The 65,154-nt window shown below is 49.3% G+C and overlaps 4 protein-coding genes across 5 annotated transcripts; 1 reads left to right on the top strand and 3 right to left on the bottom strand.

Annotated features, from left to right (window-relative positions):
* Positions 1-14,751: 14,751 nt before the first annotated feature.
* Positions 14,752-21,382, bottom strand: PROX2 (prospero homeobox 2). The gene is made up of 4 exons (XM_033061518.1): positions 21,195-21,382; positions 17,098-17,209; positions 16,439-16,633; positions 14,752-16,345 (listed from the first exon to the last, which is right to left on the bottom strand). The coding sequence occupies exons 1-4, from the start codon at positions 21,281-21,283 to the stop codon at positions 16,160-16,162; spliced, it is 582 nt and encodes a 193-aa protein (XP_032917409.1). The 5' UTR covers positions 21,284-21,382; the 3' UTR covers positions 14,752-16,159.
* Positions 21,383-23,247: 1,865 nt separating this feature from the next.
* On the top strand, positions 23,248-39,582 carry DLST (dihydrolipoamide S-succinyltransferase). Its single transcript, XM_033062082.1, has 15 exons — positions 23,248-23,368; positions 27,742-27,775; positions 29,073-29,121; positions 30,155-30,210; positions 30,548-30,622; positions 31,015-31,070; positions 31,765-31,876; positions 32,372-32,527; positions 32,803-32,888; positions 33,558-33,655; positions 35,507-35,637; positions 36,202-36,275; positions 37,138-37,221; positions 37,747-37,914; positions 38,375-39,582. Exons 1-15 carry the CDS (start codon positions 23,300-23,302, stop codon positions 38,507-38,509), a joined length of 1,383 nt encoding a protein of 460 aa, XP_032917973.1. The 5' UTR covers positions 23,248-23,299; the 3' UTR covers positions 38,510-39,582.
* Positions 39,583-41,700: 2,118 nt separating this feature from the next.
* Positions 41,701-49,532, bottom strand: RPS6KL1 (ribosomal protein S6 kinase like 1). The gene is made up of 10 exons (XM_033062083.1): positions 49,295-49,532; positions 48,903-49,027; positions 47,970-48,062; positions 47,135-47,182; positions 46,255-46,387; positions 43,966-44,871; positions 43,086-43,175; positions 42,863-42,945; positions 42,482-42,577; positions 41,701-42,355 (listed from the first exon to the last, which is right to left on the bottom strand). The coding sequence occupies exons 1-10, from the start codon at positions 49,530-49,532 to the stop codon at positions 42,245-42,247; spliced, it is 1,923 nt and encodes a 640-aa protein (XP_032917974.1). The 3' UTR covers positions 41,701-42,244.
* A 293-nt stretch (positions 49,533-49,825) lies between these two features.
* PGF (placental growth factor) lies at positions 49,826-60,568 on the bottom strand. Of its 2 annotated transcripts, none has more exons than XM_033063595.1 (7): positions 60,489-60,568; positions 60,280-60,319; positions 59,519-59,715; positions 57,989-58,065; positions 56,401-56,430; positions 56,248-56,310; positions 49,826-55,565 (listed from the first exon to the last, which is right to left on the bottom strand). In XM_033063595.1, the coding sequence occupies exons 1-7, from the start codon at positions 60,552-60,554 to the stop codon at positions 55,544-55,546; spliced, it is 495 nt and encodes a 164-aa protein (XP_032919486.1). In that variant the 5' UTR covers positions 60,555-60,568; the 3' UTR covers positions 49,826-55,543. The 2 variants fall into 2 exon arrangements, with proteins under 2 accessions (XP_032919486.1, XP_032919487.1); XM_033063596.1 differs by having other exon boundaries at positions 56,291-56,310.
* Between the last annotated feature and the right edge of the window lie 4,586 nt (positions 60,569-65,154).

Genomic DNA, 65,154 nt, shown 5'->3' with positions numbered 1-65,154 from the left:
CCGTAACGAAACTGTTCTTGTGGCACACCATGAGTTGATACTGTGTCTTGACTCTTTAAGAACTGATGGTGATTTTGTCTGTATTTTTGCTAATACAACGGTACCAGATCCTTTTCTAACATTTTTCTTTCCAGACTAAAAAGCACTGCTGGAGCATTCAAATGGATAATGTCTGAGAGAAGTTACAATGTTGTTTGCTGGTTTTATGAATTTCGACATTATTTTAGCTGATAATACTGAGAGATTATGTCATGCTGTTTATTCAGTGGTGCATGTAGAACTAAAGAAAAACAAGCAGAGAATATACATTAAATTATACATTATTCTGATGAGAGCAGACAGAAAATATATCAATCTTGAAGTTTAAAGCAAAACTCAATTATGAAAACATACCATTGTAGACTGTTTGACCAGAAAAGGCTGAAGGGCCTGAGTTTTGTTATTTTCCTAAAGTTCAGAAGCTTTCTCCTTCTTCAATACAGAAATATCAATACATCCATAATCTTTACCATTTGTTTCAGTTGGTTTGAATGTTTAGCAGATCAGTCTTCAATTTTTTGATGGGAAGTGGCTCTGAAAACAATAACTTATGGCAGATCTACAACATATGGCATTCTACATACTCTTGACATTTGGTGACTGAAGAAATCAAGCAAAAAGGAAATATTCATCATTGCTGCTGGCAGAACTGAGAACAGCTAGCTATTCTCTTGCTTGGCTCCTAACCAGAGGTTGGTGATAAGTGATTTTGCTTTTGTCTGGCAAGTCCTTCAGTACAGAATACATTGTCTTGATCCTGATTCAGTTCTTACTCATTTGCTTGCTGATACTGTCAGCAGAACCTTTCACAGCACTAAGCAGAATGAATACCAGCTTTCATTGACAACCAAATAGGAAGCACTCTCATGAATGATCCATCTTTGACCACGCATGCAATTGTGCTAACTCTGTTGAGCTGTTTCTGTGCATCATATTGAAAAATTCAGCTCTGAAAAACAACATCAGCTGCTGCAGAATGGAGTTGCTACCTTCTCAGCAAAGTTGACTGTTAAATAGTATTTTCTGTGAGTTATGCTTCAGTTTGTTTCGCGTCGGTTTTTTAGTATTGAAGCTCCCTGTCTCCTGGGAGAAGTACATGTGGTTTTTGCAAGAGAATGTGTAACATGCTGTGCTATGTGAATAGAGCACAGTTGTCATCTTCAGTCACCTTGTGTTTTACTGTAGGATTGCTCATTAAGCGTGATGGTCTGACTATGGTAAGAAGGAGTGAAATAATAGGTGAGAGTATTAGATCAGTTCTAGAAATTTGTTTTTCTGTTTCCTCAAATGTTTACATCAAAAAAGATAAATAATTTACCTTGCATTATTAGTTCCCAGTCTTTAGAAGGGAAGAATTGTTACTGGTAGAAATTAATTTTACTTTTCACACATCAGGTTGGGTTTAGCATTTTTTGGACTTTGCTTGTGTCATCTTTATTAACCCTGTCCATTAGTTTTTCCTTGCCCATCTGTTGATACATAGAATACATCACTGCTCTTGTAGCTTCGTAAGGCATTGTTTTAACTATTTTCAGAAGCCTTTTAATCTCTGAGCAACCATTTAGGTAACCATGGAGATACTGAGTAGGATTTCAGTAGAGGCTTTTCTGAAAGGATTGAATTGTAAAAGTATAGTTGTGACATTACACTGAAACATATATTAAGCTATCCCCAAAAAGTCCACATCTAATGCAGTTGATTAGTTAAAAATTATCATAGACTGTAAGTTGCAAGTCACATTAGAAAGTATGATTCCTGCAGAAAAATAGTCTGTAGGTAGTGTGCTTTTAAATGAGAGAGAAGAACATGATCTCACTAGCCAAAACCAGTTTTTCCCAGTTTGAGATTTCAACATCATTGGAACATTTTGAGAATCCTTTTCAAAGGACTAAAGTAATTCAGACTGTGGGATACCTTGCTGTTGCCTAAACAAATTTATTGTTACCAGAAGAAAAAATACTTTATTTATTTATATAAATGCGACTGTCATGGTGAATAGTTTTGTGCCTTTAGGACACAATTTTCCTTGACAGGTTGTGCCATCTTATTCATGTTGCTGCCACCCACACAATACTGGGCAGACCTTGGGATTTGGAGAAACATGGTTGAGTTGAGTTTGGAAGCAAGATGTGCTATGAAGTTCGTGCTGTTTCTGGCAGCATGCAGCTGGGTAGCTGTAAGCTGACTGAACTGAAACTCTGGACCTCTCCTGGGAGTATTGTAATTCAGCATACAGGCACTGAAAAGGTGAACCAGCGCTGCATTTTCTTTGCTTGTGGAATGTTCACATGGCATGCATCCTCCCTCAGGAAGCTAAATAATGATGGATACATGGTTCTTTTCTGTTATATCTCTCTTCAATGTTTAACGTTTCCCAGATTGCTTAGGGAAAATGAGTTCTAAATTCTGAACTCGTGGTCCGCTGACAATTTGGGATCAAACTGCATCAGGACAGCTTGCATACTATGAGATAAAACATTTGAGGCAGAGGTGGCCATCTCAGTTGAGATCTGTACACTTGCAGCATCAGCTCTTCTAAAACTGGGATTGTACTTAGTTTTCTTGTCATAATAGAAATGAGAAGAGAAAGAACAAGTTTCATAGAATTTAGAATATAAATGGCACATTTCTGGTTTGAGTCTCTCGGGCAGTTATCTTTATTCTCATAACTTGATTCAAATTTGTTTTCTATTCTGCTCATCTGTTTCTACATGTGTGAATCGGAATCCTTCAGCCAACTAAAGGAGTGTTTATTCCAAGGAGCACTTCTAATTTCTCCTGAAGATTTATCACCTACTTCTTCATGGTGAAAGTGTTTTGTTTTATTCTTACCTGTGGAGTGTTCCAGCAATTGCAATGTCTCTTCCAAATTTGCATGGCACTGAATCTGCAGCCTGAAGCCTTAAGTCTTCCTCATGTATGTAGATTGGAAAATTAGTAATGACAATATTCCATTCAGGTGTTACTTATCACCTTCTAGCTGATCTTTGGAAGAAGAATGTGTTTTTATCCACGTTTTTGCTTAAATCAGGTAAGCTCAAATACTGTTACCAAACAAAGGCACAACAAGTTACTGCAAACAGAGAGGCAAAAGTGTTTTGAAGTTGCTTATATTTTCTATTCTGTATTAGGTTTCTAGACAGAAGGGTCTAGTCTCTTTGAATTGTAGGATTTAGTATTTCAATATGCAAAACCAAAGATGTAAAGCTGTCTTGGTGGAAATTGCACAGTTTCATTTTTTCCTGAGATCTTTCTGCCTCATGGAACTCTCAGATTGAATCTTTTTGGGAGGGGAGACCTCTCCCTACGGCTTGTGCTCTGGAATGTCAATCAGTCTAGTGTTTCTCCATACTGTTTCCCTTGTACGTGTGTACAGGGACAACTTTTGTTTCCATAACGATCAAGATTCACCTGTATGAATGGATGTTCAGCTTTACACAAGAAATTCCTAAGACTGTACATTAGGATGGCATCTGAACTGTCTGCTGTGACCAGTATATTCCTATATGAAGTTACTGTTTGAAAAGGAATACTTGAAGACTGCAAGGTTATCATCACTTCACCAATTCCTGTGGTGTTGCTGTCTTTGGAGAGAAATTATAGCTTCAGTGGTCTGGAGCTCAGTTACTTTTACTCTGATTATCAGAGCTGGAATCTGTCTTGTGGGGGTAGAATGTGCTAGCAGCTCCACTGTCTTGAGATGTCTGATGTTTATAGAGGAGAATCTTAAATTAATTGCTGCCATTTTTTGCCTACAGGTCAAGAGTATAGTTGAGCAAACTGATTTAGTAAGCAGTTTGTCTTGAAGAAGCTTTTTAAGGGTTACATGTAAACTGAAGCATTCCCAAAGGAAAAAAAAAAAAAAGTCAAATCTAAAATGTTTTCTGTTTAAATCTTGTAGGATGTTAATTCTCTGGGTTTAGCACAGAAAGGGAGTAGTGCTGCAAGTCTTCCTGGCGTCAGAGTGTAAATAGCTTTAGCTGCAGAAAATCGGAATATTTGTATTGAAAATTACTTTAGTGGTGACATATGCTCTATGTGGATGACAATATATATTAAGCAGCAGTTAGGTTTTTTTATTATTCTGTTTTGGTAAGTTTGATGCTAATAGTAATAAAAGCTTTATTTTACTGCTGTTGCTGACCCAGGTACAAGCCTTGGCATGTATGTGGCTTGTTTTTTTTGAGAAGACTGTATCACTTTGAAGGACAGAAAACCTTGCTGACAAACACCGACATTGTTTCAATGTATTCGTTTCTGGATGCTCAAAACTCTTGTGCAAGTGATGAGTCTTTACTGCTATGCTTTGAGGTGTTTGTTTTTCCATTTCCATTGAACTACAGTTGCCTTCTTTTCTTTGAAGGCATGGACAGATCAATTAGTCTGGTAGCAGATCTCATTGTACTCCTCAATTAGTCACACAGAAATCAAGATTTTTCAGATAATGACAACCAGATGGCACTAAAGTGTTGAATTCTTGTTAGGATTAAATTAGGGGAAAAAAACGTGATACTGATTCCACAATAATTTGATTTTTGTGGTTTCATATTGCCTGATAGAGTTCTAAAACAATAACTTCTACTTCATGAAGGAAAGTGGCTAGTTTTCTATAAAAAAAAGATCAGTGATTACATTGTGCTGTTGTGTGGAGTATCACTTCCAGTCCAGTCAAGATTTTGTGCTCCATTGAATCTGCAGTCTGTGTAAACATGGAACAAGATCTTTCTTCTGCTTCAATGACAGGCATCAAAATTAAATGGTCATATATGTCCTCTGAAAAATCTTGACAGCTGCTGACTTCTAATGGAAAATGGGATTTAACTTGCTAATAGCTGCTTTTGGAGTGTTAAGTCTTTAAATATATTGTAGTAAGAAATAATGCTTCTGAAACCTTCCAGAGTTTCTTACTGAATCTTTTGTGGGTTTTGGTTTTTGTTAGTTTTTTTTTTTTTTTCTTCTTGGAGAGAAGAAAAATAAGATAACTATCTAAGCCAAAACACTAAGGATACTTCTTGTAGAATAACCTGCTAACTTTATTCTGGCGAAGTCTCAGAACTACAGCTTGATACAGAGGCACTACTCAGACCTGTCATAGTGAAACAAACTTGCAGCTCTAATGTGAACTGTTCAAATAGGTTTCCACAATGTACAATATGATTGCTGCAGTTTGCAGGAGGTACTTTGTAGTTGGAAAAGAATATTCACATTCCTTACTAAGAAGTTTACAATCTTCATGTTGCTTTATTAAGAATGTAACTATTTGTATCCCTTTCTCTTCTCCCAGTAGCCAGAGAAAGTCTGCTGTAAGGCTGAAGGAATGGCCCTGAAGTTAATTTGGGTATAAACGTCCTCATTTTTTCTTCAAAGCCTGCCTGTTATAGTCTCATTGCAAGGTATATGGATAAGATGTAGCTTGAGAAGAATGTTCAGGTGCCCTTTAAGCAATTCTTTTACTAATCTTGGAGGAGACACTAAATTGGTGAGTATGCTGCATTGCTAGCAGTATGCTAACTGTGCATATACCTTTATATTCTATTTGAAGACAGGCTTGGAGCAAAATAAAAATCTAACTTAAAAGCTAGATTTACTTCAGTAAAACCAGAAATTACTGTTTGACTTTGGTTCAGTTTTGGGGAACTGTTGAGACCTGTGACCTTCAGTGATAAACATTTCTTCATCACCTTATCAGTTGTATCCAGTGCTGCCTTGTAGAAGGTTGTCTGAGTCCTGCAGACTTTCTCTTGTTCCTTAGCTAGACTTAGCAATGTGTTATGTTCAAGGAAAGGACTTTTTAGAAGTTAAAACTGGCACAATTTATGTTTTGCTTATGCAAAAATGCTGACCATATCATGTCATATTGCACTGTGCTTGGATAGCTTCTTGCATTACATGTATAATTAATTTCATTTGAAAAGCTACAGTTGTCCAGAGAATTTCTCTCTCAAAGGCTACTCTTTACTATGTCCTCTGATGCAGCAGCAGCCATTGCAGAGTTTTGGAGACAAGTTCCTCAACAGTATCTGATACTACTGAACAATCTCATACAGATTGTCTTTCTTAAGGAGTATTGCAACATTTTTCTCTTAATTCAGATGTTTTTTCTTAGCATATGAAGTTTTTGGTATTAAAGTTCTGTTAAGTTCTTAAGAAAATGCAGGTGGTGTGTTCTTGTGCATGGACAGTTGTTTATCATTCCTAGTGAAACAAAACTTCAAATACACACCACATACAAGTCTGCATGAGGTCCAGAATTAGTGATGAGATGACTGCATTCTTGCAGGAGTGTAATACACATTGATTTTTCTTTTCTGGACTGTTGTGGCATCTCCTTTTATCTTGACTTGTACTTGACTATGTGCATCAAGTTGAAGGACATCTTTTTTCAACAGTGAAAACTACTTGCTAGCCTTGAGGTACAGGAGAAACAAATAAAGAACTTCTGTCATGGGCATAATTAACTTACTTGGGCATAATTTTTTAATGTGTTTTCTAGCACAAGTCATGAACAAATGTGTAATGCACCTCATATGTATATTATATAAAACTTAAATGTGTGATGATGATATTGGCTTCCTTTACATTCAGTTCTCCAGCTGGGTTAGTCCTATGCAACAGAGGTTTAAGACCTGTCTGTGGCCTTCAGAGCCTTCTGCAATGCTGTTTTTCGAGTTTCAGACTTTGCTGTAATTTCTTTATTCTCAGTGTTAGTGTCAAGTTGCATACACCTGGCAAGTAGATTTCAATGTAGCTGAGTGTACACATGGAGTGTATATGTAGTAGAGACATTACTCGCTTTCTGCAATGTGTAGGTACTTTTTTTTTTACTAGTTTCACTGTTCCAAATCTTTGATACACAAGCAATAATGGAAATGATGAGTTTAAAATAATTTAAAATATTTTACAAATATGCATATGATTGGCATATTCCCTGGCAAAAAAGGTGTAATTGGCAGGAAAATCAAGACTGGACAATGTTCTAGGGAATTTTGGAAAGTGTAAAAGGGTAGGAATACATTGTGAAAAAATAAGAATTGGAGTTCAGCATTCAGTGTCAGATTCTTCTTTTTTTACTGATTTTCTAACTGTGATAAAAGATGAAGGTTTTGAAAACTGGATAATATGTAAAACACCACTTTTGCAATTAGGCACCACATTTTTTTTTACTTACACTGTTACCAGCTGATATTTTTTTGTTTGGCTGTGGTTTTTTGCTGATGTCATTGTGGCAGAACTTGGTTTATTTTAAGAGCAGTTTTGCCTTTGGAAGCAGCAGCCTATCTCTGGCAGTCACTGACATGTTGCCCTTGAACCCTGTGCACACAGGGATTCCATCCTGCGCCCAGGGTACATCTGAGCCAAGCTCTGAACAGTTAAGTGAAGCAGATAAGCCCTGTTACCTGAGCAGGAATGGCATGAAGATGCATGTCTTCAAGGATGCTTCTCAGAAATCACCTTGAAATTCTTCATGGGCTAATTAGGTTGATGTTTATCTAGGGGTTTATCCTAATGAGTCAGCCCTCTTCCATTTTGCATTTGGGGGAATGCTACATCTTCATGTGGGATAGTGAATGAATGTCTTCTAATTTGGAGTTGTGTATTATGTGGATTCCTGTGCTTAGGCACACCAAATGTCTGAAGCCATGCTACAGTCATATGCATTGATAACATAACTGCTCAATCTTAGTGCAGAAGTGAGTCGTCATGGCAGGACACCTTCCCAGTGCTACAGTTCTGTTTAAATTTCTTACGGGGGAAAAAAAGACATTGGAGAGGCATCTGCATAAAACTTTTCTCATTGTTAGTTCTCAGTGCTCTTTTATTTGTACCAGGATTTAGAGTTAACATGCGTAGATCTTTCCCTGGTAGGACCTGATTTTTTGGAATGCCATATTTACCTTGTCATTACTCTATTACTTCTAGATTTCTGTTTTACACCTGCATGATATCTGAGTTACATCTACAGTACTTGGCATTTCTCTATCCTCTCTACCTCCCGCTCCCCCAGCTTTCTTAATTATTATTTTGTATGTCTGAGAATCCTTTCTCAGCTTTAGCTTCCAGTATGCTAGAGATGTTGTGTTTTGGGTGTGGACTTCTAATTCTGTGGTTTATTTCCAGTGGAAAAAGCCACTGAATGCTTGCAAACATATAACCATTCAATAATAGACTGAATAAAGACAGTTGAACTGGCACCAAAAGGTTTCTAGGAGCAGCTTTTTGAGATGGTGAACTGAGTTTTGTAAACTGCTGCAGCAGCAAGATCCTTGGACTGTCTCAGAGATGATGCAAGGGACAGTAAACTTTTCTAAAAAGGCCTTTGGGCACTACACACTGCTTTCAGGTGATGTCAGTAGAGTATTCCCAAGGAACATCTCCCACACTGGTTCCAGCATCGTTTACAGTGATAAGCTGGTCTGCCAAGGACTGCTACTGCCACTGTTTGCAAGAGAACAGCCTCTGCAGAAAAAGCGGTTGGATGGCCTTGAGGCTGATGGTTGGCTGTGGGCTAACATAACAGGCCACACAGTAATATTAAGAGAGGTAAGATCTTGTGGTGGTAGCTGAATCTACTGACTGGCTGAGGCCTTTCATAGTCATGATTTGTCAAGTTGGTGTATTCCCACATAAATACTGTGATTCATGACACAGTGAAGAGCTAAACTTGCTTTTCATTGTCAGTAAAGTTGGAGGCAAATGGTCACAGATGGTGGCATGGTGTTTGGAGTATATCAATACCATTATACTTGCTACCAGGGAATGGGATAGCCGTTGGTGTTGCTGGGGGTGTAAAGGAAAGAAATTGCAGTTTTATAGAAATGGCCTTACAGGAGCTCAAGAGAAAGAAAGACAATTCTGTAGTTTTATCTTAGCTACTCAAGACTTCACACAGCAACAATTTGTTCTGCACCAAACAGATGCTCTGTGCCACTGCAATCTTCTCCACTGTAGCTTGTCAAGAAACACCGGCTCAAAGATAATTCCTCCTAGCATGAGATGGCCCCTTCTAAAAATGACATGCAGTCATCTCTATGAGTAATCCCAGGATCTGCAAAGATTTTGTTTCCCTGGTCGAAAACGTTGCCAGCAGCATCCTGGTTACATTGCAGGCTGGCAGATGCTTACACAAGCAAATCATACAGTGTTAATGGACACGTCTCCAGTCCGACATGCGGGTGAGTATAGTATTGTCGGTTAACATTCCACTAAATAATCAAAGCTCCATCAAGTTCTTGAAGCAGAAGGTCTGTCACCAGATCAAACACTCCTGCCTTGGCCTGGTCTGTTACAACATTGTTACAGCAAAGAACCTGTGCCATGATTGCTTTCACTGACAAGACTGTTACCGAGATGGTGATTCCAACTTTCTGATCAGCATCCTGCTGATGCTTCCAGTTCCTGTAAAAATTACCCTGGTCTTTTGGATAATATTGCTTATTAAAAGTTTAGTCAGAAATTGAGGTGATTGCATTGGACCTCAGGGGTCAGATAGCTGCAGAAGAAGTAGTTTGTTTGAAGTCACAGAAAAAATTGTTTGTTTGAAGTCACAGAGCAGTGAAGCTCCGACAGCAGCGGTGACTCTGGGTGCTGCACTGGAGCTTGTGTTTTCCCAAGACATTATTTGAAGAGCACTGCCAAGTAAAAAGTACCTGGTGGTCCTTGCTCAGAAGGAAATGCCATTGTATGGGCATGGCCTTCCTCAAAAGAAACAACTGGAAAATCTGTGTTCTCACAGCTGCAGCCTGGGACATTGCAAAACATGAACAGGTGATAGTTCTGCTTTGTAATGATTGCACAAGAGGAGCAAGCGCTCTGCATTTTTTAAAACACCATTTTACAGCATTACCTTTGTAATACTAACTGTACTATTCCAAAAGTGTTTTATCTATAACCAGCCTTTATAATTGTTATTTCAACACAGGTTGTATTGCCAATCATAGGGACTTGGTACATGCAGACATGCATAGGGTTGGCCTACTTTTCCTTTGAGCATGAATTCTTGGTGGCTTTTATTGTTCTCCTTATAGATATTTTTTCTTAAAAAGATGGAAACTAAAAATTAAAAACAATTACTAAAGCTGTTGAATACTCTGTGTTTGTTCTCTGAGAACAAAATGAGGAGAGGTTTTATATTGAGATGTGTTGATATGTTTATATCTGTATATGTTAGGTGTTTAGCATATTTTTTTAAAAAATGTTTCTTATAATTTCTTTGTATAAAGCTATGGATGACACAAATGTGCTTTGGAAAATCCAGTAAAATATCTTCCTTAAAGTTTCATGTTTTTTCCTCTATTTGTAATTTTCATATTCTCACCTTTTCACTTCACCACTTAGTTTTAGCTGCTTATTTTCCATGATTGCAGTAAGACAAAAAGATTGATGCTGTTGGGTACAGACTGGCACTTTTAAAAACAATCCTTTTAAATCTAGTAGAGCAACTAGTGAGAAAGCAATAAACACCCGGAGGGAAGCTGCCACTTCAGCTCATGCCAGTTGGACTTTATGCTGTGTTGTTAAGAGTTGCTTAGTTGGTAATCTGTAGTGCCTGTTTTATTGGATTAGCAAAAACAAGAGCAGTGTTTAACCCTTGGACATAAAGTAAAAATTACCCTATAAACTTTTAATCAAAAACCTAGTGCTAAATAAAATGACTAAATTTGGAAAGCCTGTAGAAATGCTGCAGAAGGTGATAACAGGTGGGATTGCTTGCTGTAAAAATGCTAAAAGCCATCTAAAAAGGAGAAAATCAGAAATTTTCTCAAATTCTAGGTGTCTCTACTGTTTGTATAATACCAGAAAAAAAAGGAAAATGTTGATCATGGGATTTAGTGATGTGAGACTTAGATGAGAAGGAATTAATATACGAATATGAACTGTATCCTCAAAGTGTTGAGTACTGACCTAAATCTGCTTTTCCTTGAGATCTGTGCACAGCTCTCCCTGGTTTTACTTGAAGAGCCATTCTCAAGCCTTCACTGTCAGGCCTGCTTTTAAAAATGGGTTTATTGGTTTGGTGTTTATGTATTCATGTATATGTGTGCTTTTTCTCTAGCAGCCCGTCTGTCATCTTCTCCCACCCCCTTCTCCAAGACAAGCACCAGTCTTGGGTGGTGGAGACAGCTTCTAGCAGAGGCTGACTGTGCTCTCACTCCTTTATGTACTCCTGATCAGAGTATCTCTCTCAAAAGCCTTGCTCATCTCTGCATCAGAGCTGTGACAGCAGGCTGATGAGCCTGGGCTGCGTGGCTCTTTTCCCACTGTCAAAACAGGGCTTTTCATTAATTAAGTCAAGGGAGAATAGCTCACCTGCTGCTGCTATGAAGCTGGCACCTCACAGAGCCCCAGTTCCCATCTGCTGGTCCATGGTTTAACTAATACATTATTTCTTGGTGTGCAAAAGGAAAAAGCTTTTGCTATCAGCTAGGCACACCAGTCTGTCCTGAGTGACCCCACAGCCTATTTTAGGCTTAGGACTGCTCCCCACAGTCTCTCCGTGCATTGCTTCACCTTCTCCGCAGGTGGTGCTGGGCCTGCAGCACAGGGCAGCTCTGCACACCAGAGACAAAGGGCTGTCTGCTCCAGAGAAAAGTCAGAGCTCTCAGATGTGGTAATTGTACTATAACCTGGATTAATCTGCCCTTCCAATGCAGTCCTATATATATAATAATGGGACAGCAAATACTGAGTTTTCATGAACATGGGCCACTGGCTCACCAGGAGTTACTTATGTGGGGAGCTGCCCTGATGTCAAATTAACCATCTGAGGTGTGTTTTTGAAGTAAGGACCCTTTCACAAACATTCGTTGGAGCTGGGGACTTCTGGGGTTGGTTCGGTCACTGTAGACAAGTGCAAGTCATTAAATGGAAGAAAAGGAAAAAACAGGTATGTTGTATTATCAATTTCCCTCAAGCTATTTTGGAACACAGGGCAAACATGCACTAGGAACTTCTTCAAGCTCTAATTAGCTACACATGAGTAATAAGGGCTCTTATGGTAAGTATTAACATAAAGGAGTACATAAGGGCTCTCAGGCCCTTGCCAGCTTAGTCAGTGTGGTCACACCTCCTTCTTTCAGCAACCACAACCTGGAGGCAGGAATCAGTGATTTTAAATATTTAGCAGCCTTTGCTGCTGCATAGCTGTGTGGAGTCAGTGGATTTGTTGTGGATGGGCTAGGAATGCGATTGGAAATGTAAAAGAATAGCCCCAAGGAATTGTTCCCAGAGGAGATAGTTAAGGGTGCCTGTGGGCTTTTTGCATATACCACAGAAATTTGGATAGAGGGAAGAAAAGAATGTTTCATTTAAAGATGAAACTCAGCAGTAGTGACTGCACTACCCAAATTGCTTCCTTGGCTAATTAGTGGGAAATGGTGAAGCAAGAGCCCAGCCAAGCCTGGGAGTCATGACCATAATCTCTGTGTGGGCAGCAGCTCTCCCTTCTCCCCTTAGCCCTCCAAGCAGACCCGCTTTTTCAGTAGAATGTCCCTGTGATGAGTACCCATTAGGCTTCGTTTGAAAACTAGCTTCTCTGTCTTGGGTAGGACTAGAATGTAAATGACATTACACACCGTACCCTTCAGAGCACAAGTAGTGAAACCTTAATTTCATCAACATTCAAATCCCTTCTCTGCACAGGACACCCCAAGAGTTATACCATGTGTCTGAGAGCATTGTTCAAATAGTTCTGCAACTGTCTCAAGCTTGGGGCTGTGACCATTTCCCTGGGTGAAACACTTTTCCTGATATCTAAATTAAACCTCCTCTGACTCAGCTTCATGCCATTTCCTCAAGTCCTGTCACTGGTCACCAGAGAGAAGAAATCAGTGCCTGCGCCTCCCCTTCGCCTTCTGAGGGTGTTGGAAGCACACAACCAGGGTTGCCCCATACCTGGGTGCAGAGTCCAGCACTTGCTCTTGTTCGGCTTCATACAATTGGTGATTGTCCATCTGTCTGATTTGTTGAGGTTTTCTCTGCAGGACCTCTCTGCCCTCAAAGGGAGTTGACATTGGCAAATTTAGCATTCTTAGTATTCTTTTGAGTCCTGAGTCTAAGTCCTTAACAAAGATGTTGAAGAGAACTGGAGCCCTACAGAACCCCACTAGTGACTGGACAGTGTGAAATTCACACCAATTTCCCTCACACTTCAAGCTCCATTGTTCCATTGCCCACCTCCCAGCAGATGTACTGCCTTCTCCATATCAGTATTTCTGTGACCTAGACCAGAGGGAAGGCATGTGAGCTCCTTCTCTCTCAGCTGGCTGCTGCTTTCCAGGGTTCTCACAGAAGCACAAGGCTCTTTGATTCAGCTGACTCAACTTCAGCAGCAGAGTTGTGCCTGTCTGAGTGCAACCCCCTTGCTTCCAGACCATAGGGTGTCAGAAAGGTGGGTAGATTCTGCCTCTGCATCTCTGACACTTCTGTGGTCTCTGTCACACTTGGCCAAAAGTAGACAGGGGTTTAAAAGGTGACAAAGAAGATAGCCAATACAAATGCTCTGTGATCTGGAGTCCTTTGCAGAGTCTCTCTAGCCATGCTGGGGGGCTTCTTGGTTGTTTTGTTTTGTTTTCTGGGATTTTTTTGTTTTGGTTTTGTTGTTTGGGGAAGGGGTTTGGGAGAGGTTGTGTGGGGCTTTTTGTTTATTTTGGGGTTTCTTGGGTTTGTATTTTTATGTCTTTTTTGTTAGATAGCAAATCTACATGGGCAGAATTGAGCCCATGGGTACAAGTAGTGAGACCTCATCACAGGCAAAGAGTAACTGATGCCAGATGCTTTGGTCACACTGGCCCACATATCACAAAAAAACAGTGTAATACACAGCTCTCTAGTTTCCACTTTAATTATATGGCAACCACTGGAGCAAAATACTGCTGCAAATAGTCCAATCCTGTTAAACATCTTCATTAACGATCAGGATGTAGAGTCCCTCCTTACCAGGAGATACTTAAAACCCCTCTGACATGGTCCTGATCCATCTCTCAGTGGCTCTGCTAGAGCAGGGGCTTTGACAAGATGGCCTCCAGACATCTCCTGCAACCTCAGCCATTGCTTGACTGTGATTTGGGGTACTGTCTTGTTCTCAGTCCCCCACCTGCTGTTTTACTGATATTCACGGACTGGAATGTTACCACAAGAAGCAAGAAACTCCTACTCCCACCAGGAACTCTGTAAAAAGGCTTTGTTTGAGCAGGATGCCTCCAGTAAACCTGTACCTTATGACAGATGAATTTGCTGGCCCTTCCCTGAGCCAGGCCATCATTTCGCTTTCCAGCAGCTTTGGTTTTGCCCATCCAAAGTATTACTTAAGCTCTGAGGTTATTATTGCCTGCAGGAATGGCACATTCGTGGTACCACTAGAAGCATTTATCTGATGTACATTTGAGTCCAGCACCCTTAAGTTTTGGGATATGTCTGTCTGCCTCCAGCACCACCCCCACTTTCTGATCCTCACCAATTGCACTTTAGAGCAGAGTATCCAAGGGGCATTGGGGTCAGGGGGCAGGTTTAAAGGAGCTGGTGTTGGTTAGTGGAGCCTGCTTGACCAGAGATGCTGGAAGGACTGCTCCTTGGCTGCAGTGTTATTTTTCCCAACAAAAAGCAAGAAGTTCCTAGTATAACACTTTAGAACAGACATTATCAAACAGTGTAAAGGAGTAACGTAAACAACATGTTTATTTAAAAAGGAATCAAGTAAATTTGGTGTTGGGGTTGTAAAATATATAAACTTGGAGAAATAAACATACAAAAAGAAGCAGGAAATCTGGGTAGCCACACTTGTGATGGGGGAACCACTGTCACACTGCCCCTATTTCAGGGCTCCCCATTGTGTCCTGATGTTACCACCTCTTTACTCCTGTAGATGCATTGCCTGTGGATCACCCCATGCACTCGTCTAAAGCTGGAGCTGTGATTCTCTTGAGTCACTTGCTGCTCTCTAGTACCAGCTGACACCTTACAGCACACCCAAAATTTGCCCTTTTCCCAGTCTTCTTCTCCCTGAGGGTTTTGCGCAGGTGTGTTGTTGCTCATCACTGCCCTCCCAGTGTCCTCGTGCCATGCCTCTGTCAGGACTCTCTCCTCTTCACAGCCTTTTCCTCTCCACTGCCACCTCTGTCAGGATATAGAGCCCTTAACACAAAAAGCTTCACCATGCTCCATCAGGTAGAAAAGTGGTCACTAAGTCTTGGCCACAGGGTAAAGAAAACTCCTTGAGTTTACAGCCCTTACAGCAATGGGGTTGTAGATGTCAAGGCCTGGCTCTTTCCCACCTTGTGTTAAACCCACAGGGACCTGTATCCCAAACAACATTCTATTCTTTCACCAAGGGCAGGGTGCAGAGTAGAGATGTTTGGCGCAGTTTTGCTGGCAGGAACACAGTGTGAGGGAACAGGGGGAGTGTTTAACCTGGATGTTAAACGCCAGGTGATGGGCTGATGGAGGGTCTTTGGAGTGCCCAGCAGTGCTGGCTGTGTACCCTGCTCTCCTCCAGCATCCCAGAGCACACTGCTGGGAGCACACAGCTGCATAGGGGCAGTCTTGTCTAACAGCACAGGGAAGGTGGAGGAGAGTGTTATTCTTGCTGGCTATGACAAACATAGTTTTTACATATCCCAGACAGAACAACTGTCCCCATGGAGTGCTTGAAATGCTGGAATTCACCAGCTGTTTTCTTTGGACACTGGTGTGTTGTATCTGGACATAAACTGAGTCATGCTTTTGGACTCAGTACATCCGCTAGTCTGCTGTGCCAAGGAAACTTTGCCCACTACTAGGACCTCTTCCTGTTTTATAAAGAGCAAGGCTGTTTGCCCCAGTTTGTGACCCTCTGGAAGGGAGAATGAAGGCAGCTCAGCAAGACAACTTCTCAGGCTCCAACCTCATGGCTTCATCTCTGCCCCTCCCTTCTGGCAGTCCTCACCATTTCTGAGCAGCAGAATAAAATACACAGCATAAAATCCCAGCACATGAAGCAAGTGATAGGCCTCACCTAAGGATCTGTCTTACAGAGAGTGCATGGCCTTCAAAGAGTACCCCAAATAACAGGTGCTGTACAGAGTGTCTGTGAGGTGCTTCGCACATGGTGGCTGCACACACGACCCAGGGCTGCTTTCACAGAGACTCAGCTGTGGAGCAGTTCCTGGGAGCAGCCAGCAGCTTTGAACCCTTCTGGGATGTCACTGTCCAGTTTGGAAATGATTTTGTAAATAGGTTTCTTCCAGGAGGGGTCGGCATCCTTGCCTGCCCTGACGGCGCTGAAGAACTCCTGCAGTGTCAGGCTGGCCACCTCGAGGAACCGCCCTGGCACCTGCAGCAAGAGAGGCATCAGCCAATGACACTACCATGTCCCTCCTTACTCCACAAACGCCACCACCCCTTTCCCCCAGATTCCCCTCCTCACCTCAAAGTCATTCCCCTTGTTATAGTGCATGTTGAGGGCACGGAAGAGCTCTGAGTCTCGGGAGACCTGGAGAGTGCAAGCATCCACAACACCTTCCAGCAGGGCCTGCCGGGCAAACTTCTCCACCTGGATGTAGTAAAACTCACGGAAGTTGCTGAACCACTTGATGAGCTGGGAGGTGATGCAGCGGCTGAACTGGTGGGTGGAGAGCAAGGGGATGGTGTTATGCCAGCTTGGATCCTCCCTACCCACGAGCCCCTGCAAACCCAGCCAGGCACTGCTGGACTGGCCCAAACCCAGCCCTGCCCCAAGGCTGCAAAACCCCCAGCTGGGGCAAACGACACCAGGGTGTGCAAGGTGTTCTCCACGCTGAGATTCAGATCCCAGATGCCCTGCAGTGGGAAGGCACATTCATGCTGTGCTTCAATCTAAACACCTCGATTGCACAGAGTGATGAGCTGACAGCCCAGGTCTGCCACAGCCCTGTGCACCTGCTCCTGGGCAGCACATGCTGAAATGGGTGCTGTCCCCCATCTCCTGACAGCAAGACAGGGGGACACAAGACCAGCCTTTTCCTCATGATTCCCCAGGGAGGCAGGCTAGATGCTACACCACATGGGAGCCCTGCCCAACACGAGCTCTGGCTGCTGTTCTTTTACCTGCACATCAAGGAAGTAGGTCTTCAGCAGAGTGGAGCTGGGGTAGCGAGTGAAGAAGAACATCAGCTTGGCCTTCTTCAGGTGCCCAGGGGTCAGTGCCTCCTGCATCTGCCTTGGGGTCAAGGAAAGCCTACACATAGCAAACTCCAAGCTCAGCATGTCCCTGAGCACCACCTCAGACACACACATGCCCATAGCCCCTCATGGGCTGTCAGTGGGGCAGAGGGGGTTCATCCCTGGCTGGACAGCCACTGGTTATTCCCTTGAGAATCCCTGAGGAAGCTAATGTTCCCCACAGTCTTGTGAGAACTAGAATTTCCATTAAACATCTGTTCATGGTTTAGGATGACAGGACCCCCAGTATGGCCCAAGAGTAGGCTTGGTAGCTCCTGGCTTATACTCACAGCTATGCTACAGCATCTGACCAACCCTGAGGAGTGGTAGTGCCCCTCCATGTCTTAGGACTCTTTTCCTGCCCACACTATGGAGCAGCAGGAGACTGGCAGGGGCATTGCCAAGCCGTGGCTCCAGAAGGCAAGGGGAGCACATTCTCCCCAGGGATCACTAACTGCCCCCAAAGGATATATGGGCCAAGGCAAAGGCCGCTCCGTCTTTTGCAGCTGGCAGATCACTGTGGCCATCCCTGCCAGCTGGCAGTAGTGCTGGGCTCTCCACGTTGGCAAGGCTCAGGGGCAGGGGATGGTGCTGCTGCTGCCTCAAAATTGATGACCTCAGTTTAACAGTTCCCCAGTGCAAGTTGAGGGGCTCTGGGCAACCCCTCTCCAGAGCACATGGGCTCTCATGAGAGTTGCTGCCCCAGAGGCTGTGCTGGCCGTAGCCCAACAGCTGGCTCAGCAGCTGGCTGTGCTGGACAGGGGTGGCTGAGCCCAGTGAATAACCCATGCTGGGTACCCGAGAGGATTTTCTGACCCCCTTCGAACTGAAGGAGCCAGCATAGGAGCCCAGGCTCTTCACCGAAGCTCCTGGCAGGACTTCTGCCTGGGGTGAGCCCAGGGAACCTGGTGCATTCACGGGAGATGACTTAGCGAGTGGCTTTCTGCATTTCCCACCAGCAGAATACTCTCTCCTGACATCTGGCCCCAGCATCGGAAGGCCATGCTGCTCCTTCGGCCAGACAGTTTTTAGGACAGAGTCCACTACCTGGGATGTCACTACAGCCAGCTCGTGCTTCAGGGCCTGTGAGAGTACCCTCACTGCCAAGGGTAGGCCACCTGTGTCACCTCTGTCCTCAGCCTCCTCCAGCCCATGCACCTCCAGGACACTCCTCCTGAGAGGCACTTTGCGTGGGTTGCTGGTGGCAGTGCCACTGTCCTTGTTCAGTCTGTCTTCAGGCTTTCCAGGCAGTGGCTGCACTTTCTCAGAATCTTCCTGGGTTTGGGCAGCATTCTCAGAGTCACAGACTTGGTAGAACTTCTCCTGAAGCCACCTCAACTGCTGCTCTAAAAAGCAGAGCTGCTCTTTCAGCTGCCGGCAGCCCTTGGCGTGGGAGCTGCTCCCTCTGGGAGCCACTTGTTCAGCTGCCCCCATGCCCTGCTGGGGCACCCTTGGCTTCCTTTTGCCCTCCTGGGGCATCTCACTATCCCTTTCCCTCTCATGCCTAACAGCTGCCTCTGGGCTGGTGTCAAATGCCTGAGGGGTTGATGGGAGGCTCATGCCCTGGATGATGCTCTCCACCCTGGCCCGCTTGGCTCGCAAGTGCGGGTCACAGAGCTGCTCCCGTGGGTGCTGGTTGGAGAGCTGGTCCCCGTCACGGGCACAAGGCATGGGAGCTGGGGCACTGGTCCTGGGGAAAGCCAGGGCTTGTGCTGCTTCTCCAGGATTTACACCACATTCGTAGTCATGAGGTAGGGCCACTGCCTGAGAGGAAGGGAAGAGAATGGCAGGATCCAGGTTCCTGCCAACCATTGTGTGGCTGAGGAGCTGTGGTATCAGGGATGCACTGGGGGAAGGCAAGAGAGAGTCAGTCTGGAAACAGGGCTCCAATTTCAGTCCCTGGCCATGCCCTGAAGTGGCACAGTCTCTGTCCTGCTCAAAGCCAGTCCTGCTGTCCATCGTATCTTCTTCCTGCCTGGACAGACTGGCAGGCTTCCCAGATGTTTGATGTTCAGCCTGCTAGTGGTGTGGAACTGGAGAAAGAACAAGAAACAGGACCTCACACAGCAGTTTTCCAAGCACAGAGCCAGAGGTTTTTTTCTCCCAGATTTCCGTGGCATTCCTGCTCCCCTGCAAAAACTATTTCACCAGGAAATGACCCAGGCAGAAACCTCCAGGCACTGCAAAACCTGTGAGCAGACTGTCAGATGTCAGATGACAGCAGCAACGCCCTGGGCATCACCACACCACCCACTACCAGCCAGGCATTCATCGTGCCCGGCAGCACAAACTTCACACATCACCAGCTGCATCTGCACCAGCGGCATTCGGGGAAACTGCCCTCGGGGCTTGTGGGCTCGGGTATGAGGGCAGGGGACACCAGGCAGAGCTCTGCCTCGTACACCTGGGCAAAGGGGCAGGTTTGGGTGCTCCTGGGTGCTGGCAGAGTGCAGAAGAGCAGCTGCATCCCTGGTGAAGGTATTCACGGCACACAGCCGGCTATGCCGTGGGCACTGCCGGCTTCTACCAGCCCAGCACCTGCCTACAGAGCCCCCGGGGCACGGGATGGGGACCAGCACCTGGGGGCTGCGCCAGCACAAACAGGCTGGTGGAGGAGGGCACAGAGAGGGTAAAAGTGCAATGTGACCTGCTGGGAGCAGAATACACCGAGATGTTCAGGCTAACACAACACAGGACTCCTAAGTGCTTGGCAAAACACTGAATAAAAGAAATGAGGATGGGATTATCAGGGAAGAGAAAAAATACCGAGCCAGCAGCCCCAGGCTTAAAATTGTAATGCTGGCTTCAAGCAGGAATCCACCCCCTCCACTTGTTCCCAGTTTACACAGCTTTGCAAAAGAAGGTGTAAAACATTGCATCCTGGGCAATTACACAGTAACCATCCCTGTGGGATGTTTCTTCCTTTTCCGCATTAATTAGCACTAGCTTTGCAACACTAAATTAGGACAGCTCTTTTTTTTTTCCGGACACTTTAAAGTCTGAGATTCTTTTGCTATTCCCAGAAACGCCTGATCATTTTCAACACCATCAGTCTCCTGTCCCTGTCCACCAAGTGCTCCATGCCAGGTCCTCCAGGCAGTGTAGAAAATGGGTGTCTTCTCGGTGGTTTTTAGCAGGTTGTCTTTTTTCAAATACCCCTGAATTCCTCTACCTTTTGCAGAGCCATAGTCTTGACAAACCAAGTATTTTCTGGGTTATCTGACACCACAGGTTCTGTGTTGTCTTCCCATCCATCCTGACCATTAGTGTTTCATTTTTCTAAGAGTCTGCTGCAGGTTCTTTCAAACTGCTCAATTTATCCACAGCTAGCGCAAGGCCGGGGTGCCAGCAGCCCTCAATATCATGCCCCATTACCCTTGTGTTACAAGCTTCACCATTGCCTGGAGCTGCCTCTCAGCCTGCCCTCTGCACCCAGCAAAGTCACGCAGCAAACACATTGCAGTCACGGATTCCATCTGCCCTTAATCCTTTCCTCAAAGGTGTGGTCCTGTAACCTCACTTGTTTTTCTGCAGAAACGCCTTCTTTTGACACTTGCTCACGACTTCTCTCTTCTGCTGTGCTCAACAGCAAGGTCAGGAGCCTACCTGTCCCCTGTGCTGAGGCTTCCTACCGCCCTGGAACCTGGGTGATACACGCCTTTTAAGCAAATGCCTCAGAGCTGGAAAGGTGACCTCCACTGGCTTAAGGTTTCCAGCACTATCACTTTCTTCTGAAGATTTGGAAGGAGGGAGCAGAGCCTCCGGTCCCAGGCCATGGCAGCTCGCTGTGAGTGGTCTTGTCTCCCTCTCTCAGCATCCCTGGCACCGCAGGACCAGAAGGTGCTGCCCTAAGCACACTCCTCCTGCTGATCCAGCTCTTTCCCCACAAAGTTAACAGTGCGTGCTTTGATTCCTACTCTTACTGGCAGCTTTCACTAGTGCCACCCTTCAGAGCACTAAAAAGCAACCGAGACTCCTCTTACCTGAAGAAGAAGACAGGAACGAAATGAGGATGCTCAGGAGAGGAGGGCAGTGTGCCTGGCAATGCTCCAGAGCTGAAGCCACCCCGCATGGGGTCTCTGGGCACTCCTGGGTGTCACAGCCGTGCACGGAGCAGTGTGCCGTCCCTGCAGACGGCAATTGTCCCCAGAGCCCTCCCCCGCCGCCGCATCCCTGTGTGTGGTGGCCGCGGTGCCCGAGCCGAGCCGCCGGCAGCTCCTGGCCCCGCATCGCGGGATGCCGCAGGCAGCGCCGGCGCGGCCCCAGCTGGGCCTTTAAAGAGGGAGTGGGGAGCCCGGAGGCAGCCAACCAGCTGGGAACGACTTCTGAATATGCAGATGGACATCCAGGAGGTCAGGTCCAACACCAGCGTCTAGCCACCTTCCCTGCTGTGTCCCACACTCACAGCCCCTGGAGCCAGACAGGCAAGGGCTCTCAGGTGCCCTTGCTGGCTGCCCAGGTGTGCAGAGGCCCAGAAGAGCAATTTTCCCCTGGAATTGGGCCAGAAACCCCACTCACGACCCAGGATGGTGAACTGTTGGTGAGATGATGTAAATACACCAGACTTACAAGCAGTGCTGCAGGCAAGGAAGGAGCTGGCCCAGATCCCACCAGCTACCCATCTTCCATGGAAAGTGGCCAGGTATTTCTGACATCCTGCAGCATGGGGGCACAGAGACATTTTGGCTGTCCTGGAGGTGTGCAGCATAGGACATGGCCAAGAAATGAGACAGCACAGGAAAAGCAGCAACACAGAGTCTTTTGTTTGTTGCAGGGTGCTTCACATACACCTGCAGACCTGGCATCACTCACTCCCAGCTGAGCTCAGCCTGACCCCAGCCCCAGGACAGACCTACCTGCCCCAGCAGCACGTGTGGTTGTCAGACACTTCTCATGCAGGAGCTATGGGTGAGCGGGCAAAGTCTAGCCATGCATGCCACTCCTGGGGCTTCATCTGCTTTCCTTCCACGTGCTTGCTGGGCACGGCAATGTTTAGTGTATTCATTGAGTAGGCTGGAGGCTGTGGTTAAAAGCAGTTGACAACAGGTCATTATTGTCAATATTGTTCGAGGATATTAGCCTTTGAAAGATCACAAAGAAATCACTGGCAGAGAGCATTTCTGGCTTAGTTATCTTTCATTAGAGCAGTCAGCTCGTCCTTAAAGCTTCATAGACTATCCCCTGTTGATTTTTATTCAACCTCCTTCCTTTGAAAATTATCTCGTATTTTGAAACTTGCAGTTTACCATTCATATATTATTAAGAAGTGGCTAAATTAAGCACATGTGCACAACCCAGACTTGGCTCCTTGAGAGATGCCTGGCTGCCAGACAGCCCTTTATAACTATCCCAGGCTCATTCTCAGAATCTGTAAATAGATTCCTTGGGTTTTCTTCCACCTATGGTTCCTTGCCTGGAAGCAGGCAGAAAACAGAAGCTGGGGAATTCTCAAATGTTTTCAACATACAGAGCAAACCTGAGGAACAGGGCTTACTTATATACTAATCTTCCTGTTTCCCGTGGTGAGATGACCTCATTGCCCATTTCTAACCATGCAGCATCCCAGCGGGCGATGCTTGCGGCAATATCATCCCACGAGCTCAGCCCCACGGTTTGCCGAGGTGAGCTGGAAAACCACGGGTACAGCTGCCCTGCAGCAACCTAGAGCTGATTCGAAGAAGAGCGTCGTGAAACGGCACTTTTCGTAATGCATAGAGTTATTTATTACACATTACAATACATATACTGTTGCATACAATAACGTCTATATACACGTATACACGTGTTGGTATAAACACAGGTAATACATAGATATTTTATATGTATGTGATCCATAAATAATAATATTTAATGTAGCACATATAGAATGTATTATCACTTATATGGCAATAATAGGAATATTATGAGCGGACCCTCGCCCCCGGCCCTGCCCTGCCCCGCAGCCCCGCCCCCCGCTCGCGATGGTCCCGCCCCGGCTGCTCCCCTCGTTCTGAGGAGGTTGGTCCGGTCCCGCGCGCTTCCGCCTCGGGCCGGGCCTGGTTCCGGTGTCCGCCCTGCGGCCCCTCCCGCCGCCGCCGCCGCCGCCGCGATGGTGCCGCTGTGGCGGTCCCGCTGCCTCGGCCGCGCGCTGGGCCGCTCGCTGCGCGCCCTCCGACAGGTACGGCCCGCGGGCACCGGCCGCGGGGAGCGGGGCAGCGAGGGAGGGCGGCGGCTGGGCGGGCGAGGTCGGCGGCGCCAAGGGCACCGGGACGCGTCCCCTGCTGCCTGGCGCTCGGCACCGCCACCCCGGGGACATGTCAGGGCCGGGCATAGGAAGAGGTGGCCGGGCTGCCCCCCAGCAGGGACCGCGGTGAGCGCGGCGCTGCCCCTTTCCCAGCCAGTGCCGTGCCCCGCTGCCGCCCGGCCCGGCCCGGCCCGGCGGGAAGGGCGGCGGCGCACCGGCACCGGGCAGGGCTGACTGGCGGGAAGGGCTTCCGAGCGCCGCCGCTCTCGGGCTCCGCCGTCCCCGCCTGCCCCTGGCTGTAGCATGTGGGGCCCTCGCTGTTGGCAGCCGCCGGCCTGCGCCGGCAGAGCCCCCCCCGGCCGGGGCAGGAGCGGCGACAAACCAGTGTGCGGTTTGTTGTTTAAATTCTGTGCTCGGTTTTCGGGGCAGTCATTGAACCGCTGCAAACGGCGGTAACCTCTGCTGGCTGCAGCGTGGGCTGACAGAGCCCGATAGCTACTTAACCCTGAAGCTGCCCTTGGCCAGCTGGGTCCTGTCGTTCAGTGGCTGCTGCACACATCTTCCGTTTAAACAGCAAACACGCACAGCTTCATGTGCACACACATATATGCGCATACCTACAGATGAGAAAGTTCACTTCTCTTCCTTAGAGCCTGAGCATGACACTTGATTTTACACATCCTGTAAATGTAGGCAAGCATGTGTTCACAATCAGTTGTAATGTAATGACACGTTTGTGTTTATAAATGTGCGTGTATACGTGTAAAACTTCATTATGAACGACTTACAAGTAACTGTGCAGTTACAGTTTGTTATACATATATGTAGAGACAAATTGATTATAATGCAGTTTAAACAAGCATATTAAAGTGGTATTTTAGCAATATTTACACTTTGTCACCTCTCAGTGATGCTATGTAGTTATAAAGAACAGGAGAAGTCAGATGAAATATACAAACCTTGTACAAAACTAGTCTGAAAATCAGGAGGTTTTAGGCTGAATGCTAGTTAACCTGTTAGATGTACTGGAAAGGTCCTGGTAGTGGTTTGATTTCCATTTGAGCAGTGATATGGGAAGTAAATTTTGATTATGATGTAATACAGGCTTTTTGGAGAAAAAGAAATAAATTCCAGAACTTTGCAAACCTCTGAGGGCAGAAGTGAGAACAGTAGTCACGTACAAAATTCAGAAGTGGAAGACTGAATGGGAGGAGAGTGGAGTCAGTGAAGAAGGGTTGACTGGGTTTTGACTGTCTGTAAGAGAAGAAAAGGTCCTAAACTCATATCAGGTAGAAACTATGAATGTGCATCAATAGCCTGTAGCACATAAGAGTTGGGGCAGGCAAACGTTGAAGGATACATGAAAAAGTCCAGAGAAGAACTGGTCTGGAAAAGATTTGTTTGATCAGAAACTGTGTAAAATGCTCTGAGAATCAAATCCTGTTCATCTGGGCAGGAGTTTGTAAAGAACTTTTTCTTCCCTGTTTGATCCTCCCCTCATGCTGGAGTAGTTCTGAGCCTGTTGTCTTAGTAACAGTATCCTTCACCATTCAGCATTGTTATCTCCGTGCCATCTTGGCATCTGCCTTCCCATGCTGTATATAATTGTTTTGATACCCATGAAAGCCGTGCAGTGGGGTTTTTATGTGTAGCAGTGGTTTGTGCTCATCCTCGTGGAAGCAGCAGCTTCTTTGCTCTCAAGAAGCAATGGCTGTAGAACCAGTTGCTGCTTTGCCTGTTTGTTGAAGGTGCACAGCACTGGCCCTCTGGTTTGCCTCCATTGAAATGAGCTCACTGTCAAGTTCATCAGATTCCTTACCTGAACTAGTCCCTCACTGTTGGTATACAGGCTGTTGCTTTAGCTGATTTATTCCATGCTTTATTTCAGTGTGTAGTGACCTACTGGAAGGTGATGGCTCCTTGAAAGGTGTGGCCTGGGACGGTGCATGCCACGGTCACTTTGACCTAATAACAGTTATAAAAGCAATTCTGAGAAGTCATGTGAAAGGAGAGGGAAATATTAACCACTTGGTACATGAGTCACTGGTTAATTAGACCAAGACTTCTTTCCCCAAGTGAAGGCTGTCTTTTTAAAGTGACCCAAAATGCTAATGCCAGGTAGCAAAACCAAATTTTTTTTTCTCACTCACAAGGCTCCAATAGAAGGCAGAAGGCACTTTAGCCAAGTGATCCAGGAACAGGTGCAGTCAGAATGATTCCTTCAGGGAAAAAAGGGAACGGGAAGCAGCCCTGTCCAGTGTCTCCTGAAGCTGCATGTTCATCTCTGAGGTCCTGTAGTTACGAGATAGACATATGGCAGTTCTACAGAATGTAAGCCAGAGAATCACAGTATCTTTTATTAGTGACTTCCTCCTCACATTAAACTCTTTCCCTAATTTCTTAACCTAAAAGACAAAGGGTAGAGTAAAACCAATTTTTTCCCTCATTTTGCTGCAGTTGTAGAACACAGATTTGACACCACTGATGGAAGAGAGCTGCAGATGTGTTTTCTTGAAGTGATTTATTTTAGGATAGGCCTTCTAAACTTTCTTTTTTTGTTTCAACTCCACAGTAAACTGGTCCTGAGCAAATGAAATTGTCTGGTTTTGCTTCAGTCTGAGGCTGTTCCTTTCTTAACAATTTGTTGTCTGTCATGCTAGGAATGCCTTTAACCACTGTTTTTAATAAAGCACCCAGGAAAACACTAATGGATAGAGTGGACGTCAAGTTGCTTGATACTCAATTTGTGATTGACTCTGTGCTATCTGGGACACTACAGAAAGTGGGAAAAATAGGACCAATACAGAGTGCTGAGGATTGTGGTGCTCTAGACAGCTGACCCAGTGAAGTTAAGTTGTAGTTAGTCTTACTGATCCTGGCTTAGAGCTGACTCTACACAGACCAGATCTGAATTATCAGGGGCCAGTGCTGCACCAAGATTAGGCATTGTAGCATTCAAGATGACTCTACAAAGTCTGCACAGTGCTTCCTGCTTTCCCTTACCCAGTCAGGCTTGGGGCAGAGGATCCATCAGGCCCTGCCAGAAGCCGGTTTTGCAGGACTCTTGGTTCAGGGTCATTGATTGCTGCAGTGAACTGGCAAGCAGGGTAGCAGCCTGGTGTTGTGCTGGAGCTTAGCAGTAAGTCAGACTTGCTGCCTGCATCCTTGGCACAGCTAATCACAACCCTGTTGAATTGGCCATTGATCATTGAGTTGAATCTGTGTTAATATCCAACAAGTAAATCCCTTTATAAGCTTGGATTAAACCACCAAGGGCTTGATTCCAGACCTGTTAGTAGTTTTGATACAAAGTATTCATTAGATATGTTTCTGTATGCTGCAGCACTCAGTCCTGTAGATGGTGTGCCAGGCTTAGGTACATTGTTGGTCCTTGATCTCTGTGTTGTCTTGTCACACAGCTCCTCAATTTATTTTGATATTTAAGGTCAGTTATTTCCCATCCTGCTTGCTTTGCTGAAGCTGAAATCAGGACTTGTATGCAAACTTCGCTACCGATGCTGAAGGTGTGAAGGAAATCTGACTTTTATCTTAGCTACTGGATAACGGCTTTGATAGCTGCTCTGAGCTCTTGAGTTGCTGTTCTAAGCCAGTCAAGTGCATTTCTCCGATTGCTTTTAAAGAGTTTTTAAAGACCTCAATCCTACAGGTTTGATGTGAGAGAAGTATGTAATGATAGGAGAAGTAACTGGAATATTTTGAAATGCCTTCTACTTTTGAGCGCTGTTATGCTGAGCTAGCAGTGCAGTCAATGATTACACAGGTATGAAGTGAAACATCAAATAATGTGGAATTCCTGGCTAACTGAGAGCTGTAGAAATTTTGCCATTGAGAGGAATTCTGGCCTTCTGGAGTTCAAAGGCTCCATAGCTTTAGAAGAAAAAATTTAAAACCCAAGATGCTGCATTCTTGATTGTAGGAGTAAACATAATGGGATATTTTTTCATCATATCCAGTAGCTACCCTTTGCTTTCTCATCCTTAGCAAATTTTATTGGAAATCTGTTCCTTCTTAAAGAGTAAGGTCAAAATTTCTGGATCCAGAACTGGAAAAAAAAAGCATCAAATTTAACATCACTGCATCAAAAAACACCATTGGAGGAGACAAAGGACAGAGAAGGGCATAGGTGCTCTCTTGGTCTAGCACACTGTGGGAGAGTGGCATGCCTGCAGACTGGAGCATGGGAACAGTGGGTCCTATATCTGATTCAGATCTCAGGGAAAAACCAAAGTCCTTCTAGGATGGATTTGCCTTCTTGCAGTACTGATACATCCTCTTCTCTCTGACAGGGGAACTGTACTCTGGCAAGACGCCCTCTGTCTGGTGAGTCTTACACTTTTATTTCATTTCAGACTACCTAGAAAAAACCAGAGCTGATGATGGAGGTTGGTAATAGGTCTGATTGAGGTTTATTTCTATCAGTCATGTAGCGAAGAAACAGTGGAATGAGCTAAGTTTCCATGGGACTGCCTCTCTTGCCTGATGTACATGCTGCCTGATCCATTTGGCTCTGGTGAAGATTTCGTGGGAGCAGCAGAGTGCATTTCAAGCATTGCAATGCTTGAAGCACATGCTCTTGCAGAGCCCTAGCTCTCTAATAAACTCCTTTGGAAATCATGCATGAATATTAAGTGACCTGTCAAGTCTAGTGTGCCTGTGAACTCCACTTCGATGCTTAAACTATTTTTCCTTAGAGCTCTGTTTCTTCCAGCTGTGCTGTGTTTATATAGCATCACTTCACTCACTTCTCATTCCACTTTGAGAAACCAGTTAACTCTGCTTTTTTGGTCTCTAGAGTTCCAGTAGCAACTCTTTAGTAGTGGATGGTGTAGAAGTTGTGTTGCTTTTTAAAAATATCAAGTAAGGGAATTGGCATTGTGTAATTGAGATAATTATGTTCTCCAGTTACTATGCTGACTCTCTTTAAGATCAGTCTGGAAAACTGCCCAGTGCCCTGTAAGAGACAAAGGACAGGAGTTCAGTTCATAATAAAAATTGCAGTGTCAGGGCATATGAGCAGTGTTGGAAGGGGACAGTGGGGTATGTGAAACTGGGAAGCTGTGCAAGTATTTCCCTGTTGCGAGTTTTGGAAAATAATTTCTCTGGACAGGGAGTGGGTATAGAAGAAGGATGATGGTGGCTCATTACTCTGCTCTACACCCTCTTTTCAGTCCTTTTTTTCCTCCTTAGCCGTCTCTGCAACTGTGAGGTTTCCTGGGCATGCCTCTTACAGGGCTGATACCTTGCTCCTACCCCTTGAATGGGTATGGATAACTCAGCAGTCCTGGAGGTGGTTCCTCATAGGTCTTTCCTGGTTTTGGTCTGAGCAGGGTGGCTGCTGCTTTGTTTGCCCTTTTCAAAGTTATCCTTATTAGCTTTGTTGTCAAGCTATAACTTTTCCCCATCCCCTTGTCTAGATGAAGACAAGACCACTGTTCTTGGAAGCTCTGGGCAGGTTTGATGGCACTGAGGTGTCTCTGCATGGATATATTCCCCATTTGCTCCCAAACTTCTTCGAGGGTGGGTGGCAATGTCCTCTGCCTTCTTTTATCAGACGGGGATACTTGAGGGCTGGACAGCTGGATAATATTGCTGTGGGTAACTCCTTTCTCATTCACAGGTGTGTCTGGGAGCCAAGGACTGGCTTACACAAACAACAGGAAGCTTGTGTAAGTATCTACAGGAAAACTATCGTGTGGGGAGACTGGGGCTGCTCTAGCCATGATAAGATTCAAAAAACATAATATGGTTGGCTGTCATGAAATCCTTGTGTGCATCGTAAGAATATGGAGCTAGCCCTTACAAAATTTAAGTTTTGCAGGTTGAGAACTGAAAACAAGCATTGTCTGCAATCAGATACTGAGGGAAGGGACAGGAATGAGGAAACCAGTGATAAATGGATTTCTACTCGTTGATTGTCTGACTAGAGGTGTTGTTTGCTCTGTGATAGTCTCCTGATAGATTTTCTGTCAGAAGTAGTGGGGTCATTCCAAGAGCTGTTGTTCATGTGTCAGGGTTTTCATTACTGAGGTGGGCTTATAAAAACACATTTGGGGAAATAACCATAAGAGTGCATGAATAAAAGCCTGAAATACAGGTCTATTTGTACAAAGTAACCTGTGCTAGAGGAAATGCTAAAGCATGTTTGTTTCAGTTTTCCAAATGTCATGTCAGTAGATATAAAAATCATCCTTTAGAATGCTTGGGATTGCCAACTCCCTGTGAAGAAACATGATGGAGGGAAATAGCTGTTTTTTGGATGCATTGCCATAGGCAATTTATTGTGCTTTTCTTTTATTTTGGAGCAATCTAACAACTTCAGTAGAGATGATGGTCCTAATCTGGAGGTAAAAAAATTGTTGCTGCACTAGTCTTGGGCATTGCGTGGGCTGGCCAGGTCACCCTTTAATCAGTATTTAAACCACAAGGGTTCTATTAGGTTGTCTGTCTAAATTAAAATTCCATACATGTCAGTTCTCACTGAGTTTCTGAGAGCACTGATGATGGTGGGATGTAATGTTTCTTTTCTTACTGGATTGTTGCAGCTTGAACAGTAAGTATGAGTCCTTTGGAGCAAATACATCAGAACAGCCGAGCAGCCTTTCACATTAAGTTAAGCAAATGTAAATTCTGTACTTGAGCTTGGTGCCAGCAGCCTGCAGAGGAATGATCTTCTGTGTTCATACTTTTCTCTTTCTGCAGAGTAAATAGCTCCAGTGTCTTCACTGTCCGCTACTTCAGAACCACTGCGGTACATAGTAAGTAAAAAGTCAGGAATTAGTGTGATGCTACCTCTTGCTGTCCTGCCAACAGCTGCCTTCCATCCTTGGTCAAGGCTCACTGCTGTCCTGCCTGCATGGATGACTCAGGGTTGATATCCCCAGGGCCCTAAAGATTTTGTCTGGCATTCCTATCACAATGTGGCTTTCAGTCAAATGTGAATTTCTCTGGTGTTTAAATGTTGATTAGTGTTGAAGCAAGGAGACAGAGAGCAGATGATATCTGATAGCCTACCCCCTTTAGCAGAGTTGTGATGACATGAATGAAGCAATGCCATAAATTTTTAGCAGTCAAGTCTGTTTGTGTCTCTCACAGGGGATGAGGTGGTTACGGTGAGCACACCAGCCTTTGCAGAGTCAGTCACAGAAGGAGATGTCAGGTGGGAGAAAGGTAAGCAATTGCCTCTTCCCTGAAATTCTCATTGCTGTTACTGCTGTGTTGGACACCTTGGGGATGCACTACAGTTCATTGGCTGACATCCTGTTCTGTGTCTTTCAGTCTGTGACAAATGAGGCATTTAATTGCAGCTCTCCTAAGGGGTAAAGATTGCAGTTACTGCCTCATCACCTCTCTGTCAGAGATAATGTTGGATAAAGGAAAATGTCTAAGCTGGAATCAGACTCTTAACTGTGCAGCAGATTGCTTGAGCTAGTCTTTTCTTTAGAAGCTGTGAAGAACTGGGGTGAAAAAGTTATGGGTTAGTGTGGGAAACTGCTGTGGGTAAAGAGGGGAGGCCAGAGTACACCTCCCTCCTCACAGTGGTCTTCATATCTGTCATTCAGCTGTTGGAGACACAGTGGCGGAAGATGAAGTGGTGTGTGAGATTGAAACAGACAAGGTAGGAGTTTCTGGACCAAAACTTTTTCTAGTTCTGTGGCAGGTACCCTGTATGGCTTGTCTCCTGCTAAGAGCTCCTAGAGCCTGCAGGACCCTGACTGTGTCTCCTCTCTTCATGGAGAAAAGGTTTTCTCATCTAGTGTGAAAGCTTGCTGTGCCTTAAGTGAGCATTCTTGATAACCCTTACTCATCCATTTGATTAATCATCATGGTGTTGGTGTTTGTTGGAGCTGTAATTCTACTCCTCCTTCCAATTTGAGTGCTTTGATTTTTGAAACCTGTTTGTGTTTAAACAAAAGAGAAATCTGTAAGCAATAGGTTGTCTTCAGATTGTTTTTAATTTAACCTTTAAGTTTATCCACTGCTGAAAGGACTGTTAAGCCTTGAAGTTCTTGCTGAAATCTCTGCCAAGTTCTGTTTTCAGCTTTGCTGTCAGGAAGATGCTGGCAGTGGGTCAGTTCTTGACTGTACCCTGGAGATCAGGCTATAGGTTACACTGCCAGCATCTCCTAAAGCTTTTAACTATTGACACAAAATCCCGGTGGAGGGTGTGAAAAACTGGTGCAAATACTGTGAGACATAGCTGCTGTCTGTGCCAAATCACAGTGTGAATGTGCACATTTTGGCATCTTCTCTTGGACACTTGTTCTCCAATCAATGTTTGGGAGAATTTCACTGATTTTCTTTTTTTTCAGACATCAGTGCAAGTTCCAGCCCCAGCAGCTGGTGTGATTGAAGCCCTTCTGGTACCCGATGGTGGCAAAGTGGAAGGGGGGACACCTCTTTTCAAACTCAGGAAAACTGGAGGTAAGTCAGACATGTATAATTTGCATAGGCCTTTGTGTTTTCACCATTTTTTCCCCTGAAGATGAAAGCAAAGCATTTAGACAGATCCTGAGAGAGGTTAAATAATTCCTCCATCTGCCTCTGTAACTGGAAGAAAATATTCTATTCTGTTGTCCATTAGAAAAGCATCATTTTAGTCCTTCTGAGGGGGATCTTCTCTGTTGTTCCCTCTGGAGGAGACTGAGTTATTAGCTGTAACTAGTTGAGAATTCTCCTAACTCCATTCTGTACTCTCTTCTCTGTAATATCCAGCCTCCTCCAGTGAGGAGGTCAGGAGTGTTCTTGAGTAAAACACTTCCACAATGGCTTTGTCTTGTGGTGATTTCTGTCAGCTCAGTAGTGCTGAGAACATAAAGGCACTGTGCCTGAGCGTTTACTTTTGTTAGGTTGGTTGGACTCACAGATCTCTGCCAGTGGAAGCTGGTGCCCTGACCATGGTTCTTCCTTGTCTTTCAGCTGCTCCTGCCAAGGCTAAACCAGCAGCAGCCCCTCCTCCTCCTGCAGCCCCTGAACCTGTAGCTGCGCCTGCTCCTCCCCCTGCTGCAGCACCAATTCCCACTGCAATGCCACCAGTGCCGCCTGTGTCAACTCAGCCCATCGACAGCAAACCAGGTGAGGCAACAGCCATTTGTTCCTGTTCTCAAGTCTCTCTTCTTTGGGGGAGAGTGTATAAGGTTAAAGACAGCAAACAGAGGCATTTAAGGCCTCCCACAGTATTGTCCTGCATGCTCCAGGCTGGATTGCTCAGCTATGCCTGGAACCTTCTCAGCCTAATTCAAGGCTGCTTCCATACTGTGTTGTTTAAGCAAGGAGCTTAAATGCACTTTCTATCTCAGGGCTTTTTCTACCTGGCTTCTGTTTTTGACTGATGTGTTTTTTACCCTCAGTGTCTGCTGTGAAGCCGGCTGCAGCCCCAGCGGCAGCCCCTCCTGGGGAGGCAGTGCCCACCAAAGGTGCCAGATCAGAGCATAGGGTAAGCTGTTAGAACAGGGACCTTGCCAACACTTCTGTTGCTAGGTGATAATCTGTTCTGGCATAAGCCTTGAACTTTCCGGATGTGTCCATATCCACCTGTACACACCCAGCTCAGTAGAGCTGTGGCAGGTGGGAAAATTCTCTACACGAGGGAACCACTTACAAGTAGTGTGGAGGAAGAACCTGGACCAATCTGGTATGGGTCTTTTCTAGGCAAAAGTCTTGTCTTGAGCTCTGCTGACTCAGGACAGAAGGACTCAGTGTGATCTGCTTGGTTTGTCCACAAGCCCTCAGCAAAGGGTTGAGGTTGCTGAAACTGCCTTGCACATTCTTAAGAGAGCGTGGTTGAGCAACCTGCTTTCTTAGCAGTCTTGCTCTTCTCACATTAGCCACATGGAAAACTCTGCATACTTGGAGGTCTTGAGGAATGCAGAGGTCAGAAGTAGCTATGCTGTGATGCATTTCAGCGCTGCTCTCCAGGTGAACTGTGTTGAGCTGAGCAGTGAAATAAACTCCTCAGCCTATTGTGCTCCTGACCTACAGTGAAAACCTTGGCCCTGGGCATCTAGTCAGTCAGATGGCAAGAGAAGGGCCTTTTGGGTTTCTTGAGCATTTTGCCTTTGGATGAGCTTGGGGCAGTTTCTGCTTATACCTTTTTAATTTGCAGGTGAAAATGAATAGGATGCGTCAGCGTATTGCTCAGCGGCTCAAAGAGGCTCAGAATACTTGTGCCATGCTAACCACTTTCAATGAGATCGATATGAGGTGAGGAGCAAGCCTCTTTTTCCCTTTATGAGTAGAAACAGGCGAAGGCAGTAATCTTTAAATAGCAGTCAAAACCTTGCAGGTTTTCCTTGGAGAGATTGGCAGCATGTCTTTTGGGACCTCTTTCTTGGGTGTGTACCACAGTCTGCACAGCTTCTTCAGGACCATGTTGGTGTTGTGGTATGAAGGGGTACACAGCTTCCTAATGGCCTGTCATTCCTTGGGAGTCACCTGCTTCTTGTAGTAGGGGTAGTCTCTGATTCCTCTTCTGTGGGCTTTTTGGTGGAAGGCTGGTAAATGTTGAGCAGAAGAGGCTAGTATTACTTGTGTATAGTGGCTGTTAGAAGACAGCAAGATATAGCATCTGCTTTCTGCCACTCCACCAGGTTACTTTTGGAGGTATTTAACTTCCAGGGAGTTGGTTCTTCAGGGCTCATCAGCCTTTCAGGTGAGCATTGCTTAGGCCTAAGACCTTGCTGTCAGATGGTACAGCTTTCCAGAGACAGACCAGCACCCTTCTCCATCCTCTCAAGCAGGTGGGGGGCTCCTGACTCAAGTGCTTGCGTGGACTGAGCACACTAATGTCTTTGGAGGGTGGGCAGCTTATGTTACAGTGCATTAAGGGGAAATTGTGCCCAAATCAAATTGCCTTCTGAAATCCTATGCTACTCCTTAAGACAAAACATGTAAATATTTGGGTCTCAGAACAATAAGGCTGGCAAAATAGTCTTGATTGGAGGGAAGTGCTGCAGCTTTATCTCCTCTCAGAGGCTCATTGAGGTGTCACTTTACGCCAGCCTGGGGCTCTCATTGCATCTGGTAATGTCCTTTGGATTGATTACTGTGAAGCTGATTTGTGAAGACCTGTGCTGGGGCCTCCTGCTTCCCACGGGGGTCAGTGTCTGAAAGGAGGAGGCCTTAATGAGCCAGTTCCATAGCAAGCTGCATCCTCATTGCTGCAGTCCTTGTGTCTTGGGAGACACTAATGTCTTTGGGCAGTAATCCTAACCCTAAACAAGGTTAGGCACAGGAAAACAAACACTTTAAACCATGGAAAATCCTGCTCCTCGGTGAAACTGTCTCTTCAAAGACTCAAGGTCTCTGAAGGGGGAAGGGATGAACCGTGCAATTCTACAGCATCTGGTGTTAGCCTGGAATAAGCAGAGCTTGTAGCCACAGCTTGGCTGATATTTTGTAAATGGCCTCAATTCTGATTAATAGAAACAGTGAGAAAATGTGATTTGTCTGGTCATGAGCTGTGGGTAGGCTGACACCCACTACCATAGCACCTGGGAAAATTCTTTTAATATTCATTCAACTCCCGAAGCCAGAGAGTTGGGTACAAAAGTGGTGTTGTGCTTTCTGGTGATGAATTTGCCGAGTAATTGAGATATTTTCTTTTGATCACTTTGATTTCATTTGCTGCATGTTTACTGCTTTTGGTATTTCTTGGTTTTTCACCTTTCTATATCAGCATAGCCACACCTGCATTTGCTGTTTGTAGTGCCACACTGGTATGAGCACTGGCATCTCCAGAGAATAGATGGCAACATCAGGCCTAAACAGGAAATACACCATGCCCCGTCTTGTTTCTGTGCTTGGCACTGTGGGCCTTGCAGGTTTATCCTGGCTGTGGAGTTCATGATCCAGGACCAGTTTCTGTTTGATCCTTTGGCAGGAACCTTAGAGCCATGTTCATATCACATGTGAAGTGTTTTGCAGCAGACTTGAGTTTTCCTGCTTGGTGGTGCAGATTTGCATCCTTGGGGCCAGCACTGAAATCTGTTACAGAGTGAGGGAACGGTGTTTTCTTGGACGCCCCATTTACTGGCATTGTCATGTGTTTCGCAGCAACATCCGGGAGATGAGAGCTGTACACAAGGATACCTTTCTCAAAAAGCACAACCTGAAGCTAGGTTTCATGTCAGCTTTTGTGAAAGCTGCAGCCTTTGCTCTGCAGGACCAGCCTGTTGTGAATGCAGGTGAGTGGGGACCCTTGCTGGTGAATTGCGTGTCTAGGGAATGCGGCAGAATAGGGGAAAGCAAAAGGCCAAGTCCGTGGCAAGAGGAGTAGCTTGGAGAATCACTTCCAGTACACAGGAAAAACGGGGACAGTCCTGCATGCTACAGCTGATTTTGCTAATGCCACTTACATAGGTAGAGGACAGCTTGCCAAGAGAGACTCAGTTAGGAAGGGGTGACCAGGAGTGGGGCTGGGGCCATGCATATGCAGCCTGCAGAGGGCTGAGCCTGCTGGTTGGTGTACAGGTGGATGCTGTAGGCACAGTGCAGTTCCTGGGCATGTCAGAGGTACTTACTGAAATGCAGAGCAGAATAACCGAGGGGAGAATTACTGAGGAGGACTGAGCTGTGTGGACTGTTTTCTTTCTGTCTATCCTGGTGCCTCTCCCACAGGTACAGAGAGGGCTCATTCTTCTCTGGAGTTGCATTTAAGCTAGACATGAGCAAGTTGTTATGATTTTGTACCCTGTCAAACCCTTGATCTTAGGTTCTGTGTATGTAGCACAAGTTTTGTCTCTTTCTAGTGATTGATGACACGACCAAAGAGATTGTGTACAGGGACTATGTGGACATCAGTGTCGCTGTAGCAACTCCCCGGGTACGTACCTTGAGTGCTTTGTCCATGCTTCCTGCAGCCTTTCATATGGGATGATCTGATACTTTGAGCCAGCTCAGCATTGTGCTCTGCTGCAGCAGAAATTAACTGATAAGACTGATTGTATAAATGAGACACCTGATACCTTATGGACTGCTGAGATAGGTTTTGAGAGAAGATGGAGTACCAAGAATATTCTACCACTAGACTAATCTTAATAAGAGGTCTGGTAACAGGGTCAATATAGATCTCAGTTTTAAATGAGTAGGGCCAGGTTAGGGAAAACCCTGTCTTGTCATGAATCCATGACATAGGCAGTAAAAGCTTTGGATGTCCTGTCCTCTGACTGACTTTGCTGTGCTGTTCCACAGAGATGTTTCTGTGGAGAGCACGGGAGAGCATGGGATGGAGTTACAAATGTTGAATTAGTGAATTACCTTCTTGATTAGAGGGTTCTGCTATGAAGCAGAGGTTTGACAAGTGACAGTTCTGTCACTGCCTTCTCCTAAAGTCTAGGAGAGGCCCAGTATAAAGAGGTGAGAGAAAGAGGTGCCAGCTGAAATCTCCCAGTGCCTCACCTGGGAATTTATCAATGTGGAGCTGGCTCCAGATAGACCTGGTTAATTTTAGGAGATAAGCTAACAAAGGCAAAGATGATGACTCAGTTTAAGGTGTCAGCCCTTGATATGCGTAATGCCAGGTTTCCTGTCAGGCTGCCATCATGTGAGGCATCTCTGCCAACCAGCTGCTGTGGGCTGAGGAGGAGGCAGGAACTCTGCGTGGCTGTGTCCAGGTTCTGCCCCATGACAGCTATCTGTGTGTGACTGCACTGAATTTGCTATTCGTGGACTTTGCTTCTCCCCAGGGTCTGGTGGTCCCTGTGGTTAGGAATGTAGAAACCATGAACTTCGCTGACATAGAGCGTGCTATCTACGAGTTGGGGGAAAAGGTAAGGGCGGTTTTCTGAAGAGGGTTGGGAGGAATGGAAAGAATTGGAAATGCTGGATTGACGTGTATTGATTTGGTCTCTCTGTGTCGTCATCTCTGACCTCTAACACACTTGAGTTTTGCGGTGAGGAGTGATCCAGTTACATGGCTGGCTGTGCCTCTGCCTTCTAGGATAGCGCTACTTGTACGCTTCCAGAAGGCTGCAATCTATGTATTAGTGACATGGTGTATCTTCACCTTTGTCTTTAGAGGCTAAGGCTGAGCTGCCCCAGAGCCTGTCCCTGTGCCTGTATGCTACAAAAACAGGAGTTGGAAGGAAAGGCGAGAGAATCCTTCAAAGCCACTAGATGCTCACCCTAAAGACAGGATGCATTTCAAAGCAATTTGTACTGGTTTTCAGCTGAACAAATCAATAAGCAAAGCTCTTGCAATCAGTATTTATTCCTGGAGAGACTGGATGTCCAGCCCCTTGTTCTTTGCTCTCTGTGATCTGTGTGGCTTTCTAAGACCTTATTTTTGCTTCTAGGCACGGAAGAATGAACTGGCCATTGAGGACATGGATGGCGGCACTTTCACAATCAGCAATGGTGGGGTTTTTGGGTCACTCTTTGGAACACCTATCATTAACCCACCCCAGTCTGCCATCTTAGGCATGCATGCCATCTTTGACAGGCCTGTGGCTGTAGGAGGCAAGGTAGGTGGACCTGCACAGGGGGTTTTAGTAAACAAAGGACAGTGCTCAGCAGATTGAGGACCTTTTTCTAAGGAAATTGATGTCACTTCTGAAACACTTTAGTGTGAAGGAGGAGCAGAGACTATTGGGTATAGGGCTCCTTGCCCTATACTTGCCTGAGTTGTGCAGGGGACTTTGTCCTCTGTGAGTGGGCAAAGTGGTTATAATCTGCTTAGGTGTGGGAAGGAGGAGGTTGTAAGGTTGTAGCCTTTGTGATAGGGAACAGTTCCAGGAAGGGACCTTACCTTGTCTGGGGCATGGACCCAGCCTGGGTGGGTAAGTAATTTTGCCAGGCAGGACACATCCAGGAGGGCCTGAACCCGGAATTCAGGGTCCAGGGAAAAAGCCAGCTCCTGAATTCACAGGAGGGGAGCATGCAGGTGGGAGTGCTGAGCTCACTAATGCCTGTGTCACTTCTCAGATCGAGGTGCGGCCTATGATGTACGTGGCGCTGACCTACGATCACCGGCTCATTGACGGCAGAGAGGCCGTGACCTTCCTGCGCAAGATCAAGGCAGCGGTGGAGGATCCCCGCGTGCTGCTGCTCGACCTGTAGGGCAGCCACACCCCCACACAACCCACCCAGGACAGGGCCGTGGCACCAGCAGGGACAATGCAGGGCATTCAGGAACTGGCAGGGGTCATTCCAGTCTTTCTCCCTCCGCTGTGATTGGAGCTGTCCCAGAGGGAATTGAGGGGATAGCTCCTACCTCCTTTCCTATTTTGTTTAATGAAGGTTTAGTATCTCACAATGCAGTGGGCCAACCACTCAATGGCCCTGTCTTTCCAGAGCCATCTGTGTGGCATCGTCTCCCTCACAGCACCAAACTCTCACCTCTAGCTTGTCCTATACCACTGGAAACTGCTTGCTGCTGCTGTGCTAGGGTACCCTTCCCTGCCCCTCCGTGGCAGGTTCAGCTTTATTGCCTAGCACTAAGGTCCTGGGAGGGAGAGGAGAGGAAAGGCTGCTGTCCTGTCCATGTTTTGCTTGAAAATATTTCACACTTACCTGCCTTGCAAGGGTGGTCTGACCCCAAGGCCACTTGCAGGAAAAGTTTTGGTCAGAGCAGGGTTTGAGGTAGGTGTTGTGTCATGCTTCTGGCAGTGCCCTAGTTACACACTCCCTCCACAGACAGTAACACGGGGTGGCAGCTCCCCTACTTTCCCTTGGCAATTCTCTTTCACCCAGTCACTGTGGCGTGAATGTTCTTGTTGGGGTGGGCAGAGCCCACTGTGACCTCTGTGGAGGTAGCACTGTTCCTGGGGACAACCTTTTCACCATTACATGCCCGACATGGGGGTGAGAACCAGCCCCAAGCAGCTCTCCTTGACTCACAGCTCACTGGTGGATCTGACTGCTGGCTTCCTGCGTGCAGGGGCTTGGCCTGCTCCCAGCAGCCACAGCTGGGGGGGTGCCAGGCCTTTCATTGTAATGTAATCCCAGCCCATGGGTGCTGGTTTTGGGGGGAGGGGGGCAGTTCTTAATCTGATAGCGCACACATGAATTGAGGGGTGAGGGGGTTGCTAGTGCCTGCAGAGTCTATTACTCTTACCCCCTACACAGAACTTGTAACAAAAATATTTAACACAGCGGATTTTAAATGAAATAAAACTGTGCAACGACTGCAAGGTGGGTGTGTTTGAGGGGGTGAGGACTCCAGCATCAGCAGCATCCTGAATGTAGTGCAAGAGTCCTGTTACCTGGTGGTGGGAGAAGGGAGGCAATGGGAGCTGAGCCCATTGCTGGTGGTACTAAATTGAGTCTTCTCTGCCTGTGAACACTGCTGTCTTTAAACTCAGCCAAAGAATTGGTTCTTCCCAGCAAAGAGGAGGATTTTAGAGTTGGAGACCATCCCTTTTTAGCAACAGAACTGTTACAGATGATGAGGAATTCCAGTATTAGCTAAAGGGCATGATGGCCAAGCGGGAGTTCTGGGACAGGCTCAAAGCTTTTCAGAAATTGGGTTTTTACTGCTGCAATGGGAGAGTTGGAATTCATGCAAGTGTGGAAAAGGCTGTTGCAGAGGGAGAAAGGAAGCAAGAAAAAGAAATGGCAGAAGCTGGCTGTGGTGCTGGGTGTTTCCCCAAGAAGCTGTCCTTGTTGGGACAATACAAAATTATTCCTGGATCATGGTAGGGTTTTCCCAGCTCTGACATCAACCTCAGAGATGGTTTACCCTTCCCAGCCACAGGTGAAGAGGGCAGGGCCTTCTAACAGAAAATAATTACGCTTACAGCTGCCAAGCAGAGGAAAGGGAGGGCAGTTCCTAGTACTGGTGCCTGCATTTTTCCCTGTAGCTAAGGACAATAACAGCAGAGTCAGCTTTTTTTGCCTGGCACTGGCTAAGGTAGGTTAGGGGAAGAGGAAAAAACCCTTGTTCTGGGAAGGGTAGAGAGTCTAATTCTTGCACAAATAAGTTGAGTGAAAGAGAATGTTTTGATTAAAAAATGCTGCTTACACTCAAACACTGTGCTGGTTTAGGATAGGGAGGGTGCACCTTGACTTTGTACATGAGCTTGGAGAAGCCTGTATTCTGTCTGGAGTTGCAATAAATGAGGCCTTTGAACCAATCAGGAAGGGAATATACAGTTAAACTCTTAAAATTATGTAGCCTAGCAAACTGCTTTATTTAATGTGCCCTGTCAGGGCTCGCTGTACGAGTAGTGCTTGAAACTTCTTTTTGACTCGCTTGGCTAACACCCATGGCACTGAGTTGCAAGATGCTCTGCTGTGGCTTTGGACACAAGGGCCTTCCTCCTGAACCTCCCCTCAATCACAGGACTAGGAGGCTGGTGGGTAGGGGTGCAAGGCTGCAGCTGGAGGATTCAGCCAATGCAGGCTGTCATGGAGAGGAAAAGCTCCAGGCCCAGCTGCTCCTGCTCTTTGGCCTTCTGTGGCATTAGTGGCCAGCTCCCTGCTCAGTCCTCCAGTTTCTGCACAGCAATTGAGGTGTCCATACCTTTCTACCTGGTGTAGATGAGCTTCCCCAGAGCTCTGCTTCCCTCTGGTGGATGAGTGCTCCTGCTGCTGCCTGGGAAAGGTGTCTTTACTGCTGTGGGCAAGCAGGAGCTGGAACCAGCTAGACACAGAGTCATGTTGCTGATACCAGTAATTCCTTACTATGGGAGATAAGTGAGCAGTGTGAGGGGATGCTGGGAGGGGAGAGCCAGAACTGCACCACTGCCATTGTGAGTTCAGCCTGTGGCTTTGACTTGCACAACTGAGCACAGCAGTCTCCACCTTGGGCTGGCAGCAGACACATGTGTTTGTGCTGCTTTTTCTTTAATCCAGAATGTATGTACACTTGGCCTCCTTCCCTCTGTGCTGGCTCTCAGAGTTCACCCCTTTAAACCCTCCCTGTGTGGTCTACAAGGGATGACTGTGCTCTGAGCATGGCTGGGAGGGCTGCTGTCCTGCCAGTGGAAAGGAGCACCCACACAGAGAAGGCTAGAGCCACAACACATAACAATGACACAAGGCTGGAAGAAAACCCAGGCATTTCTCTTAAATCTGAGCTGCAGCCATACAGCCGTGCAGACCTGAGAGGCTGTGAGGCAGGCAGGAGCACAAGGGCAGGATGGCCAGTGCCACCTTCTGGGGTTTGGCTGCAGAGTGCTAATGGCTGGAGGTGACACCAACCCAGGGCTCCCAGGCAGGTTTCAGAAACAGATTTGAGACTCTCTGGGTCACTCAGCAGGCTTGGCCTACACCTGGCTGATGCAGCTCAGGAACAAAAGACACTTCTCTAAGTGATCCTGCGTAGTTTATTTTTTTCAGAGGGCAAGGGGGAGAAAAGCAGAGGGCTCCTTGTCTCACCCCTGCATCAAGGATAACCCACACACACACATGCAGTCAGGGAGGGGTAGAGACCATGGGCTTGGGCTCCAGCCAGCAGGGCCCAGCGGGGCTGCATTTGAAAGCCACAAAAAGTAACAGAGCAGGGGGGTCACTGTGGTAGCAGCAGACATAAAAAACATAGGGAAGGAGTTCCAGGGCAGAGTGCTGAGGAAGGGATGCCCCAAGAAGGGAAATACCACTGCTTCCTGGAGGTGGGCACCCAGGTTCCTTTTCCCACCAGGGAGGACCTGGAGAAGACAGCCTGGCCCAGCCTGATGCCTCCTCTTTGGAGATGCCAGCGAACAGAAGCAGAGACAGAAGGATGTGTACCTCACCTCAGGGCCGCCCTTGAGGCAAACCTTCCTCAGCAGGCAGTGCTGCCAGTGCCACCTGGGGTCACAAGTGCTAGGGAAGCAGCCCAGGGCCCAGCTTCCTGGGGGAAGGACAGCCTGCCTAGCCCACCAGCTTGTTCCATGGGACAGTGCTGAAGAAGGAATGAGACTTCAGCTTTGTTATGCCACCTCCTCCAGAGCCCAAGCGCTGTTTTGGATTGTACTGCAGGAGCTGTAGAGAAAAGCAACGAGACAGGAGGATGGGGAGACGGGGACACTGGAAAAGGTACCCAGGCTGGACCCTGCCTTTCCCCAACCTCTAGTCCCATTCTCCCTCCCATCCACCCAAGGCCCTAACCTCAGTGAGCAGCGATGTAGCAGCTAGGCTGAGGCCCTCTGGCAGGTGCAGCTGGGTGTGAGGCTGAATCCCTGAGGGATGGTTTTGGGAGAGTGGCTGCAGGAGGCAGAGTGTGATGGTAAGCAGAGGCACCAAGGAGAGTCAGAGCATCCTGTAGAGTCTTCACTGCCACATAACCCCAGCCCTACACAGCAGCTTTTAAAAGCCAGGGCCCTTCGCACCCAAAGACCATGCACAGGCACTGGTAATCACATGTCTAAAGGAGCCTGGCCAAGAATTGAGGTGCTAGCAGGGCAAGGTACCCTCCCAACCCTACACAGCAGGCAGCCCTTGAACCTCCTCCTCCCCTGTCCTCCTTGCACAGCTTCTTCAGCCTCTTACCACTCCTGTCAGCAACTCATACAAGAGAGAGCCAAAGCTCCAGCAGTCAGCTGCTTCGGTGGGCTCCATGATCCCCCCCACTTCTGTAGAAAGAGACAGAGAGGGGTTAGAGCTGGGAGCAGCCACACTGTGCTGGGCACATCTCACTGCCTGCAGAAACCCCCTCATGCCAAGCGGTGCCACTGGGCAGAGAGACGGAGAAGTCAGGGAACACATCCCTTACCTGGAGCACTGTACAGCTCTTCCCGTGCCTGGCTGCAGTAATGGGGCTCCACCTCTGTCCACTGCCCAAAGAAGGTGAGACGGACATGACCTGCAGGGCAGCACCAGACTCAAAAGCAGGAAGGTAAGGACAAGACTGGGGACTTTGGTCACAGCATGAAGCCAAGCCATACTCCTGCCACTGGGAACAGCCAGGGCATTGGGCCCCTGTCATGCCCTGAACACAGGGGCACCAAACATCCCCTGGTACCACACACCCTCCCACTGGCCTCCCAGTGCCCAACAAGTGAGATTGCTTAGGTGGGCTCCAAGCTCATAGATCTCAGTGCAGGCCGTGGTGAGGAAAGAAGTAGCTTTTAAAAGGGAAGAGGGGAGAAGGTTAGCTTTCTCCTTGCAAAACTCTGTGTTTTTCTTTTCTTAAGCAATTTGAAGCTCTCCAATTTGTCCCAGATGTTGCCAGATGAGCAGGGACTTGTACTTACAGCAATACCTGTGGCTCAGAGGGATGGGATGGCTCCAGAACATCCCCAGCAGGCAGTTACTATAAGCAGGGGAAAACTAACCCACTAGTCCTACTAACCTCAGGTACAGCTCAGCTGGTCTCAGCTTCCAGGCTGCCAACCCCCATGTGGGAGCAGGGCCAGTGCATTTCTGTGGCTATGGCCTTTGACTCTCCTGCTGCAGAGACATCTCTTGTAATAATTACTTGGAAAACCTAAGTGAGACCACACTTCCAGTTTCAGAAATACCAAACCTTCCCAGATTCCCACCCTCCACCAAAGCAAACACAAGAAATTCATCTTCTGGAAGTGGGGCAAGCAGCAGTCTCCCAGCAGAGAGACCAATTTCCTCCTTGGGCAGCAGCAGGGGGCATTACCTACCGGCTGTATCAAGCAGCAAGTTCCTGGGGTTGAGGTCCCGGCACAATACACCCTGCTGGTGAAGTCCTTCTAAGGCCAGGAGGATTTCTGCTGCCCACAGCTGCACTTGCTCTTCCTTTACAGCCCATGCTCGCTGGCTGTGCCCATGGGAAGCCAAAGCCCTGCATTGTCCTGATGGTGGCTGTTTGCTGAGCTGGCCACAGGTCAGGCTTGCTGCCCACGAGGGCTCCCACACAGCTGGGTCAGGCACACTGGGTTTGTCAGAGCTGGACAGGGCAACTCCTGCAGGGAGCTGCCTCTCACCCAAGGTCAGGAGGGGCTGAGCCTGGGAGGTCTCAGACACTTTCTGAGTTGGCAGTTGCCCTGCCCTTGGCTGGCCCCCTCTCACAGTCTTTGGTACAGGAACAAGCCCCTGGGGAAGCCTGGGGCCTTGGGAGGCTGTTCTCTCAGATATGCAGCCTACACCACTGGTTAGATCATTCCATGGGTAGACAACCAGGCCCTGGCTGGCAAGGTGGCCAGGGCATTTGGCTGACACTGCTGGAAAATGGTCCACAACACCAGATACAGTCTGTGCCACGCTCAGATCCTGTCCTCCAGGTGCAGCCCCTCTGCCACCAGCAGGAGCCAGGAGAAGCTGGCAGTGGTTCCCTGAGCCAGAGTCTGTGTTGCCAGGGGACTGCTCCTGAGGGAGTGAGGCATCAGTGTTTCCCAATGCTTGGTAGTTCACAGAGCCTGGGAGGCCACTACCTATCCAAACAGGGAGGATGGATACTTGGCTGCTACCCTGGGAGTTTCCCACACCATCCTCTGTGCCATGGTCCCTCAGGGCTTGAATGGTGCTTGAATCAGCACAGTCCTGCTGGACACAGTACTTGGAACGGAGGTGAGACCACAGTGTCTCCCCTGGAAAGCAGAAAGGAGAACAAGTGATGAGGTAGAAAGTATCCCTGGTTCCCCCACTATCAACATGGCCCATTCAGGCCCAGTGTGGCCCAGTGTGACTGAGCATCATTAATGTCCTCAGCATCAAAGCTCAAGTCCATGCAGGATACACCCCTGCACTACAAGCACACCATGCCCAATGCCACACCTTCCCTAGCACCTGGCTCACCCAAGTCCCATTCCCTCCTCCTTTAGCAGCCCCATTCTGCACAGTCTCTTTGATCCCACCTCTGTCATTTCCATGTCACAGACAAGCCACATACTCACAAATATTCCTCATCCCAGTGCCATCCCCACTTTCCCCTGAAAACCTTTCCTTTCTGTGTGACAGAAATGCCAGAGAGCTCCCACAGTATGCCATGAGGCCATGGGTCAGCAATGAGCCAGAACAACAATCCCTGGAGCCCACAGCATGTTACCAGGGCTTCCCAGCCTCACTGCATTCAGTGCTGGCTTCTTTCTGTAAATTCATCCTACAGCAATGCACAAGAAGCTGAGCCTGTTCTCCAACACACATCAGCCTCCATTTGTCATTACTGCTGTCCAGCTGCTGCTCCCTACAATCCATTCAACCAGCAGAGAGTAAATAAGCTTATCTTCCACCTTGCCATACTGCTTCACCAGAATCTGGAACAACCTCAAGTACCCTCTTTGATGTACCCAAACCCCAACATGTTCACTGCCCCTTATGCCCTAGTTTTCCATCTCTTCTCTTTGGTATGATCTCAAAATCCAGTGTGTCCTTTTGTAACAGAAGTTTTATAAAGGTCTTGTCAAAAGACTGTTTTGTTCTACAGCATTCAGGTGAACTACCTCACTTAATTTTCCTCCTCCATCATCCTCCTTTTACAGTCAGACAATGACAGTAAAATGTTGGAATTCAAAATGCAAGAAATTCTCAGAACATTGGGCTTGTAAGCCAAAGCTTATTTGATGATTTGGATTTGATGTAAAAATCCATTTTTACAGTAAAATGAAGAGGTTTTTCTTTTCAAGATGCTGAATCACATCAACTACATTACGTAAAGGTATGACCATGCCCTCCCATGAGGCCCAGTGGCTCATCTTTTTAAAGACTAAGGCTGGTTTCCATATAACACACACACACAACCTCCTTCTTCTTATAGGTCTCCATAGACCCAGCCAGTTCTTATCAAACGTCACAGCTGAGCAGTTCTGTCCACTGAGCCTCCCAGCCCTGGTACCCAAGCACCCTTCTATGAAGAATACATCTTACATGATCACTATAAAAAACAGTCCCAAAACAGGAAGATTTTAAAGAAAGGACAGTTAGGGATCAACCATGAAGCTTCACAGACGAGAGGCAAGGCAGTCCTCACTCACCCTGCACGTGCTCCAGATGGAGGAAGATCGAGTCCTCACTCACATAGTAGCACAACAGCTTGACCATGAAGGGGACCCCATGAGGGATGATGGTCTGTCGCTCACGGGTCTCAACGTGGGATTTGGGGAGGCTCTGAGGAGGTACAGATAGATGGGTGGTACAGCATGGTAGGGACTTGCACTCCGTGCAGCCCAGCACATGGCAGGACTGGAAGCTAGCCAGAAGAGAATGTGCCTTCTGCCAAGCCCCATGGCTGCTCCCCTGTAACCCATGATGGACCTCCCCGATCTGTGCAAACTTGCGGCTCATACAGAATCTGTCAGTCCCCAGCACCCAGCTGTGGTAAGGCAGCGCTCTGCAAAGTTCTGTCAAGGTAGGGCACTCCCCATCTGCACTGTGGGACCCAGAGGGCACAGCTGCTCCAGAGCAGTGACTCTTCTGCAACTCTGCTCTCTTCAGGGAGGAACCTGCCATCCCAACCCTTTCTCCTCTTCCCCTGGAAATGCTTCTCCCTCTCATGCCAGATCTTGCTTGTCCAGTTATTGAAGTACTTCATTGTCAGTCCAAAGGCCATTGAAAAATACTCTAGGACTTGTACTGAGTGCACGTCACAATCTGTGTCAGGGGTTGACCCAGTTTAACAGAGTCTTGAGGTGTTACAAGTCAGAGAAATGGATGACCGAGGAGAACCCGTTCCTTTCTGATCACTAAGGATGGCTGAGGCAGCCAAAAGAAGATTTTAGAACCATGAAATTTGAAATTTGTCCAGCTTCTGAGAGCTGCTATTTTTGATCCTCTCACCTGCCTCAGCTGTCAGCTTGGACAAGGTGGCCCCCACCTGAGAGGGAGAAGCAGGTAGATGAAACTGAAAACACCCACCTTGAGTATAAAGGTCTCACCAGTGGCTGGATCCTGGACAATCTGCACCTGAGACAGTATACACAGTACTGGTCAGAAGTGGTGACCCAACACAGCCTACAGGAATGACCCAAGGGACTCAACTCTGGAACTGAAACAAACTCCCACCCAACTGGAAGAGTTTTATGAGGTTCAGACCCCTACTCTTGAAAGACAAAATACAGATTATTGGCAAGGAGATAGTAACACAGCCAAGAAGCAGGAAATTAATGAAACCAAGAGGTGGCTCCTATGGCAGTTTTACCTCCTTCACACTGAAGGGTTTCACAGTGCTCTTTCTGGGCTCACACCTGGGCCTCAGCAGGACAGGAGGATCACATCAGTCCTGACAAACTGAGATTTGTGAACAGCAATGGAGAGCAACATGCAATGTGAGTGTGTTCAGTAAGCCTGCCATCTTCACTCCAAAATAATGAACTTCTAATTAGTTTATTCATCCAGATAGTTCAGCTTCTGCTGAAGTCTAGATTATCCACAGGAGGTCCATCATGGCACCTGGGCATCAAGCACAATTTCATATGTGGGAAAGAACAAGATGCATAAACCTCCCTGTAAATACCTTGGGAGATCTGGTAAGCAAAAATAATGGGGACATTAACAGAGTTCTCAGTTAACTCCTTTAGGGCTCTTGAGTCCTCTCCTATGAATTTTTCTGTGTGGGAATGGTGTGGGTGGATACCCCAACACTGGGCACTGAGGGCTGGCACATGCATTCCAGCTGCTAAGACCTTCCAGCTTATGCTCCCTTTGGTCCAGCCCCAGCCTCCTCCCCCCCATCTCCAGGTCATATCATTACCTTATCAATCACTCCCACAACCTTACACCGTCTCAGGTTCTCCACTGCTGAGCTCAGGGTCCTGATCGGCCGGAAGCGCAGGCTGCTGTAGCCCTGCAAGGCGATAAGAGAAGAGGATGTAGGTCCCGGAAATGCTGTTGTCCATTACAGCGGGTGAAAAAAGTCCCCAAACTTTCCAGAGGAGACAGCAATACTTCCTAGCTGTTCAACATGCAGAGACGACACTCATATGGTCATGATTCATTTTTAACATCAGCTGGACCACTCTCTTGGTCAACCCCTGGATTTCTAAATTTTTTAGGGAAAGCTTGCACTTGCAGCAGAGGTAAAAATCACACCAAAATTTGAAGCTAGCCCTGGACTGTTTCAATATTAAGGGGATCTGTGTGGAGGGTAGTTGTCTTTCTCCCCAGATTCTTCCCACTAGTTTCTGACCTTGCCCTGCCTCACTCCCTTCTCCCTTCTTTAACCACCTCTTTCCCACAATGCAGAAAGCAGCCATTGTCTTTGGTTTCCATACAGATGGAAACGATGACACATGGGAAGAGGACATTTTTAACATTTGACAGGGTGGTTCCCTGCAGTGGTTTCAGTCTCCACAAAAATGTCCATACCCACTCTGGTGGCAGCAAGCTAAGCACACACTCTTTGGAGGGTGGGGTCCTGGAAGCACCCTAGGCAGCCTGGGCCCATCTCGGCTCCTCGATCCAGGCAGGGCAAAGAGCCGCCAGCTCCCTCGCAGCCACTGGCAGGCCAGGACACTCGGCAGCTTGATGTGCCTGCCGTTTTCTCTACACCATCTTAGTGTGGCATCTGGCCGAGGCAGACAGGGAGGACCACTGGGGCTGCTTTATCTGCGTGTCCACACCCCCAGCCCCGTTTCCCAGTGTCACAGAACCGCTGCCATCGCACGGCCCCACGCCAGCCCCTCACCGTGGCAGTGGTGTTGCCAGGGCCCGCCGCCCGCTGCAGGTGGCAATTGAAGATTTCCTCGGCACGCCGCAGGTACTGGGTGATCTTCCGCTTCACGGCCTCCCGACGCTCCTTGTTGGGGTCAACTGCGGTCGGTGCAAAGGCCGGGTGTGAGGGGCCTGGCTCGGCCCCTGAGGGCTGGCCATAGTCCCAGCCCCATCACCCTTCTCCGGTAGGGATGCACTCCCTACACAGATGCCCTCAACACACTCCCTAGACGGTTCTTCCCGTCCCCTTGTCATTCCCCCTGCAGGGATACCTTGGCCCCTCACGGAACTCCCGACATGAATGCCCTGGTCCCCCGGAGGGATGCCCCTGTCCGCTGCCCCCTGCCCCCGGGCGGCCGCACACACCCTGCACGCCGCGGAGCAGCACGTCCACGCCGTTCTGGTAGTGGTTGAAGGCCTCCTCGTAGTCCTCGCTGACGTCCCGCTCCAGCGCCAGCCGCAGCTGCCGCGCCGCCTCCACCAGGTAATCCCGGCGCCCGCCGCCCTCGGGCCCCGCCGGGCCCACGCGGCCCCGCAGCTGGCCCAGGTAGACGCGGGCCTGGGCCAGCGCCCGGGAGCAGGGCTCGGCCTCCGCCCGGCTCATGGCCCCGCGCCGCCCTGCGCCGCCGGGACAGCGGGAGCGGGGCTGCGGGGTCAGCCGGGGAGCCACGCACGGCCCGGCCCCTCGGCTCTCCGGCACGGCCCCTCGCCTCTCCGGCACGGCCGCCCCGGCACGGCCCCCGGCCCCGCGCCCCCGCCGTGCCGCACCTGGGCAGCGCGGCCGCCAGCATCCCCGGCGCCGCCGGGCGGAGCGGCAGGGGCGCGGCAGGAGCGGCGGTGCTGATTGGCCGCGGATGAGATCATCATCACCATCATCACCATCATCATCATCACCATCATCATCATCACCATCATCATCGCCCCCTGCGGGATCCGTGCCCGGGTCCCCCCACCGGGCTCCCGCCCCCGCTCGAGGCAGGCGCTCCCTCTCCGTTAACGCGCGGTGAACGCCGTCGCTCCACTTGCTTTGTTGTCATCCTTATTCACCATTAATTGCCCTTAATTAACTAAGCTCCCGTTCATTAAATGATGCCTTTGCCGCCGCGTTTCCTTCCTCCCATGACGCGTAATTAGCTGTGTTTTGATTAGCCTTTGTCTCTCTGCCGTCTGCCCGACAGGTGCACCCATTCCAGCCATAGTTAAGGTGGTGGGTGTCTTCCTTCATCATGGCCAGCCCAGGGTACCCCTGGCTCTTCCCGATTTCCTCTTTCAGCTGTGTGCCTTTGGCCCTGACACTGGGCTCTCAACCAGCCCTTCTACCAGCTCTTGCAGACTCATTGGGTTTTACAGACTTATTCCAAATGTAAAGCACAGGGAACATCAGCACAAATGCATTAAGGTGCAGCAAAGTGACAGCATAATCGAGATCCCAGTTGGTGGTTAATAAATGCTTTGTATGTGGAAAATATCAATCTTTGGTTTATCCTATAAACATGTATTCCTGCCCTCCTGGCCTAGCTTTTTCTTGGAAGGCCAGGAGGCCTTACAGGATCTGCTGGATCACTGCAGTTATTAGTGAAGATTTGCTGAACCAGGAGTGTTCAAGTGATTACTACCAACTGGTTGCTATGTCTGTGGGATGGTTGGTCCCATAAAAGGTCCTGGATAAATAACTGGAGGTAATAACTCCCTTACCTGCAAAGGGAGGAGAGCTGGAATGAAATCTGAGGGATACCCTTAGAAAAACTGTGCTAAGACTGTTTGGGAAGAGGGAGGCCCCTGCATCTTTGCCCATCCCTTACTAACCTATGCACAAGTCCCATTGAAACACGAAATGATCCTAAGATGGGGGTTTTCATTTTGCCAGGAGCTGGCCCTGTGCTGTGCCATCACAGCCACGCCAGCCTGGTCAGTCACTGTGTTCAGCCCCTGCTGGACCTGGTACTTGCTGTGGGACTGGCAGAGGGGGCACCCAATGGTGGCTGACCTGTGGTTACTTCATAACTCACTTGTAGGGGATCTCCCTGGGCTCAGGTCCCCTGGGCAGGTCTTTTCTCCAGCCCAGCCTGTTAAGAACAGAACAGGACAGTAAACATCTGCCTACAGCTCAGTTCAGCATCCAGCAAACAAACATTGTCTTTCTTACAAAGACCATTTCTTTGGGAGTATGAAAGTATTAACTGTGCCTTAGAGGGCAGGTCTAGGAGGACGCAAAGCCATCTGCTTTGTAAGACAACTCATTGCCCAAACACGATCAGTGTGCTTGGTTCTTTGGTTTCTCCTCAAAATGCTTCCAGGTTCCTTTTCCAACCTCTGCCTAACAGACACCATTTCTTTCTGCCCAGCCTATTTATACCCCACAGTCTCTGGGGTCTTTTAATTCCCTCCAGAGACTGGAGGCTCCTCTTTGAAGCGAAAAGTCTGAGCAGGCAAGAAGTGAAGGAGAGTCAGGGATAAGAGCAGAGATGCTGCTGGCACAACTCACCTGCCTGGCTTCAGCAGATCTATGCGGGCCTGGAGAGGACAGAGAGCACAGGAAAACCACAAAATTCAGCACAATGTATATGTATAGTGGTTTGGATATTGAGGTGATGGTGGCAGGGAGGTGTGTGAAGAGGAATTGCCAGGAGGGTACAAAACTTGGTTAATTTCTTCATCAAACACCTCTGAAGCGGCCAGAAGGAGTGAGCCACAGGCATCAGCAGGAAGTGCATCAAGAGTGTTCCTGTGAGGAAAGGCCTTACAAGGGAAGAAGATTGTACCAGCCCTGAGGCACAACTGCCTTTACCTCTGGGCTTCTAGGTTTGCTTGTCAGTGCTGGACAGAGGACATTAAATTTGGGGGATTACTTTTAGATTAGCCTGTTAAAGAGCTTGTGGTCCTTAATGCAAAGTGGGAACTGCCAAAACAAAACCAGCACAGACAAATAACAGGGAGAGGAGTGACAACTGCCTTTTTTTCTCACAGGCTAAAACTGACACATGAGAGCTGGCAAAAGCTTAAAATATGCTGAGACTGCAAACACCACTGGCTTCAACAGGCAGGATTATGCCAAACTATGTGGGGCTGCAAAAGACTTGTAAGTCACAACCAAGAAGTTAGGACCAGTGTTTCTTTATTTGCACGGAGACTTGTGGGACACCTGCACAGACATGGCTGGGATACGCTGCTGAGTGGCAGCACTCTGATGGCATCCTGTGCTCAGGGAGACCAGAGATAACCAGTGAAGTTTTAACATCAGGGCTTCATCCACTATGATGCTACATCTCTGAGCCCACATCACCTTTACAGTTGCTTCCCAAAAAAACCATAAAATTTTGTTCCTGGTGCATAAGGCCGCTTTATGTTTTGTCTTCCTATAACTATCCTCCTAAATCATCTTACTGCAGCTCTGGTTCCTAAAGCCTTATTAAACAAACCTTTGCCCTGTAAGGCTGGAAGATACAGGGAGCCCAGGGACGTTGATAACCCAGTGCTGTGTTGCTCCTGTGGGACAGCTGCCTGTCTGCAAGGGGTACACAGGCAGGGAAAGGATGAGGGATTTGGGAGCACTGGGGCTAGAACGTGTTTCTGCCTGTCCGTGGTGGATGCTGCTGGCTTTGGGCTGGGGTATGTCACGGTCCCTTTACAAGGGCACCAGTCTCCCCCTACAGTCCTGCACTGCAGTGCCTGGGGGACATGGGGCTCTGTAGATGTAGCTGACTTTGTCAGAGTGCTCACACATCTGCTGTGGCCAAGGACGGCTGCCAGGAGCTAGTGGTATAAAAATGCTACAGCCAGGACCACACGGAGGAGGGACAGGCAGACTGTGGTTGGTCCCCTGGAGAGATAACACAGGTATTGGACACAAGCCCTGGAGCCAGGAGCCCCTGTCTCCCCCTCAGAGCAGCAGTCTCCCACCCTGATCCTCCTGTCTCCAGGTGTGATGTCCTGCTGGAAGTCGCTGCCACCCTGGCATGAGGGTCTTAGGACTCCCAGCTCTGGCAGGGATAAGGAAAGGAGCTAGCATTTCCCTGGGAGTGTGATGCCTGCAGCAGTCACAGGAACTTCATGAGCTAGGGCTCATTGGGTTCCTGTTACCTCCAAGGAGCTGGAGGGAGCCCTGACAGCTGGAGATGCAATTCCCAAATCTCTTGTGTAAGTGATGTTTCCCCCTGCTCCGGCCCATCACAGCTGCAATGCACCAGCCACATTCCTCCCAGCACCCACATTCTTGCTGTCCAACACCCCGTGCCATGGGAGGAGCAGGGGACAAGGCCACACATAGCACCCAGGCAGCTCAGGTGATGGAGGGAGAGAAGCTACACAGGGGTCTGTGCAAGGCAGTGCCTGGCCCCACCAGAGCTGCCTGGAATATCTCCAGGCAGCAGCCAAGGAGGTGACACCAGACACCAGGAACTGTTTGGAAAGGCCACTGCGTGTTAGCATGTTTGAATTTGTTTTAATCCTATTATCAGTCTTGATAAACTTATTTTTATTAATTAATATACTTGGATTTATGTAACTTCCTTTTTTAAATGTTTAATACTATGGGAGTACTAAAAACAATACAGAAACCATCACATATATTCTCAAGTGCTGCACATGGTTCTCCTTGGCCTCAGAGCAAAACCAGCCAGGCAGAAATGACACACAGTGATGAGAAAGCCTGTGTGGACCAGGCCACCACACAGTCCACATAGGCTCTGAGTGATATGGGAAGGGGAGCAGCAAGTTCCCCTCATCCATGAGGTAGTGAAGGAGGAACTTCGTGGGCTATTTGTGAGGCAAAGCCCATGTAGGCTGTGCTCCAGGATACTGGGGATGCTTAGAAATGGGATCCAAAAGGGATCCAGCAAGCTCCTGAAGGATATGCCCAGCTGCACAGTTACAGCTCATACAGTCCATTCCCTGCTACATGGTGGAAGTATGGAGATTCACATCACCTTAACACCCACCTCCAGCTTTCCCTCACAGGGATCTGCCCTGTCTCCATGTCCTTGTGCCAGCCTCAGGCAACACCAGCATTATGGCTTAGAGAGGCAGCCCTGTCAGATGTGGGAAGGAGCCACCTTGGACCCCAATTCTTGCTATGTTAGGCTCCACCCTTGTTCCTCAGAGGAGGATGAACCACAGGTCCCATCATTTAAGGGTAACCTTGAAGCCTTTGCAGATCTTGCCCTCCAGTCTTTTGTTTGAAGCTTTCAAAAATGACCCTTGATTTTGTTTTAACCCAGTACCAGGAGTGCCCCACAAATATGTGGGTGCCCAACTCATCTCTAGGGTTTCCAGCTGTATGCACTGCTCCAGGATATGGCTTGCACAGATCAGCATGGGATGCATTTGGCAGACAGCCCATGATCCCCTGCAGTAGGGATGAGACTGGGGACAGGAAGATTCTCAGGAGTACTGCTTAAAGCATGGAAAACCAGGGGCTGTGGCTTCCCCCTGGACCTGGGCAGAGAGCTGGCTGAGTGGGGAAAGCAGCAAACAGTCCCCACAGCCACCTCAATGAGGGCCACCAGCTCCTTATACCCTGAGGGTACTCCCAATAAGGAAAGGGGGCCGCAGGCCAGCCTGTCCCCGTGTCAGGTAATTGACCCTTGGTGGGGTATTTTCTGAGTGGGGCAGTTTGCCTCCCAGTGCCCTAAACTTTGCATCAGCTCTGCTGGAGAGGACAGGACACTAAGCCAGACATTTGGACTGGGGCGAGAACAGGATGGGCATGGTGATAGGGAGAGGTACCAGTCCCACACTGTGGTGTGGAGGGGAAGGGCAGCTCCCCCAAGGTCTCCCAGTGCCAGTACCCAACTGAACTCCAGCACATGGATAGCCCCCAACCCGGGGAACAACCTGCTCATTGCCCATCTCCAGCATCACACCAAGGGCAGTCCCCTGGTGCTGCAGGATTGGTGATGGGGACAAACCCTGGGTCACTGCCCTCCTCCAGCCTGAGTGAGTGCCCATGGGGAAGTTCCCTGCCTGCAGTTGCTGGAAGGCAGACAGGAGCTGCCAGCTCCCATGTCTGACCAGCTTTTATTGAACAGGGCAAAGCTGGGATGTAGCTGTGAATACATGAGGACCCCAGTTCCCTTCTGTTCCCAAGCAGAACAGCTTCCCAGGCAAGATTCCTGGCATCTGTCTGGGATGTCCCGTGCCAAAGCTGGGACGGATGCAGCCCTACAGCCTTGCCTGCCCCAGATTTCCTTCCTCCCCAGCTGCAGAGCATTGGCCAGACAGAGAAGTTTTGCAGGTGCAGCCCTGTGAACTATCTCCACTCACTCCCACATCATGCTGTCCTCCCCAGCCAGTTCCAGCAGCACATCCACCAGCTCCTCATTGCCCCTAGAATGTCCTCAAACACCAACATACTGCTTGAGCTCCTCATCTTCATCCCCAGGCTTGGTCATGAGTCCTTTTCTCTTGCTGCCAATGGGGCAGATAGGGCAAGGGAATCCTCGGTTCCAGGCTGTGTTCCCACCAGGGCCAACCAAGAGTACAGTCAGCTCTTCCGTGCTGGAGTCCTGCTCCTCGCGCAGCTTGGAGGGATGTGACTCCACAGTTCCCCCATGCTGGGAATAAGGGCAGCTGGCTCAAACCTAGGTGGCAGGAGCGAGGCTGGGGGCAGGGCAGAGGCTACCTGCGTGGTGTGCCACATCTGCAAAGAGAGCACAGCATGGGGTGAGCACAGCCAGTATAGGAGGCTCACCTGCTCTGCCCTGGACCCCCCTCTTTGTGCCTGGCCCCTCTGACACAGAACTGCAGGGGTAGGGATTGCAGGCAGCCTCTGGGGAGGAGTGAGGGTGATGGGGCTGGTGCTGGCTTCAGACAAAAGGGGGAAATGTAAGAGGAAAGTGCTAGCCACAGGTGTCATACCTCAAAAGTGCCCACAATGAGTCCAGCCTCTGCTGGGAGTTAGAGAAAGTGAGGTAAAGGGCGGAAAGAGTAGAGTAACCCAAACAACAACCAGTCAAGGACAGCAGTAATGACACAGCTGGCAGCAAGATGAGGCTGAAACTGGAAATTCATGGATCCATGAAACCCAGCATGGTCTGTGATGGAAATAGAGCTAAGCACAGTCAAGTCACCCAGCCCATCCATCCCCATTCTGCCCAGCTTTGAGCTGCTGAGACTGGAGACTACCAAGCACCTATTGAGTCTTTGGTAAAAGGCCTGTTTCCCCACAGCCACTGTCCCCTCCTGCTTTCTTCTGTGTCTGTTTTCTGCACAAACCTTTCACTGCTCATAGGTTCAGTAAAAATCTAAATGCTTAATGAAGACACTCATCCCAAGAAAATTGACCCAGAAGACACCACCCATACCAGCCCCTGTTCACTTACACTTCACAGTCTTTCCGTCCCTTCTTGTCTTGTCTTCTCTTACCTCGGCCCTTGGACCGCCTCCTTCAAAAGGAAAGTACCATAAGAAGGGCTGATGTGTGGGAGATGAGACCCACAAACCCAGCCAGTAACAATGCTCCTGATGTCACTTACCTTCCCAATCTCATCAAGTCCTGCCGGGGCCTGCAGATTGGGAAAAATGACAGAGAATGGTTATTGGACAGTGCTGCATGTTGAGCTGCAGGAGCTGATCCCTTGACATGCCCCAGTGCACAGCCCAATCTACCTGCTATCATTCATGTTTAAAACAAACAATATCTCTTCTCTAGACCTTACCAACTCCTCGGTCAGGAGCTGACTGCAGCAGGCAGAGAGAAGACAGAGACAGCAGAGGGACTGCTCAGCTTAGGTTACTACCCTGGGGATGTGACATTTTGCCAGTGAGGCTGGGGAGGGCAAGTTCAGTCCTAGTTGCTCCATCCTGAGTTACAAATGGGGTATTTGCTGCAGTCTTGGTAGTGGATTCTCAGCCATGACATCCCCCCACTCAGCCAGGACATCCACCACGCCTACGTTAACTACAAAAGGGTGTGGTGTACAGGTGTGGAAAGCGGATTAGGAAGAAGCCAAAAACTGCTGCAGAAGGCAGCCTGCACAAGTGCTCATAGGAGATCCCCTGGGAGTTACCCTAGGTAGGAAAACCACAAAAGTCTAAGGAAATTCCCTGCATGGGAAATAGCTGGAAGCAAAGAAGGAGGCAAGTAACACATCTGTTTCTTCCCACTCCCCCTTCTGCATCTACTGACAGGCAGTCCAGACAGAGACTGCGTGGAGCTGGGGCCACTCCAGTACAGCTGCTCACAAAACTGCAGGGGAATACCAATCTGGGAATCCTCAGGATCTTCTTCCAGGCAAGGATCATAACTAATGGCTGCCCAGCATGACACTCATCCCCCAGTTTTCGCAATACTAAATCACCCTTGGATCACAATGAAGAGTGATTACCAGGATCCCCCATGAGGCAATGCTGGCGTCTCTATGGCAAGGACCAGCTGCAGGTGGCACTGGAGCTGCTCCCACAGCACTGCAGTCCTCAGGCAGAGGCCCTGTCCTGCCCAGGCTTTCACCACTTTTGGGACCAAGGGTGCCAGGAGTCTGTGGCAGGTTGGTGCTGCACATCCATTCCAGGCCAGGTTGCCACTGCGTGTTTTAAGCTTTCATTTGTTGGCTTGGATGTAAACCTCTCCTATATCCCCAGGTCTGTATGAGGTAGCCTCACCTAAATGGTGGCCCAAGACTCAGCTGCTGAGCTTTCTCTTTGGGCCTTGGTCACACTCAGGCATTCTACGCCATGGAGTTCCTCGCTGAGCCACCACCTTGGACGTGCTGTCACACACTGAACACCTACCTGAGAGCCACCAGCCTTGCTCCATTACCCACAGGCAGATCCTGTGGCTAAAGGAGCAGGTACCAGGCATGCCAAAGCAGCTGCAGGGATGGGGAACACAGCCCTGCAGACGTGCATGATGCCTGACCTGTCTTCACAATGGCATGTAACCCCTCATCTGTGGGGAGCAGGTGCAGAGATGTGGTGCAGCCTGCTGCTGAACAAGGGCCACAAGCACCAACAAACCCTAGCTCAAAGACAGCAATAAGGGGTCCCAGCACAGCAAGGGCATCCCTGTTCCACACACAGGCTGAGATGGCAGGGTGCTCTTGCTGGAAACCCAGGAGTCCCTACCTGCACTCGCACTGCTTGTGCTCGGTGAACGCCATCTCCACATAGGGTGCCTCCCCGTTTGGCTTTATCTTCAGGAGCTGAAAGAAGAGCAAAGGTTACTTCTCAGGCAGTGGCAGGAGGGGGCTGGAAGGACTCCTGCACCACTGCCTTGCCACCCCAGGCTCTTGGGAAGATGCATGTCTAACCTGTTCCTCGGGACCTCCAACAACAGAGACTCCACCTCCACACGTAGGCAGTACTGGCCCGGCCCAGCTGCCCTGGCAGCTTGGGAGGCTCTGCTAGTGCCGCCCCATGTCTTCAAGGCTTTAATTTAAGTCCCATGGTCTTGGGATTTCCCAGCCTTAGAAAAGATTTTTCTATCTCTGCTTTTCTGGAGAGCTTTCACGTATTTTACCCCTTTGCACACCTCCCTTCTCTGACAGAAATAACCCTCCAGTCATATTTTTCAGCCCAATCCCATAGCTGCTTCCTCCTCCTGGACCCCTTTCCTACAGGACTGAGTTGGAATTGACTGGAGTCGGTACCACAGTGTCTCCCCAGTCCATGGGTACAGTATTCGCCCTGTCACATGTCACAGCCCAGCCTGAAGTTCAGCCGGGATATCCAAGGGCCTTACAGGTTATGTTCATCTTTTGTGTGATCCACACTAGCCCCCTGCTGAAGTGTCTGGCATTTCCACCCTGTACACAGCAGCAGGATCCCTCCCATAGAGGGAGACCTGCGCTTGGAGAGCTGACTCCTGTTCATACCAGGCTTTTGTTCCACCTCAGCCAAGAGCTTTTGGAAACTGCCATCCTGCCTTCCAACACATCTTCAACCTCAGAGAGACCAAAATCACTGGTGATTTATTGCAGGCATTCCCTAGTCCATCATCCATGGCAAAGCAGAGCTTTTCCCTGGTCCCTGCAGCATCAGCAGGTTGATCTCTGGCAGCTCAGTGCAAAGGCTGCCGTGTGAGGACAGCTGCTGCCTGGTACATGGGGAAGAGTCGAACAGCCCAGGACCTCCTGCCCCAGATCTCACAGCTCACATAGTGGTGACTGAAAACCCAGTTTGCTCAGCCCTTCATGTTCACCATGCCCCAGTGTGGGGGCATTCATGTCAGCACCACTCCAAGCATCACCTGATACAGGAAAGCCTCACTCCTCCCTTCGATTCAAGAACAGTACCTACTTTGTCCCAGCAGGCAGTGACAGCAACTGGAACATCCCCCAGCCCCACCACAGGACAGGAGAGGTCTGGAAAAATGAAAGCAATGAGCAAGACAGACCACACAGAGAGAAGGGAGGGAAGGAGGGAGTGAGGTCAGTACCACCAGGGATGACACCTGACCTCAGGGGAAAGCCCAGAGAGAAGGCAGAGGTACCCTACTGGCTTGGCAATGCATTCGAGCATTTTTAAGTCCTTTCTCTTGCTAGCCACGCTGCTGCAATGTCTAGAGGATGCAAAGCTGCAAGTTCACGTTCCCTGCACTTGGAGCAGCCCTCCAGCTCTCCGGCACAGCCCTGGCCCCGCAGCAGCAGCACGTACCTGCATGGTGACCGTGCTTGTCTCCACGGGGACGCAGCGGAGACCCTCGTCCCCACAACAGCCTCCACAGCGCTGCAGGGACACGCAGGAGGGTCTGAAAATGTACTCCACCTCGTTGGGGAATTCGGTAATGACGTCCACCAGCTGCTCCAGAGGCCGGCAGAAACTACGATTCCAGATCTCCCGAAAGGTCAGGACTGCAAGAGACGAGGACAGGGACTGTAAGGAGGTGCCCAGAGAGGCAGAGCCCAGCCGGGCCGCTGCCGGGGCAGGTGCGGCAGCCGCCGGGGGGGTCCTGCAGCCATCACGGAGAACAGGGAAGCAAAGGACCACCTTGTGCTCCCAGTCACCGTACTGTGCACACCACTGTGCTCACACAGCCACCCCAGCAGGCTCTTTCTCCCTCTGTCCGCCAGCTCCGTCTCCTGCCCAGGCACTCTGCCCAACCCCGGCCTCCGCCGAGAAGGGGCTCCCCCGCTCCTCGCACCTCGCTCGGCCGGACAGCCGTCCCCCGGGGCTTTCCAGCAGGGAGAGCTGAAGCGGAGTGCTCCCACCCAAGACCCCGCACGCCGGCAACCCAGCGATTGGGCTGCGCTCCGCTTCGGTCTGCGGTGGTGCCCGTGCCTGAGGCGGGCTGGGGGAATCCAAACTCCCCGCTGCCTCCCCGGTTATCACCACGGGACGCCGGAGGTAACACAGCCCTCCCTGGGTTGCTGCCCCCTCCCAGCCGGGGCACCGGCGGCCGCTCACTGCCAACTCACCGGGCGACTCTGTGCTGGTGGTCCCCCGCTCCTCCGGGGCCTGCAGGGAGGGAAAGGAAAGCTCTGGAGGGGCGGCACGGGGACACCCGCCGCCGCCCCCCGCCCAGCGCCGGGAGGAGCTGTCCCGGCCGTCGCGGCCACCCCGGGCAGCCGCACCGTGGGTCCGGGCTGCCCCTGCCCCGAGCCCCCTCCCGCCCCTCGGCTCTCACCGGGGCGGGCGGTGCCCCCAGCGTCCCGGCCACCAGCAACCGCAGGAAGGCGCCGAGCAGCCGCATCGCCGCTCCCACCGCCCCGGCACAGACTCGGCGCCGCCACTATCGCCCTGCCGCCCCCGGCATGCCGCCCCGACCCCGGGCCACCGGCCCCGCCGTGCCACCTCCGCCGCCGCCGGGCCATGGGAGCGCGCCCCGCTCCGCCGCCGTATTTCACCGCCACCGCCCCGCCGCTGCCCCGCCCCGGCCCCGCCGCGGGGCGGGAGCAGGTGCCCGGCCCCGGCGGCCGCGGGGACGGCCGGTGCTCCCGGGCGCGCCGGAGCCCCCTCCTCCAGCGGCCCCGCACCGCCTCCGGCCATTACTCCATCGGGCTCCCGGCACTCAATTCACCGTCCCGTGCCCGGTGAATCCCCGGCCGGCGAGAACCATCGGGGCTGTGTTTGGCTTCTCGGCTTGCTGTTTTCGCTGCCCCATGCCCATCCACCCATTCCGTGCCCACCTGGATCCCCTGCCCCCATACAACAGCCCCTTTCCCACCCATCCTCTTCATTCTTCCACGATGCCCTGTTCTCACTCAGACATCCCGTGACTGTACATCCACCCCCTTCCCCCTCAAGCTGCCCCGTGCCTGTTCCATCAGCCCCTGCCGCTGGACCCCTGCCAGAGGTTTCCAGGCCCCCCAGCCTCAGGGACAGCATCCCGGTTCTGGTCTACTGCTCGGAAAGGAAGGGGACAAACCCTGTTGCCAACCCAAAGGAGCTCTGTTGGCCTTTTCTGTTCTATTTTTAAGCCCCAGAGGCCAGGGAAGCTGGAACTATGGGAGGTGTGATGAGATTCCAACAGGCAACACGATCCCGATCCCTCGTGGGCTGCGGGTCCCAGGGAAATAACAGGCTCTGTGTCCGTGCCAGGATTCACATTTCTGTCCTCCTGGGAGAGTGGGGAGGCTGCTTCAGGGCTTCCCTACCCAACACTATGTGAGGTCTGGCCCTGCAGCATGAGGATACCAGCGACCTGTTCCCAGCCCTGTGGGATCTGTCCCCAGGGGATGCAGGACATGCCAGCTGCCTGCTCTCAGCCCCGTTGGGCCATGCAAGCAGCAGTGACTCAGGCGCCAGCAGGACCTGGGCTCCATCAGGAGCTTCTAGGCATTGGTATCAATGAGTGTGTGACAAAGCTGCTGGAGCAAGGCCTGGCAAATTAGCATGGAGATGCTGCAGAGATAAGCTTATAGAAATCCTAGCCCCACCGCGGGGAGGGTGTGCTGCAGTTCATCACTCAGCGGAACAGCACCAACTCAGCAGCTGCCAGGGGCTGCTGTGGCGGTGTTCAGCGCCTGTTCATACTCCTTCTCCTGGCTGGGCAGCAAAGACCAGGTACATCCTTAATGTGATGACTGGAGCATACCTATGCTCTCCCTCTGCCACTCTATGGACCCTCCTGGGCCAAGGGGACCCCCTCCCCACTTCCCTAGGGATGGCTGTGAGATGGGGTGAAGAGAGCATTTCCTCCCACCCGAGAGCAGAGGCTGCCCTGAGCAGCAGCTGCTGCCAACTCACTGGACAGACAGAATCCTGTTATTGCAAAGACCGTGACCACACGGGGCCTCATGCCTGTCCTTGCAGGAAGGTCCCTTGGGGCCACCTCTCAGACACAAGGCCAGCCTCTGGCGCTGGAGCAAAGGGCTCTCCCCCAGGAGCTGTGTGGCTGGGGAGACCAGCCCTTAATTGCTGAGTGCAGTCCTGTTCCTGGTCTGAAGCTATTTCCTCAGAGGCCTTGGGCAGAGTTTACATTCCTGGGATGAGCATCCACTTTCTAGGCAGTGTGGAACAGAGACAGGAGAAGAGAAATAATATTTGGACACTGGTAACCTGTGATCAGCAACATTCTCCTGCATATGGGAGAAACATCAATCTGGTTGGGGTCACAGTTGCTTGCTTTCCCCTTTGCCATGCTCCTCCCCTGGGAGCCAAATCTGCCCTTCCCCAGCCGCAGGATAGGGCTGGAGGTCGATGCTATAAATGCACCAGCATGTCCCTCGCACCGCTTCCCACTCGGCTCTGGGGAGCAGAGTTACGCACTTTGGGAACAAGGGACAGAGGAAGCTCAAAGAACCAGCCAGGGACATAAGGCAAATAGAGACATTTCCATAAAGAGCACATGCCTCCCCTGCAGTGAGCCCCATGGCTGCTGACTGAGAGCATCGCCTCGAATATGCCACTGCCTGCCTGTGCCACCTCCCTGCCTCGCTAACAGAGCTGAAGAAGGAGGTGGGTGGGGAATGATGGTGTGGGTGAGCACTGGATGTCAGGTGGGGAAGGCCAGCCCTGGCACCCAGCTGCAAGTATGCCATGGCACAGCCCTGCCAGGGAACAGTGTCGCCTCCACGCCTCCTACACCTTCAGGGTGAGTGAGGGGCAAGAGCAGGGCCCCTGGCTGCCCGAGAGCACTGAAGGAACCCAGAACAATCAGCTGCTCTTCGCTGCAAAACCCCACCTTGCTCATTGCAGGCAAGATCTCTCTTAAGTAATCTTTTCCATAAAACAGCCATTTTTCAGCATCAGAGTTCTCTCACGGGCATCTTACCCCCTGCAAAATTCCACCTTTGGCATCTCACACAGAAAGAACCCAACAAAAACTTGCCCCTGCATCATTCTTAAGCCGACTGTTGCCAGGACCTCCTATATCACTCCTGAAGTCCTCAGAGAACACCTGTGAAATCCTCAAGGGTATTATTTTTGTTCTGCTGCTATTTAGGACACAGGACTCAGTCTCATCAAAACTATAGGCTTCTACCAGAGGAAGGGCCAAGCCATCCATGATCCAGTGCCCAGCACAGTCACCCTCTGGTGTTTGACCCCAGTAGGCAAGAACCCCGGCAGCAGCTCCCTATGTCCTACACTGTGACAAGACTCCTGAGGTCAAAGCAGCATGAGGATATAGGGCACTGGGCTCCTCACACCCACCCATCACCCCAGAGCTCCCATGTCTCACCCATGTTTCATTTGATTGCTTTCTGTGGTTCTGTGATCTCTTCTTAGGGAGTCTCCTAAGCTCCACTATCAGTGAGCCAGTCTATAGCTAGCACTGATATAAACCAGGTCAATCATCTGCAGTTTGTGTCTCTAGAGTGAGAATGAGGGTGGGAATGGTCTGGCTGGGGCATCCCCAGCTCCAGCCTCTTGTCACAGGGAACCCAGGTCTCACTCTCAAGAGACTGCTTCTGACTTCTGAGAAATGCAGGGCTCTCCAGTGCCCTTACAGGCAAAGCAGACCTCCAGTGACCCCTGAACAGTCAGTGCTGCTCCTCAAGGAAACAGCTTGCAAACAACCTACCTGGGCACCTGGGCTCTGAAGGACTTTTCAGAGCTGTGCTACAGCAATTCCAATTCTGAGATGCCCTCGGCAGCACATCCCCTGTCCCTGGCAGCTGGCTGCGGTGGCGTCAGTGCCTCTCCCAGCCCAGGTGCGCAGGGGGATGTGTTTGCTGAGGGGGAGGCTGACAATAGGGGGAAATGGGCCGGGCTGTGCACCCCAATGGTGGTGGCTCACAGCCCCGGCCACTGCTGCCCGCGGCAGGCGGAAGCGTCCGGCCTTAGTCAGCCCCGGCCGCACGTGGCAGGAACTCTGCTGTTTGTTTTGGTTCCTGGGGAGGGGAGCTCAGCCTCCCCGGGGACCCACAGCCAAAACTGCAAGAACCTGACAGTCCAGCCCCATGCCTGGGGACATCAGGGTCTGATCCCCACAGGTCATGGGCACTGCAGGCTGGTGTAGGTCAGACACAAGTTTTGAAGGGGCAATGGGATGAGCACCAGGACTGTCTGAGAGCACTCCAGGCAGAGAAGCCAGGCAAAGGGAATCCTTGGCAAGGCTGGGTACTGCTTTCAGACACAAATCCCTCATGGGGGAAGGGGTAATGCTACCAAGAACCATGTCCCTGAGACTGCCAGATCCAAGCCCTGTGAAGCCACGGCCCTCATCCAGCCAGTGTTCCAGGCACAGATCAGCATTGGCAGACATAGTGCCACTCAGCTTAGTGCTCAGTGGCCAGTGGCTGGGCAGCCCCACACTGCAGGGACTGGCCAGGCCATGGGTGTTTGCAGCAAAGCACAGCCCTGGAGTGGGGTGGGGCACTGGAGAGCCACACCACAGCCCCAAGCATACGTGGGTACCTACAGGTAAGCGTTCTGTCAGCAGCCCTGACAGCAAGCACAGTTACCGTGCCAGAACAACAGCCCCATGCACACCAAGGGCCCAGAGACCAGAGCAGGAAGCAGAGACATAGTAACCACAGCACAGCTCACCCTGCTCTGCTCAAGTTCTCTCCTGAAGCCCTGGGTGGGAGCCGTGTCTTCAAGTCCTAGAAAGCCTGTAGGAATTTCTCTCCAGCATCAGTAGAGTGCTGTGCTTGGGAAAAACAAGGCTGAGGGCAGGACAGACTGGTGCAGCAGTGTGCATGACCTTCTGCCACCGGCAGAGACAGAACACCCTGGGCCCTCACAGGGTATGGCAACCGTGGGAGGGGTGAGATTCTCCCAGCAGGAGAATCCCCTCCTCAGGAAAGAGACAGAGGTTTCTTTTCCATCAGTGAACCAAGCATATTCTGTGCATTTATCACATTTCATCTACCCTGGGGAAAGGGCAGTGAACACTGAACAGAGAA

This window comes from Catharus ustulatus, chromosome 6 (genome assembly GCF_009819885.2).
Source record: "Catharus ustulatus isolate bCatUst1 chromosome 6, bCatUst1.pri.v2, whole genome shotgun sequence".
Taxonomy (NCBI): domain Eukaryota; kingdom Metazoa; phylum Chordata; class Aves; order Passeriformes; family Turdidae; genus Catharus; species Catharus ustulatus.
The sequence above is the reverse complement of the archived record's forward strand: the minus strand, read 5'-3'. Positions and strand labels throughout refer to the sequence as shown.

Bases quoted from the DNA above. Each gene is read 5' to 3' on its own strand.
- PROX2 (XM_033061518.1), bottom strand. From the start codon at position 21,283: ATGCGGGGTGGCTTCAGCTCTGGAGCATTGCCAGGCACACTGCCCTCC. The intron at 17,210-21,194 runs GTAAGAGGAGTC...CTTGACCCCAAG, and splicing joins GTTCCTGTCTTCTTCTTCAG to GCAGATGCAGGAGGCACTGA. The intron at 16,634-17,097 runs GTAAAAGAACAG...TCCACCCACCAG, and splicing joins CCTACTTCCTTGATGTGCAG to TTCAGCCGCTGCATCACCTC.
- DLST (XM_033062082.1), top strand. From the start codon at position 23,300: ATGGTGCCGCTGTGGCGGTCCCGCTGCCTCGGCCGCGCGCTGGGCCGC. The intron at 33,656-35,506 runs GTGAGGAGCAAG...TGTGTTTCGCAG, and splicing joins TTCAATGAGATCGATATGAG to CAACATCCGGGAGATGAGAG. The intron at 36,276-37,137 runs GTACGTACCTTG...GCTTCTCCCCAG, and splicing joins TCGCTGTAGCAACTCCCCGG to GGTCTGGTGGTCCCTGTGGT.
- RPS6KL1 (XM_033062083.1), bottom strand. From the start codon at position 49,532: ATGAGCCGGGCGGAGGCCGAGCCCTGCTCCCGGGCGCTGGCCCAGGCC. The intron at 43,176-43,965 runs GTAGGTAATGCC...GCTGCCCTGCAG, and splicing joins CTTGCTGCTTGATACAGCCG to GTCATGTCCGTCTCACCTTC. The intron at 42,356-42,481 runs GTTAGGGCCTTG...TTTTCTCTACAG, and splicing joins CTACATCGCTGCTCACTGAG to CTCCTGCAGTACAATCCAAA.
- PGF (XM_033063595.1), bottom strand. From the start codon at position 60,554: ATGCGGCTGCTCGGCGCCTTCCTGCGGTTGCTGGTGGCCGGGACGCTG. The intron at 60,320-60,488 runs GTGAGAGCCGAG...CCCTCCCTGCAG, and splicing joins TGGGGGCACCGCCCGCCCCG to GCCCCGGAGGAGCGGGGGAC. The intron at 58,066-59,518 runs GTACGTGCTGCT...CTCTTCTTTCAG, and splicing joins CAAGCACGGTCACCATGCAG to CTCCTGAAGATAAAGCCAAA.